Source organism: Mixophyes fleayi, chromosome 5, assembly GCF_038048845.1.
Source record: "Mixophyes fleayi isolate aMixFle1 chromosome 5, aMixFle1.hap1, whole genome shotgun sequence".
In the NCBI taxonomy this organism is placed as follows: domain Eukaryota; kingdom Metazoa; phylum Chordata; class Amphibia; order Anura; family Limnodynastidae; genus Mixophyes; species Mixophyes fleayi.
The window spans coordinates 87,800,940-87,873,028 of record NC_134406.1 but is presented as its reverse complement, the minus strand read 5'-3'; the positions used below and the strand labels follow the sequence as shown (position 1 = coordinate 87,873,028).

Here is a 72,089-nt window from a genome sequence, read left to right as displayed (position 1 = left end):
TTGTTCTTGGGGCAGCCAAATAGTTAAATCAGACCTTGGTACCATGTTTGCAAACCTGTTTAGCAGTCTCTAACCTTGAAAGCAATTTCTTTGTGGATATTATTTATGTTTTATTAGAGTACCATTTTTTCAACAAGTGATCATACAATACATGTGTCTGGCTAGAAGTTGATGACATTATACACTCTATCCCTCGATGGCAGTTATCGTTCTTAGACGAATGTATATCCAGATATTTGTGTACATGGTTGCCTATATAGATTTTTTTTTTCTCCTCATATTGGACTGCTCATACATTTTCAATGCTCAGTTTTAATTTATCTGCTAGGGGTATATTTATCAAGCTGCGGGTTTGAAAAAGTGGAGATGTTGCCTGTAGCAACCAATCAGATTTTAGGTATCACCCGTAGTTGTTTTAAATTAGTCCATCATACTCCAAACACATTTTACACACTAACATATATTACACTACACACTAAAAACGCACCACACATATTTATTTTATTGTATTGCATATATTGTAGTTATTTTTTCTTACTTCAATTACAATAGTTTGTGATAGTGTTTTATTGCCAGTTTATTGAATAGAATTATACTGAATAGACAGATAGGTATTTATATTAGCTTGAGATAATATATTTTTAGTTCTGAAATAAATCACCTAAAAGTGGTTTATCAGAAATTGTATTTACTGAAATATAAAATATTTCTGATAGAATATTTTCTTAATATATATATATATATATATATATATATATATATATATATATATATGATATTTGTTACAATTCCTAGTAAACTCAGCAAGCAGCCACGGAAGTATAAGACAAATGTCTTTATTCCAGCAAAATATATAAGCAAGGGTTCAGTTCAATGAACATGCAGGTTTTCATAAACAGGTATAACTCCCAACATAAACATGAACAGGTGTGGCAGGAAGGTACACAGAAATAACAGGTTCCACAGAATGCCAATGTAGTTTGAATGCAGGTATAAGAATGGTGAGTTACCCAGTTCAAGGATGCAAAAGTCTGTCCAGGAAGCACACAGAGTCCAGGCAAAGTAACTGACACAAGCAAATAATCAATGTCCAGAAGTCAGGCCAAAAGGTCAGGGCAACAGGCAAAACAGCGTGGTCCAAGGTACAGGCAAATGATTCGGGGTCTCGGGCAAGCAGGCAAGGTCCAAGGTACAGGCAGGGGTCATACACAGAAGTTCAGTCCAACAGGTATATATCAAATAACACAGGAGCAGGTTAGCAGCAGCCAGGAACAAATGGGATGAACTGCACAGAGCACAGCTTGAGGCAGGTATTTAAAGCAGTGTGACAGGTGCAGTTCTAATCAGGCCTCAGGCAAGAAGATTAACTCCTTCCGGCATGCTGAAGAGTTTAGGAACAGAACAGCAGCACCTCTGGTGGTATAAGGTACTGCTGCTAGATACAAAACACAGGAAGAGTTGTAACATAGCCCCCCCTTTAAGGAGCGGATTCCAGACGCTCCATACAAGCTCCCTTCAGGTGTTCCTCCTCTTCTTTTTTTTCTTTTTATGGGATCTTCCTGAAGATCCAATTGGGCTCTTCTCCAAAGGAGTACAGAAGACCCAATTCCTTAAAAGCAAAAGAAGAATTGGCAAGTTCGTCCACTAAGTCTCTTGTATCTTCAACGAATTCACTTTCAGAGTCTGAGTCCCAGCCAAGGGTCGGGATAGGACCTTTTATTCTATTAGAAGATGGCGATATGCCCAAAAAGCCACTCACCAGGGTTGATGCTTGTGGAGCCTGAGGTGGCATAGAGAGACCCCGATCAGGTGACTTGACTGGAGAGGAAAGATATTTCTGACAGACTGCATTTATAAAGTCCATGGTGTTGTGGGTAATGGGATCATCATATTTAAGAAGGGAAAAAGCCCAAGTCTGCGGCTCCCCTCTGAAATTCATGATAATCGTACCAACTTGGTTAAATTGGTCAGAGAAATATCCTGGAAATTCTTCAAATTGCTTTATACAAACTTGAAGGACTAAAGCAAATTGTTTCAGGTCTCCGTCAAAGAAGACTGGAGGAGGGTCTGAAGATTCAGAAGAAGCCTTTGGGCGTTCAGGCTCAATAGCAGACTCTGAAGAGTTCCCAGCTTGTGCAGCAGTCTCTGGAGAGTCCCCGACTGGGACGGCAAGTTGGGCACACTTGACGGGAAGCCTGGACTGGGCACAGCACACCGACTGGATAGCACTGTGAGATGCCTCAGAGCAGACAGCACTGTGAGATGCCTCAGAGCAGACAGCACTCTGAGATGCCTCAGAGCAGACAGCACTGTGAGATGCCTCAGAGCAGACAGCACTGTGAGATGCCTCAGAGCAGACAGCACTGTGAGATGCCTCAGAGCAGACAGCACCAAGTGGTAACTCGGGCTGTACCGCATGAACAGGCAACTCGGGCTGAACCGCATGGACAGGCAACTCGGGCTGAACCGCATGGACAGGCAACTTGGGCTGAACCGCATGGACAGGCAACTCGGGCTGAACCGCATTGACGGGAAACTCGGGCTGAACCGCATGGACGGGAAACTCGGGCTGAACCGCATGGACGGGAAACTCGGGCTGAATCGCATGGACAGGCAACTCGGGCTGAACCGCATGGACAGGCAACTCTGGAGCGGACTGTAAGGGCAGCGCCCCCTCTGGAGCGGACTGTAAGGGCAGCGCCCCCTCTGGAGCGCACTGTAAGGGTAGCGCCCCCTCTGGAGCGGACTGTAAGGGCAACGCTCCCTCTGGAGCGTACTGTAAGGGAAGCGCCCCCTCTGGAGCGGACTGTAAGGGCAGAAACCCCCGCTGGAGCAGACTGTAAGGGCAGCGCCCCCTCTGGAGCAGACTGTAAGGGCTGCGCCCCCTCTGGAGCAGACTGTAAGGGCAGCGCCCCCTCTGGAACAGACTGTAAGGGCAGCGCCCCCTCTGGAGCAGACTGTAAGGGCAGAGCCCCCTCTGGAGCAGACTGTAAGGGCAGAGCCACCTCTGGAGCAGACTTTAAGGGCAGAGCCCCCTCTTTGACAGTCTTTTAAAGGCAGCGCCCCCTCTGGAGCAGACTTTAGGGCAGCGCCCCCTCTGGAGCAGACTTTAAGGGTAGCGCCCCCTCTGGAGCTGAAGACTCGGGAGTAGAGGCAGCGGCTGAAGACTCGGGAGTAGAGGCAGCAGCTGAAGACTCGGGAGTAGAGGCAGCGGACTCAGCACTGGACACAGCGGACTCAGGACCGGACACAGCGGACTCAGGACCGGACGCAGCGGACTCGGGACCGGACACAGCGGCAGGAAACTTAGTGCTGGCGGTAGCTGGAACTGGCACCGCAGGACAGGCGGCAGCTGGAACTGGCACCGCAGGACAGGCGGCAACTGGAACTGGCACCGCAGGACAGACGGCAACTGGAACTGGCACCGCAGGACAGGCGGCAACTGGAACTGACACCGCAGGACAGGTGGCAACTGGAACTGGCACCGCAGGACAGGCGGCAACTGGAACTGGCACCGCAGGACAGGCGGCAACTGGAACTGGCACCGCAGGACAGGCGGCAACTGGAACTGGCAGATTAGGCTGAAGTAAAGCAACAGGAGGTGACGTGCAGAACAATCCAGGGTCTGGAGAGGAGCACACTGAAGGCTGCTCCATAGGATGTTGTGGTCTGCGGAGCGGACAGCCTTGTAAAAAATGTTCGCCACTGGCGCAGTAGAGGCATAGTTTACCAATCCTTCAGCGCCATCGTTCCTCCTCAGTGAGATGGGGACGCAGGTAGCTTAGTTGCTTAGAATCCCTAATGGTAGGGACCGCAGGCAGTACCATAGATGCAGCACAACTGTCAGAAAAAGTTCTGGGAAGATTCTCTGCGGTCTGCATGCTTTCACCAGAGGAGTTTGTTGCTTTAAATTCAGAATTAGTGTTGAAACTACTTAACACAGCAGCAGGAAGGATTTTAAGCAGTTCTTGGAGTAGAGTGGATACCTGTATGATTTGATAGCGGAGCTGAATAAAGTCCATCTGCAGTTTTTGTAGTTGTGGATTAAGTGACATGGTCTCAATAGCCAAACACAGAGTTCAATACAAAAATACTAGGAATCCCGGGACTAAGCAGAGGGCGTGCAGTCAACAGGCCTAGATTGTATGGCAGTTCATCATGTTACGATTCCTAGTAAACTCAGCAAGCAGCCACGGAAGTATAATACAAATGTCTTTATTTCAGCAAAATATATAAGCAAGGGTTCAGTTCAATGAACATGCAGGTTTTCATAAACAGGAAGGTACACAGAAATAACAGGTTCCACAGAATGCCAATGTAGTTTGAATGCAGGTATAAGAATGGTGAGTTACCCAGTTCCAGGATGAAAAAGTCTGTCCAGGAAGCAAACAGAGTCCAGGCAAAGTAACTGACACAAGCAAATAATCAAGGTCCAGAAGTCAGGCCAAAAGGTCAGGGCAACAGGCAAAACAGCGTGGTCCAAGGTACAGGCAAATGATTCAGGGTCTCAGGCAAGGTCCAAGGTACAGGCAGGGGTCATACACAGAAGTTCAGTCCAGCAGGTATATATCAAATAACACAGGAGCAGGTTAGCAGCAGCCAGGAACAAATGGGATGAACTGCACAGAGCACAGCTTGAGGCAGGTATTTAAAGCAGTGTGACAGGTGCAGTTCTAATTAGGCCTCAGGCAAGAAGATTAACTCCTTCAGGCATGCTGAAGAGTTTAGGAACAGAACAGCAGCACCTCTGGTGGTATAAGGTACTGTTGCTAGATTCAAAACACAGGAAGAGTTGTAACAATATTACATTTAACATTTTTTTCCTAGATACCACAACAGCTTTCCAAACCAGTAACAAACATTTGATGGTTTGGAAGACTCCCATGTACCAGATTGCAAGCTGGAGCAAGGGAACAATCAACATCACAATTCACACCAATCACCACTTTTGCGCGAGAAGTGGAAGACTTGCAGGAGGTATTCAGGAAAACAATGGAAGAATATATGATGGGGATCAGAGATGCCATGATTGAACTGACAGATGAGTTGAGACAACAGAGGCAACTGTAGATGAGTACCAAGACAGATATGAAATTAATTAAACCCGGATGACGAATGCTCTGAAACTAATTACTCTCAGCCAACAAGAAAGCACTGTCAATAATTTCCTGATCGCCAGAAGTATGCAAGGTTTGAATGAAGAAATGAGAGCAAGAAGACAGTTCGCCAACCTGTCAACTTTCCAGACTGCAATCTGTCAGGTACTATCCCCCAGTCGGCGCAACAACTTCCACGTGGTATGCCGGGAACCAGCTACAGGACATCTGAGACACCTTTGGATCGAAGAGTGGAGTCAGCCGGACCAAGCCGAGAAGAATTGCAAAGCGTAAGAAGACTTTTGGAGCTAAGTGTATCAAGATGCGAGTTTCTAGCAGGTTTGAAAAGTGGAGATGTTGCCTATAGCAACCAATCAGATTCTAGCTATTATTTTGTAGAACGTACTAATAAAAATAAAAAAATGATAACTAGAACCTGATTGGTTGTTATAGGCAACATATTCACTTTTCGAACACGCTGGAAACTCGCAACTTGATACATTTACCCCCTGGAATCATCATCATCATCAGAGGATCCACAATTGGAATCAACTCCAAAATGAAAGGTATATATGTGAGTGGAAATTTATATTTTCTTCTTTTTTTTTTTAAATAATTACATCTATTTTGAAAATTAATCAGCCACAATGTTGAAAGGAACATTGTGTGTACTAATTTTTCAAATACTCATTACAGCAAATTATCTGACTTACCTTATGGGGAGTGCAAATAATTTTTGTTTTCGTATTGGCATTTCCAGGTCCTAAGGAAGACGGTTGCTATATATAAATGTAAGTTTGATATTTAGTAGACCCTTATTTATATATATATATATATATATATATATATATATATATATATATATATATATATCTATATATATATCTATATATATCTATATATATATATATGTATATACATATGTATATATATATATATATTTGTTGATGTGGTTACAATGTTTTTTTCTATACAGTCTACAAAAGAAAAGAAAAGAATCATCTGACAAACAACCAATCAGCAAGAACAACAGAAGAAGAATAAAACAAAGTAGAAGATGAAGAACAGCAGCAGAACACAAATATTTAAGAGAAAACTTTACAAGCGTAAGTTTAATTTGTTTATTGTATGTCTCTATGCTAATAAATTATAAATGTAATTGATGAAATTATAAGAACATAAAATGGAAATGTTAAGACCCAAAACAATGTGTTATTGTAATACAGTATCAGAAATGCTAGTATTATTAATTGTAATATATTCTATTTATTAATAGAATTATATTTCTTTTATAAGACAGAATAAAGAAAACTGCAGTTGAACAGATGTCAAGATTGAGGAATGATGGTTCTGTGAACAGTGATAATATTAAAAAAAGGTTAACATTTATTTATTTTGGGGAAGACAAAGCTTTTCATGTTTTTTTATTTTAATATTTTTAATAATTTCATATATCTGTTTTTCAGATAACAAAAGAAGCTATACTAATAAATTTTCAAAAAAACAAATGAAAAAACAAGAACGGCATCAAATAATATATTGTTTAAAAAACAAGGGGCTACTCCTAATAAATATTTAACCATATTCAAATATTTATTTCAATAACATTTTTCATTTTTCTTTAAATTAGTGTTTCATTTTTTTTCTCTAATTACATTGGTTACATACAAATGCATACTTACATACAGACATAACGGGCCTGATTAAGGAAAGAAAAGCAAAAAAATAGTAACTTTGAAGCTTGGCAAAATCATGTTGCATTGAAGGGGAGCTAAATTTAAAATGTGGGGTCAGAATTATTGTTGGGGAATGGCATGTTCTAGATCAACTTCAAATTCAGTGCAAAAATAAAGCTAGCAAGTATATGTGTGCTACATGAACAAAACAGGCAGCATGTAACTTATGTGCAAAGTAATAAACTAATATGCACTCCAGGCATTGCAACATGGTTTTATCCAGAAAACTTGAGTAAGAAAACTTACTCAATTTTTTGCCTTACTTTCCTTAATGAATCAGGCCCAACATATATACATCTATCCAAAAGGGGTTAAAAGTGTTGAAGGTAGGATAAGCTGGTGAGATTTTAATAGTGAGCCTGTATGTCCAGCTTATCCTACCTTCAACAGTTGATAGACTTATCCAACCCTACAGCGGACTCCTATACCATTCCTTAGGGATTTAACCTTACATTCAAGATAAAATAAAATCATTGTACTTAAATCTTTGTGGTTTCATTAAAAAAATTAGTAACACAACATATTTAAAAATACATAAAATAAATGTACACAAACAATAAATACATTTCAAAAAAATGCTTCCTTTTCGATTAGTGATCACATATACAATCTGTTGACAGTCTCTGGAAATCATAGTTCAAAAATGGTGAGGTCCTGTCCTTTGAAGTAGATGCACAGATGTCACTGGTTCAGACTAGGTCACTCATCCAGCCGCTGGCTCTATTTTTACTCCCCAATCAGGAAACATATGTGTAAAGAGAGAGGAAAAAAGCATGTCAGTAAGTATGACCATGTGTCAGTAAGGATGCAGCCAGATAGAACAGTAGAGCCAAATTAGAACACTTTTTCAAACAGAAACTTACTTGTCCATGAAGGTGACACAGAGATGCAGTGGTCCACACTCGGTCAGTCATCAAGCCACTGGGTACATCTCTAAAGGAAAACCATTACTAACAACAATATAATGCGTTCAAAATTTCCTGAACAATATTTTAAACAGAACAGACAAAATATTAAACACGTTGCCCGCTTTTATCAACACTGTCCTGAACTGCAGATTGCACTCCTAAAAATAAAAAAAATTATCCATTCTTTTGATTTTTTGGAGCTAAAAAATTTACATTCTCCAACAAAAAAACATTGGTCCTAACAAGAAAAAACTCTGCAATCACACGCTGGCGCTCTCGACTGCCCGTATCCGGACCCTCTGCTGCAGCTGAAGAAAGGTCTTGATCCTGCAACACATCAGGATAAATCTCTACCTCCAAATTATTTGCAATACAGATATTGTGCAAAATGATGGTGAGTAAAGAAGCGCACCGCTAGAACTGTCTAAATTGCAAAACGGCTCTTAAGTACCCCAAAGGTTCGCTCAATTACCCCTCTGGTGGCAATACGTGTCGTGTGGTATCTTCTTTCAGCAGCAGAGACAGGATTGGACACTGAAGTCAGCCACCAGGGCTGGCTCCCATATCCTGCATCACCTAAAAAAAAAAAAAATTCATGGAAATTTAAATTCATTGTCATTCCATATAACATGCTATACTTTTTATAACTTACACAGCAGCCATCTATGTGCAAACTGACCCTCCTCAAACTCTCAAGCGCTTAGTTCTGCAATATAAAAGAATCATGGGATGATCCTGGGAAACCAACACATACATTACAAATAATTTTTATGGCATCACACACCATCTGCACATTTATGGAATGGAAGTGCTTTCGGTTTTGAAAGCTCTCTTCCTTTCTGTGCGGATGTGTGAGAACCACATGAGTGCAATCAATTGCACCCAGGACATTAAGAATCCTTTTGACCGCATAACATTCCGCTTTGACCGCCCGCCATTGTATTTCAGACTGAGGAAATTTGATAAATTTCCAAGTCTGTTTTTAATGGCTTTTAGAGCCTGGAACAGGCACCTTGAAAATGTGAGTTGAGAGCAACCCGCAATTACGGATGTGGGCTGAAAAGTTCCTGAAGGCAGAAACTACAATGCCCCAAGCAGCTTTGCTAATCCTGGCACATCGCAGTTTTGTGGGAACTGTTGGCTCCAGGTCATGTTTAAGAAGGTCATATAGTGGAAAAATTGCATCTGAGGAGAGGCAATATAGTCTTATCACCTCATCCTCAGGGACCCCATCAAGTAAACAACATTTGCACTACAGACGGGGCCGGTGGATCCAAAGCTTGGGTTCAAGTAATGCAGCCATTGCAGGACCAGTAACATTCTCTCCCTCACTCGATCCCACGTTCACCGCCACATTCTCCTCACTTTCTACCACATTCTCTTCCACTCCCTTACCTAGCAAACCATCATGCGCACACTCCTCCATGCGCGCTGCATACATATACAGCCAAACTGTGTTCCTGAATGGCTCCATTGGTAAGTTACCCAATTATTAAATTTAAGGAAAAAAATGTAAAGAATTTTAAACTAGATGCAATTTTAACTAGCTCATACAAAGTAATTTATATTTATATATAATAGTAATAAAAATATAAATCCTCTATGTAAAGGTCACTGTAGTTTTCCACGATGCTGTTGTAAATCTCTCTCTGATTCTGATGTCAGTTGAAAGAGATATGCAGAAAAAAAATTGCTATTTTATATTGTGTGGACTATACCATTATTTTTTCTACAGGGATTGCTTATTATTTTAATATAATAATATAAATAAAAAAGTGTATTTATAGATAATTTTACTACACATTACTTTACAGACAGCTTTACCATTTCTTAATTATCATTTTTTTGAATCCAAAACAGGTTTGTTCTAAAATGACGTGTAACCTTAAATTAGAGCTGGTTTATGGCCCACTGGGAAGAACAAGACATCTGGAAAAACAATCCTTTTGTTGAGAATCTATCTATGGTGTTGCTACATAGATGATGTGATTTGCATTTGGACAGGTGATTGTAGCAAACTCACTTCTTTCATTGGGGCATATTCAATTGTCGCTGGTTTCGGCGGCGTTAAAACTACTACCCTTATTATGGTAGTAGTTAGCTGGATTTCAGCTCGCGGCTCCCTGATACAGCGAGAAAACTACCATAATAACGTTTTTTCCGCGGATAGTGGTTGGAGCGCGAGATTTTCGGCGTTTTCGACGACAATTGAATATGCCCCCATTGACTATATTAACACTTCTAGGGGCATATTCATTTCCGATCCGATCCGCGGTAACGCGTGTTACCGCGGAAAATGCGCAGTACTGCCGGTAATACGGTACCGCAATAACGCAGATTTTCGTTCGCAGCCCATAAAATCCACGTTATTGCGGTACGGCGAATTAGGTTCGCGGCCGCTCCGGCGCGATCCCGCGAACCGGGATCGGAATTGAATATGCCCCCTAGTGTTAGCACTGAAAAAGTAGAGCTTTTGAACTTAGATATTTATGCTCAAGACACCCGACTAAACACCATGGGGGGTATTCAATTGTTAGCGAGATCCCCGGAAAAACGAGCGCTAGAAAAATATTACCGTTAGTACAGTAATATGTGCGTAAATACCGTTAATACGGTAGTTTACTTGCTGAATTTCATCTCGCAGCTCAGGAAGCTGCGAGATGAAATTCAGCGAGTAATTACCGTATTAACGCTAATATTTTTCGAGTGCTCGTTTTCAGGGGATCTCGCGAACAATTGAATACCCCCCTATGACTTTCTTCAAACTAGTTGATTGCAACTCCATCATATCTACATCTAGCTGTCACCATAGCAACCGGTTGCACAACATCCCAAAAGGGCAGTTTACCAGGCTGAGGAGCAACTGCTCAGACAGGAGTGAGTACAACAAACAGGCAAACATACTTAGACAAAGATATCTTGAAAGAGCTTACAGTGCTGAAGTAATAGAAAATGCCTATGTGGAATTGAAAGATACTGAAAGGGAATGCCTCTGAGATAAAACAGGAAAAAAGAAAAAGGGTACAAAAGTGACTGAGTATGTATGACCTCCTGAACATCCCATTTATTACTAGATACAGCAAAAATTCACATAAGATAGAGGAGTTCCTAAAAAAAAACCACTGGAATCTCCCTACTGCGCGATGAAACACTTAGAAACATCCTGCCCCCAAACCCAAATTTATCTACACAAGGGCTGACAATCTGAGTAATAGGCTGATAAAGAGCACTATACCACCACTAAAAACTGAGAAGAAAACCACCTGGCTAAATGAGTGTACTAGTGGGAGGTGTACCGGTTGCAAAACATGGAGATACAGGGACACTGAACCTATTATGTACTTTAAGTCCAATGTTACTGTAGATATGTACAAGATAAAGGATAAACTTTCTTGTGACTCAAAAGGAGTAATTTACATGCTTGAGTGCCCCTGCAGCAAACAGTACGTAGGGAGGACGTTTAGAAAATTAAGCGTCCCAAATCATTTCCTTCACTCACATAACCATGATCTATCCAGACTGAAATTCATTGGCATCTGCAAGGTCCACAAATCATGGCGAGGTGGGGATTTTATCAAACAAATATCCCAAAAGGAAGCAAAATGGATTTTTAATTTAAAAACTCTGTCACCTTAAGACCTTAATTTGGATTTTGACCTCAACACTTTTTTTTAATTCCATTTGCCAATTGTCTGTATGTACATGCCCACTACTTTTACATCTTACCACTAAGAGTAGGACACATACCATTTCTTACATTTCCCATATGCTTATTAAAGGACTTTACAAACACTGAAATGTATTGCACTCTATGCTCCACATCATTTTGTTTTGTTGATATATCGTTACTACATTATTGTATTCTGAATTGAGGACATTTTATCTATTTATTTTATAAGGTAGTCTCTGATATACGGATCCAACAAGTGACTTTTTTATAACACTGCCTGATAGGCTACTAACAGTGAGCTAAATCTATCATGGAGTCCTACAACCTATTCAATCAAGAAACTGTAAAGTCTAATGGGACCTTTTAAATACTAAGAGACTTCCATGCACGCTCAAAACAATTCTTACAATCACCCCTGAGGAAGCCTGGAAAGTGCGAAACGCGTAGGTTTACAAGACTTAAAATCTGCTGAGAACTGCTTCACATTAACAGGAGAAGCTGACAGACAACAACAATTTACTATTCTACACATGGGAACGCCCGCTAGTCAGACGAGGGGCTGGAAACTGGCGAGTCTGAAATCCACACTGCGCATGCGCAAACATTAGACGGGACTCGGAGACACATTCTTGCTGCAACACCTCTGGCTCAATCTCTGTTGTTATACAATTTTTATGCTTATCTTTTGCTATTACACTTAAGACCTGCTGGTATTAAGTTAGGGTTACATTCACACATCTTTAGAACATTTACTGATTGTACCCTTCATTTCACCTTATTGCGCCAGGGACAACCTCTTACCTGTGTTTTCATTATCTAAGGATAAGGGAGCCACCGCTCCATCAGGGTTATCCCACTAAGGCAGCACACGCCTTCATTAGGGAGCGCAAGTTTTTCCCATTATTCTAAATGATGTGTAGATTACTGTGAATGAAAAATGGCGAATTTGTGAATTCATAGCATACGCGGAAACGCGATATTCAACAATTGAATAGCTTATTTAGCCCCTGCTGTATTTTTTCTTTGAGTGTGCTTCAATTTGTCGTTATAAATTTTTTGGGGTCGTTAACGCGAAAAAATTGTGAAATAGAATAGAGCAAATTTTTAATATCCACTAAAATGTGTTAAAAAGCGCAGCAATGCAGATTCAAACCTAATTGAATACCACCCTAAATGCTGAAACATGCCCAGTAAATGTTTAATTCATTCACTTATAAGGAATGCAGAATGAGCAGGGAAGATATTAAAACCACCCCCACACTTACACAAATCCACCACATTTCACCGCAAACTAGGATCTAACATTCTCCCAATGTACAATATGACCAAGTCCCTTCAGCCTGCAATTTTTTTTGTAAATACACATATCTCCATCCAATGCTCCCAATTTCTCCTATAGAACAGGTGTCCCAGTTCCTTTACCAATACAACATTCATTCTCCCATATACAACAAATCATTCCCACATATTCGAATTCTAGTCCAAATCCTTACACTGCAACTTGTCCACACACACCAAGCATGGTGTTCCTCGCTCTATAGGAGACAATGTCGTAATTTTGCAACATTCTTCCCTAATATTATCCAACCCATAGTTCACCCATCATTTCTTCAATAGAGTGCAAGGTTACTTCACAAGAGAAAATTGATTGCAGACCAGGTATTCGGTTTAATATACATAAATTAACGCTCTAGTAGTACTGGTCTCAAATCAACATTCTTGTTACAAATTTCACAAATCTAGCTATGCACTTGTCTTGTAGCCTCCTCTTTAAACTCCGTAATTAAAACAAAACAACTCATCAGAAAAGAAACCCACACATGCATGAAATACGGCCCCCCCATTCATATATAATAGGAGTCCAAACCCCCTATTCACACCCAACATGACTCCACCACTCCCCATTCACACCCAATATGACTACACCCCTTCCCATTCACACCCAACAGGACTCCACCCCTCCACATTCCCACAGAGGCTACAAAATGTTAACCAAAATCTAATGTTTTTCTAGAAAGCCTCAAAATCACTCATACATCTCTTAAAGTAAAAATTAAAAATTAAAAGAATATATAGATATAAAAAAACAACTACTTAGGTCAGTGGTTCCCAAACTGGGTGCCGCAACTTCCTGGGGTACCGCGGTGATCTCACATGGGTGCCGTAGCTAGGGCCAGTGGTAAACAAGGCGGGGGACTACTTGGTTATTTTTTTGGCTAAGGGATCCTTGAAAAAAAATATGGAGACCCAAAGGGTGCCTTGAACAAAAAAAGTTTGGGATCCACTGACTTAGGCTAATTAAAATTTGCTCTGGAATAATAATAATAATGCCATTGAATCCTAAATATTAACATTCCTGGATGACATCAGTAAGACTAGGATCAGTGCAATACATCATTAATAACAAATTCCATAGGTGCATGGTTCACAACTTCCTTCATGTAAATCTAACTTATCAGAATTTTTGATTGTAAGATACTAATTTGCAGAACATGTATTCAAAATGCAAATATGAAATTAAACACACTGACAAATGCATCTGAAAGCAAAACAAAACAAAACATTAAAAGAAACTCTATGGAATTTTGCTTGCACATATTAGGATATTGTTAAGAACTGATTCTAGATTTTGATTTTGTTAGAAAACAATTGAGCAGTGGAAAATAGCTCTGGTGTGGAATTGCCCAATTAGGTAATAGGACATAAGTCAACTTGACAAGTGTATGTGATCAGTAAAAGATGATGTCACACAAATAGAAATATAATTTATATAATGTATCGGAAATCACCAGTTATTACTGAAAAACAATTATGGTTAACGGTTTCATAAAAATAATAGTCGGCTGTGTTTAATTTTGGGGGCAAATATACAACAGATTTATGTTCCTACCGGGATAAAGAACTAAAGAAATAGGCAGCGGTTCTTTTAAACTTACAGGGTCATCTGCTTACATCCGTTTTGCCACACAAAACCATCTTGGACATTTCCCAGGAGATGAATGCTACCTTGTCAAATTGATCATTTTAGCTGGGTAGAAACAGGGAAAACTTGTGTGAGCTAAATTTTAAGGCATTCACATGGTAGTAAGTGTGAATGATCCCTTTGTTGCAGATTGATGAAAATTAAAACCCAATGCTGTCCTTAAATCACCTCTGAAGAAGTTACAAATAAATAAAAAGGCAAGATGGCGGCACACCATACGAAGAAGCTTTCCAGAGGAAGTAGACCATACATATATATCGAATATTACCAAAAGGAGCCCCCATCACTGCCTGGTACAGCTATGAATACCCGAGTGAAAGCGTGTACTGGGTCATTCAACTGTCCCTCGACTTTAAATACTTTATTGACCACAAAACACAGTAAGGTTTTAAACAAAGCATTGATATCCACGACAAATTAATTCAGATCATGCTGGGTCCGTGGAAGCTCATTTAAGAAGCTAACAACATTTAGGGGCACATTTATCAAAACTCGCAAAATATGAAAAATAGTTGTCAATCCTTATCGCATTGATAAGGATTGAACTATTTCTCATATTTATTAAAAAAAGCAACACAGGAACAGCAGTTCCGAAAAACTGCTGTTCCTGTGAAGTGGAAAACATACTTACCACTCAATCTTCGTTCCCGAAGCAGCACGCAATGAACGGGGCTCCTCTTCTTACTCCAGTGTGCATGCGCCGAGTGAAACCCCTCGGGCATGCGCACATACATCTCTGCTCTCGCTCTGCAACTATAGTTGCAGAGAGTGAGCGGTGAGTGACAGGGAGGGATCATGTGATCCCTTCACACATGCGCTGTTCAGCTCTGCTCTTCGGAGCAGAGCTGACAGCACTGAAACTTTTCATTTATGATAATATACGCCAGCTTGAGCTGGCGTACATTAACATGATTGAAAAGTTAATTACATTTATTTTTAAATAGCGCTACTGAGCACTCCCCATACATTGTTATGGGGAGTGCTCAGTAAAACGATAGGAGATGCAAAGCAGCAGATATCTATGATATCAGCTGCGATGCTACTATCATGAATAGCAAATTAGTGTTTAATCCCTGAAAACTGATTTTACAGGGGGGGAAACCTTTGATAAATAGGTCCCTTAGACACTTGTGTTTGAGAAGTTTAAAGCACAGTGTTGGATCTTTAAAGCTTTTTACATTTCTGCTGCTGTTGAAATACTCTGCAAGACTGCTGCTGTTAGGATTCAGCACAGGAAGACTTGGAATGCTGAGGAAACAGCAAGCTTTATCCTGGTAAGCATTAAGCAGGCCTTGGCAATCTTCACTATCATAGCATAGTATAGATGAAGAAAACGCATAATCAGAGCTTTAATATCATCTGTAGCCAGGTAACTGCCTTTACAAGGAGGAAGTTTTTTGGGAGTTTCAACATAAAATGTGTTCGGTGGAGGAAGGTTATGTCCATCCAATCGCAGTAATTTGGGAAAATTTTCTCACATGACACTGATGTATATGTTCTGATCTTTGAAATTGTTACAGAGTGGGTTGCCTTCCAAGCACAGCATTTCCAGTTTCAGACATTTTATCTTATCCAGCTCCTTTTCAGACTTTAACATGTTATCAGATAGATTCAGTATCTGCATACTAGGGGCGTTGAATTTTATTGCTACCGAGATCCAAGGAAAGAAGCTCTGGTACATTATCTTCAATGATTTGTAGAAGACACATCATGCAAGATCTCCTGTTAAGAATGAGTTCTACATTATTTGCAATCATGTCTGGAGATGCACGCAATGACCTCATGTCCAGAGCTTGCTGAGCTCCATCATATCTCTTCTGCATGCAGTTCTTAAATTGTTCAATTTCTTCACCTGTCATAACCTTTGGTTGGACAGGTGGGGCAGATGGATGAGTCAAACTGGTAATCTTAAAGTTTTCTCGGTCAGTGAAAGCCCTGGAAATCTGTTTTAAAGCTTTTGCTATGGCAGTGTCTTCAACATAGAAGTGGGCCCGAGAATGATCACAATGATACCCTACAGGAGTGAATGGCAAGGTACAGCCACTTTGCAAAAGGCCAAGCAACAATCCTTATCATATTTTTTCCCATGTGTAATAGTGACTTTGAAACATCTATTTTTGTCCTAACATTAGTTCTTTCATGGTGAGAACTATCCCTGAGAGCATTTCCATGTGAGCCCCCCACTCTCTCTTCTAGGTCTACCTTCTCTCCTCTCTCCACGCATATAAGGATTGAAATTTTAATTTAGGCTCATGTGCATCACTCATATCCAATCCGGAGCGAGGATTATTAGGTGGGTAACTTCCCCGCTTCCGATACTTATGGGGACCTTCACTATACATTTTAGCCCGAAAGGTGCCACGTCTCTTCCGTTTCTTCATGACATATTCTCCACCAACTCTGTCGTCATATAAGTCAGCAGAAGACTATTGTAAATGTAAGACCAGTCAGCTTCCTCCATTTCTATCTCACTCGTCTACCGCTAACTGCTGAACATCGAAGACCTGCCTCTCGTCTAATCCCCATACCGAGCCGAGTGCTAACTGGACGTGGCGCAAGGATCCCACACAAGCGGGAACGTCACACAGACCCAAAGTCAAGCCATCAAATCATAGCGCACGTCACACAGATCTAAACCCTAGCGATCAAAGCACACTATTTAATCTTTTAATGAAATTTGTTAGTTTCTTCATTCTATTATCAATATTGTAAACATTTATTGGCATTTTTGCAAGATTTTTTTTATAGATATGATATGTACCATGTTCAGTGACAACTCTTGTAGCATATGTCATATATGTTTAGTCTTCATGCTTGTAATTTATGACAAATCAATTGAGATTGACTGAACATTGACTTCTGCAATAGTGAATTTATTACTATCATATTATGACAATTTCCTATAATTTAATCTAATCTCATACTCTGGAATCCTTTGTGGGTATGATATGAAATCCCTGTAATGATATTTACAAATTGCTGTAGTAAAAAAATGTATAGTCTTTTTCAAGTTCAATTATGGTTAAAACAAAAAAAAAATCCTCTAAAGTATCATCATTAGCACAGTTTTGTTATTTACACCGTGTTGTATAAAGTAAAATCATTTATCTACCTTGGAATAAACATTCCTGTATAAATTCAGTCACTTCTAATAAAGGCCACACTAGGCTGCTTGTATGGGAATCCAACTGCGCTCATCAGATAATATTGCAGGTATAAAGCAATCAGATTTCTCATCAAGGGTGTATATTTTGGGTCATGTTCTCCCCTCCTCTAGCACTGCATCTGGATAACACTGGTAGATGTAGTGCAGAGGTAGTGCAGTCTCACTTTGTAAATAATGGTGAGAAAGAGAGGTCTGCACTTTAGTCATGGGTGGCAAAAATAAAACCATTGTTAATGAAAACTCCAGTGAAATATCACTTACAATTTTCCACAATAGACAAACCCACCCACCAAATGAAAGTAGGTTCTATAGTTTTATAGAGCAAACAGTGAACTTTTTCACAAAGTTGATCGCTAGCCTAAATTTGCCCATTATCCCTACCGTCAAGTATGGGGTATGGGGGATGAGAGCATAATATTATGGGGATGATTTTGTGCTCAGGGACTGGAAGACTAACAAAATAGAGGGAAATACAGATGGAGCAAGATATTGACACACCGCGGAAGAAAACTTCCTGTAGTATTTCAGAGGCATAGGACTTGGGATAAGATTTTTATTCCAGCAGGACAATACCCTAAAGCATACAGCAGAAGCCACATTGGGGTGGCTGAAATAGAAAAAAATTCAATGCAAATCCAGAGAGTGAGTTGAAAATTGCTGTTCACCAATCGCCCTACTCAACTTGTTAGCACTTCAGCAATTTTCCAAACAATAATGGACAAAAATTGCAATGTTCTGTTTTAAAAATCTAAAAGACACTTTCCAAAACAACTCACAGCTGTAATTGTAGCTACAAAGTATTAAAAGGGTAAATACTTGTGTAATCAATTGCTGCATGTTTTTATTATTTAAATAAAACTATTGTTATTTATTTGATACAACTGAATATTTTGTGTTGATCCATGTTTAGAATTACCAAATAAATAAATTTTTATTCCATAAAATAAGAAAATAAAATATGAAAAAATCCAAGGAGAAGAATACTTTTAATAGCCACTGTATATGTCCTGCCCAAACACCAACCATGTTGCCTGATGCTGTATAGGCCATACTTATGACAATAATAGTGTGTTGTATGTGGAGATGTTGCCTATAGCAACCAATCAGATTATAGTTATTTATTTAGTGCATTATAGAAAATGACAGCTAGAATCTGATTAGTTGCTATAGGCAACGTCTTCACTTTTTCAAACCTGCACTTTAGTAAATATACCCACCAGTGCACACATAGGGTACTAGACAGTTTATATACTGCATATGCATAAATATAGACATTTTAGTGGTGTTACATTAGGGTGTTACCACCTAGTGCAGTTAGGCTGACCATCACTTCTCTGCCTTAAACTTAATTTTAACATGCTTTCTATATGAAACAAATGTCCATGTAACTACGATCAAGAACAGAAATCTCACAGCACTCTCATAGTGATGAAGGTGCTATACTGACATCTATTGTTCCCCAGAGAGAACTCCGTTTATGAGAATTATTGTTGAACTCAAATTTAGTCATTGAAAAATGTATATGCCCATGATGAGATCCATGAAAGTCTTTAATGAAACTAAACTATACAATAGGAACTCTGCTTTTGAATGTGTTTAAGATAGGTGGCTATTGTTGGCGCCTGTAATTTTAAATTTACCTCACAAATGATAGTAATTGCTTTACAGAATACCAGAGAGCTAATGAACCCTATACCTGAGCTTAGTAATATACCTGAAAAAATATACACTGGACATCCTTAACATACTGTAAAAAAAATTGACCCAAACAGCTGATTTATTTTTGCACAATTGTGCCTATTTATCTGTGTCATACGTACAAAGGTGCATGTCCACACTCCAGAGTATGGCCAAGCATATATAAAAAAAATTCACGAGAGTGAGGGGAAATTGGGAGTGTCTTTATTACATGGGTCACTAAATTGACCATTAAAATGTTAATATTTCCCTTTTATTGTTAGAAATATAGCTGTAAAGGTGCTTCACTATATAAAGTACATTTGGAATAAAAGTATAAGCTGAGGCCCAATCTCCACCAGCTCCGTATGTGTGGAAGAATAAATACTTTTGCAAGGGAAAAAGGTCTCTATGGCCCCCAGCTCAAATCACCACTTCCACTATGCAGAGGCTTATAATTTATCTCACCGCATGTTTCCTTGTAGTCCAGTCCCAGTGACATATGGCTACCAGACAAAGGCATGAGCTGTGCAGCCTATTACTGCTGCGCACAGTCCCTTTTGTCTGCTCCCGTCGACTGCCTTAGAAATGGGACCCCCTTCCTCCACACCACATTCTGCCTATTACCATAAAGAAGGCAGGGTGTGGCAGATAGATTAAACAGTACGAATCCTGCCTCCACCACCGCCCCTTCTCAGGTGAGCGGTTCATGTTCTTCACTTACCCTTTTTTCCCAGCCCACCCCTGACTCCTTCTTCCACTCGATATTTGTGTGCCTCATCTGTGTTTTTGCTCCCTCTTCCCCTGTGTGTCTGTCTCTATCTATCATCTAACGCATATACCTATTCCTCTCTATTGTAGCACGTCTGTCTACTGTCTGACTCCCTTGTACATCCTGTTATGTCTTTTTCTGCACACTGTGTGAGTCACTGTAGCATTACTTACACTCATCTGTACTACTTACAGTCATGGCGAAAAGTTTTGAGAATGACACAAATATTATTTTTCACAAAGTCTGCTGCTTAAGTTTTTATGATGGCATTTTGCATAAACTCCAGAATGTCATTAAAAGTGATCAGATGAATTTCAATTAATTTCAAAGTCCGTCTTTACTATGACAATGAACTTTGTCCGAAAAACAACATTTCCACTGCATTTCAGCCCTGCCACAAAAGAACCAGCTGACATCAGGCCAGTGATTCTCTCACTAACACAGATGAGAGTGTTGATGAGGACAAGACTGGAGACCACTCTGTCATGCTGATTGAGTTAGAATAGCAGACTGGAAGCTTTGAAAGGAGGGTGGTGCTTGAAATCATTGTTCTTTCTCTGTCACCATGGTTAACACGTACAGTCATAATTGCTTTGCACAAAAAGGGCATTGCAGGCAAGGATATTGCTGCTAGTAAGATTGAACCTAAATCAACCATTTATCAGATCATCAAGGAGAGAGGTTCAATAGTTGTGAAGAAGGCTTCAAGACCCAAGAACGTCCAGCAAGTGCCAGGACTGTCTCCTAAAGTTGATTCAACTGCGGGATCAGGCACCAACAGTGCAGAGCTTACTCAGGAATGGCAGCAGGCAGGTGTGAGTGCATCTGCATGCACAGTGAGGTGAAAACTTTTGGAGGCCAGCAAAGAAGCCACTTATTTCCAGGAAAAACATCAGGGACAGACTGATATTCTGCAAAAGGTACAGGAATTGGACTGCTGAGGACTGGGGTAAAGTAATTTTCTCTAATGAATCCCCTTTCAGATTGTTTGGGGCATCTGGAAAAACGCTTGTCCGGAGAAGGAAAGGTGAGCGTTACCATCAGTCCTGTGTCATGCCAACAGTAAAGCATCCTGAGACCATTCATGTGTGGGGTTGCTCCTCAGCCAAGGGAGTGGGCTCACTCACAATTATGCCTAAGAACACAGCCAAGAATAAATAATGGTACCAAAACATCCTCCAAGAGCAACTTCAACCATCTAAGAACAGTTTGGTGAGGAACAATGCCTTTTCCAGCATGATGGAGCACCTTGCCATAAGACAAAAGTGATAACTCAGTGTCTCGGGGATCAAAACATCGAAATTTTGGGTCCATGGCCAGGAAACTCCTCAGACCTTAATCCAATTGAGAATTTGTTGTCAATCCTCAAGAGGCGGGTGAACAAACAAAAACCCACAAATTCTGACAAACTCCAAGCATTAATTAGGTAAGAATGGGCGGCCATCAGTCAGTATGTAGCCCAGAAGTTGATTGACAGTATGCCAGGGCGAATTGCAGAGGTCTTCAAAAAGAAGGGTCAACACTGCAAATATTGACTCTGCATAAACTTAATGTAATTGTCAATAAAAGCCTTTGACACTTATGAAATGCTTGTAAGTTTACTTCAGTATACCATAGCAACATCTGACAAAAAGGTCTAAAAACACTGAAGCAGCAAACTTTGTGAAAACCAATACTTGTGTCATTCTCAAAAATTTTGGCCATGACTGTACATGTATTACCTCATGTATTTTTTACTTGCTTCTGTATCCAGCGCTACAGAATCTGTGGTGCCTTATAAAAAAATAAATAATAATAATCTGTTTTCGATTTGTGCTTCTTTCTCCAATATTGTATGTGTACCTTGCTCTCTTCCTCTGTCTCCTCATGTGTGTTTCTCTACCCTCATTGTGTTTGTGTGTGGGGAAAAAAATACTTTACACTTTATTCCAAGGATAAAGCATTTTTTAATGATATTAATTCTAACAGAACAGGTTTTGCGGCAAACACTAGGAACACCCTTGTAGACATCCAGGGCCTGATTCATCTTCGAATGCAACCTAAACACAATTTGCGTTTTTAAAAAGAACTTGAGTGTACCTACGTCCATATTCAAATATAAGTGGATCTCAAGATACTTTCCATTTGAATCTGGGTATAAATCTGCTCTGCCTAAACAGTACTTGCTGTATGTTAACAGACATAACAGACTGCAGGATATGCACATGCATATGTACAATATAAAGTCCCATCAGATCGATGCAAAAAAAAAAATATGTGTGTAAAAAAATATTTTATGTTTTAGTTTGTTTTTTACATTAAATATATAAATCATGATATTATTAATGCATACTGTACATACAATGAATTTATATAGACTATCTTACATACACATTTTCTTTGCTATCTAGTAGCACACATACGTGTAGTTTTAAATATAAAGACTATGCTGTGACAGTCATCACTACCTGTCGGCACCTACACCTACCCTGTAGCTAGTGCACATGATACTCCTAATAAATAGGTACTTAAGAGAAATCCAGAACTTGAATCGGCCGCATCTGCATTGACACGTCTTGACTACGTTCACCCATCCCTTCTGCCCTTCAAGTCATAGGTAGTAGTAAATATCATTTGCGTTCAGACATGAATTAGATGCAATTGTGTTCTTTGACGTAAAGTCCTTTTCTGAGCATGTGCAGAGATATTTCACATAAGATACAGCACACAAAGGGACTTGCGTAAGAAAAATGAATCGGCCCCCCTGTGTTTGCCCCTGCCTTCAATCTCATTTAAATGTCTGACCCCACAAAATTTTAATTTGTTTTTGCATATGATCTTAAAATAAGTCACACAAGTACCCTAGCTGACATTTAGTTATGAATGGCCCCGATCCACCCAGCACCTCTTATTACAACTATGCAAACCTGCTCCTCTTCAGCTGCTGCCAATTCCATGTGATTTGTGGGCCAGCAGTTTTGCACTTTCATATATAAAATGTAACCCAAAACAGTAGCATTTTCTGATGTCCTCACTCCTCAGTGATCACAACTCCAAAAATAATGATAAACATCTCTAGGTTTCAATACAGTGTAATAATATGTACAATAATACACTAGTGTTCTGCATATCAGGTGAGAATTCATTATATACATATACTCAATTACTGGCACTTTGAACTAAAATGTTAACTTTACAATGAGGTCCAGGAGGAACTGTAGAATAATCCTCCTTGTACCCCTTTTTGCTCCATATTCACTGTGTTGTTATTATTTTTCTTCTTCTTATTATTATTATTATTATTATTATTATTGATTTGTGAGGCGGCACAGTGCTCCATAGCACTGGACTGCGGGGAAAACAGGGCAAACATAAAACAAACATGCAAAGGTATAGAAAAGGCGAAACAAAGGGTGTGTGTTATGGCCACCAGTGCTGCATAAACTCATAGAACAGGTAGAAGAGGTCTTCACCTTTAGCAGCTGCCTTTCCCGTAGAGACTGGTTATGCTCACAGGTACTCAGATGTCCCAGGTCTTATGCTCAGAGTAGTATGAGTTTATGCTAACACGGCAGCGCACAGGTACAGGAGGTAGCACACTGTGTAGAGGCAGGCCAGAGATCAGCGGACCGGAAAGGAGCACCAGAGAGTATGTCAGGTACAGGCAAAGGGTCAAGGTCACAGGCACAGGTTAAGGATCCAGGGACAGGCGATAGGTCAGGATCACTAGCAGAGGTTCAGAATCCGGGTACAGGCAATAGATCAGGGTCACTAGCACAGGTTCAGAATCCAGGAACAGGCAAAGGTCATATACGGGTAATCAATCTCAGGTTACAACACCAAACAGGAACAGGAGCAGGCGGCAGTACCGGAACAGAACGCTATAACCGGCAGTGAGGCTCAGTCCTCACTGCCTTAAGTAGTACTCACAGCCAATCAGGGAAGAGCCCTGAAAGTATACCCAGGACTTGCTTAATTAATAAATGACACTACTGGCCAATGAGGAAGCAGAGTGCCCAGCTGCTTAATAATCAAAACAGCCATGAATGGCTGGCCCTACACAGACCTGTGCGCACGTGCCCGGCTGTTTGACAGCTGGCCGGGCGCGGTGGCAGGAGAACTCCAGCGACCCGGTTGTTGCCCTGGCAACCGGGACGAAGACACCGGACGTCATAGTGATGGCCGGGAATCTCACAGGAAGGTAAGAGTCGCGGCGGTGCCTGCGGCCGGCGCGGTTAACAGTGTGTTAGGGCCCTCCTCATGAAAGAGCTTACAATCTAGTGGTAAAGGGCACAGCTAAGGCAAGAGGAGGGAGTGGGGCTCAGAGTGGAAACTGGGACAGCTGTGAGGGTGTACCAGGGTGAGTAATATAGGAGAAGTAGGGTAAGCAGTAAGTTGTCAGAAGGTGTTTAAGAACTTGAAGGCTGGGGAGAGTCTGATCAAGTGTGCTAGGGAATTCTAAGAGAAAGAGTGAAAGGTGGTTATCAGAGTAGAAGCAAGGTGTAGGCCAGAGGTAATTTTAAGATGGCGTGAGGGAGAGTATGTCCAGATGACGTTTGAGATGTAAGTGGTGGTGTTGTTAAGGGTTTTGTAGGGGAGAGTAAGTCATTTGTATTCTGCCAGTGTAAGAATTTGCAGAGTGATGCTGCAGATTTGGAGCTGTGTAAGAGGAAGATCGTTTTTGTAGCTTAAAGCAGGATAGATGGGGGAAGAGGATTGTAGATAGGAGGTGGTTGCTGTAGTTGAGGCGGGAGATGATGAGAAAATGAAGAAGTGTTTTGGTTGCATCTTGGGTAAGATAAAGGTTTATTCTATCAATATTTCGAAGGTGGAGGTAACAGAACTGAGAGATAGAAGAGAAATGAATAATAAAGCAGAGGGCAATGTTAAGTGTGACACCAAGGCATCGAGCTTGGGAGACTGAGGAAATGTTGGTGCTGTTGAGGAGAGGGAAGGTGATGACTCTGGGGGAAGGTGGCAGTTCTGTTTTGGGTATGTTAAGCGATAGGTAGTATTTGAGCTTTTGGGACATCCATGTGGAGATAGCTCTTCAGCATTGAAGTAGTACTGGAGGCTGAGGGCCTGATTCATCTTAGGACGTAAGTCTCATTGCTTAGCATATTTTGCGTGAAATTGCTCTGCGCATGCTCAGAAACGGACTTTAAGCAAGTCAACTTAAGTGCATGCAATTCAAGTTCAAACACAAATAACACTTTCAACTGTCTACGATTTGAAGTGTGGAACGGGGGAGGGAGCGGTGTATGCACATAGGGAATGTACAGTAAGGGCATGCTGGGGTTGAGCACTCATATATTGATCCGTTTCAAGTTCAGGGCATCTCTGAGGTATATGTATTTTAGCCGTATCATTTGCACCAGTTACAGGGCAGGTGTAAGTGCCAATTAATAGTGATGAATGGCGCGTATGCATTGCAGAACATGTGTTTGCAATATGGGGCAACTGTAAAAATGCATTTTATGTACGGTATGCATTAAGAACATCCTGATACATGTATTCTTCTAAAAACAAAATGATTCAAATACAGTGATTGAAATGTATTTTCATTGTTGATTATTGTATTAACGGGTGTTAATGTATTTAATATTTTTTGTATGCATTCTGATTTATATTGTACATATGCATTGTGTGTATCCTGCAGTGTTTCTGTCTCTCTGCATACAGAAAGTACCGTATAGCTACAGCATACTTATACCTGTATTCAAATGGAATCTTTTCTTGAGATCCTCTTGTACTTGAATAGGGGCATATGCCCGTATTTCCGTCCGACTTTAAAAAACACAAATTGCCTTGAATAAGCAAATTAATTCACTACGAAAAGAGGTCCAAAAACAGCAAAGAGCCAAAACTGTCATGCTTATGACTGGGGAATTAGGTTTCCAGTTTATCAGTCAGGATTGGAGTCGTGGCGTAGAGTCTAACAGACCCCCTGGTCTTCATAAAAAACTGCAAGATGGTATGGACTTTGCTGCCGGGAGCCCGCAGGTCACTGCCCTCTAACTGCCACCTGACGTGATAAGCTGGGAAAAGTTGTCAAGACTGAGGCACCAAATCAGTAGACAAAAAGCAGAGTCAGAAGCAAGTCAGAGGTCTAGGTCACAAGCAGATGTTCCAAATGAGAGACAAGCCGAAGGCAGGATCACAGCCACAGGTTCAACTTGAGAGGCAAACAAAGTCAATTCACAGAAATTATTAAAGTGCAGCAAACAGCAGGGTAAGCTAGAGCAGGTAGGATCTGACATTCTGGCAATGAATACTGCACAGAGTGGGGTTTAAATAGCTGAGAGGATTTGTCATTTGACAGGGATCACATGACTGAAATCAGGAAATGATGTGAGAGACCACATGAGTACACACTATAAAAGAACCAGGAAGTCAAGATAGAGTTAACATGACTGCAAACTCAGAGAATCAGGAAGTGATAGGAGCAGAGGATGCAGGACTACATGGAAACACCTGTTGCTGAGACAGGTAAGTAAAAAATGTATTCTGGCACTGGTGTGTGATGCAAACCAAGTCTAGGGGAACCCCCAAAAATAGTGCAGTTGGATAGATAGCAATTGAACCAGGAAAGAACTCTGTTGGAAAATCCAATAAAGTGAAGGATGTGCAGTAGAAGAGGGGATTAACTGTGTTGCAAGAAGCAGAGAGGTCCAAGAGGATAAGTATAAAGAAGCGACCCTTAGACTATTCAGAAAGTATATTATTGATCACTTTTGTGTGGGCAGTTTCAATGCAATGTTTTAGGAAGGGGAGGAAGTTAGGGCGGAAGTTCAATTGCAGAGAGTCCAGATGGAAGTATAAGGAGAGATAGGTAGTCCCTCAAGTGGTTGGAGCAAAGGGAGGAGAGAAATAGGGAGGTGGTTGGAGAGAGAAGTAGGGTCAGGAAACGGTTTCATCAGGCTTGGTGAGATGAGTGATTGTTTAAAAGAGAAAAGAAGATGAGCTAGAGGCAGGCATCCATTGGGGGAGAGGGAGCAGAGAAGTTGGGAGATCATAAAGTAAAAGGGGCAGGTTGTAGGGTGAGATGATGAGATGGGTGAAGAGACTTAATGTTGAATTACTGTAGAGAATGAACTGAGGATGGATTGAGGACATGAGAACATGTGTGAGGTATATGTGATCTGCTATGAGGAGATCTCTTGTTGAATGATGTTGATTTTGTCTTTGAATTCATGGGTTGTAAAGGAGGAACTAATAAGTAGTACAGTCAGGCAAAAAAAGCAAATTGAAATGGCAAAGAGGCTGTCCAAGTTTATTGCCAGTTCTTTTACTGTGATAACTGGTAAAAAGTGCCCAGTGACAGCCTCATAGACCAATCAAGCATCCCCTTTACCATTACCAATACCTTGAAAAAGCAAAATATACATTTATTGTGCAAATAGAATACAACAATGAAAGAACTATAAAAATTTAAATAAAATATACTAGGGATTCACTGCACTATCCATATACATGCAACCCTATCTTGGGGAGAGATATAATCACCAGACCTAGAGCACTGTTCAAGGTGAGTTGATCCATTGGTCCTTAATCCTCAGCCAGCGGAGCAGTGACCATGTCCAATGTCACCTTGCTATTGGCAGTGACACAAAAAAGACAAAGTCAGTGCAGTCTTGAAGCCTTTTCCAGATATCCGTGCTACCAATTCTGTCCAAGTTAAGACTTTCATTTAAGGGGAGAGTCTTCCTTTTATGGCAGGTCAAATTTCCAGTGGGATGTGGCTTGAAGCAGTCAAGGTGCTTGATAATGAAAACCTTCTGGTTTGGCACAAACTTATTGGGGATGGTGGCACTGACTTTTCCTCATTTCTTATGTAAGCAGTGGTCTCCCAGCTCTGAGAAATCTGCTTGGCCTTTATGTAAAAAAATAGGTTCCTAATTTCCCATGCAAAAAAAGCATAACCACCCTGGTATCAGGACATTTGGAACCGCCTCTTGGTTTAACATTTATTTTTGGGTAAAAATATAGTCTAAAACAACAGCAACTTCCAGTAAAGAATGGCTGATCACTAGCATATGTAGTCCTGCAAAGTATATTCTAGTGGTCATTGCTTACAGTCTGTGTGGCGCTGGTTGATTGGGGACCCATTGAAGCCTGAAAAGTGCTCTTTTCAGGCACTTGGTACAGGATACAGAGGTGCTCAGTAAACCCACATAGCTATATTTAAGTACAGTTCCAATACAATAGCAAAACAATATTAATACATATAGAATATGTTAAATAGCCTGACACTCTGCATTCTCCACAGTGGATATTAAAGAAGTGAATTAGGTTTGCTTGACAAATTCTAGCAGACAACTTTCCCTTGTTCTTATTTCTTAGCAGTGTCAGAAAGGAAAAGGTATGTACAGTGAACTCAGAAGGTATGTACCTTCTGCATGCTGACACAATTAACAAAACAGAATGCTGGGAACAGTCTGATAGATTCCAGTTCTTCCCCCTAATTAGCATGCTGCAGACCCTGAGGACACCTGCCCAGCCTTCAGCAGCTGATACCATGTACCTCTTATGTGAGTAACCCCTGTCTCTCTTGATGGCAGCCCTACTGCTCAGCATTATTTTTAATAGTTACCATATTTTATTAACTGTACTTGCAATGTATTTTCTTTGGATTTCCAGGTTGGGGACCATATGTCCCTTAGCAGAAAGGGAAACTAAATTCACAAGCCATATACTGTATACTAGGACAGAAATAGGAGTATAAGTTTGCAGTAACTCTTTAGCCACTGTTGGAGTATTAATTCATCATTGTTTACTAATTATTTTCAGCTCTGCAAAGAAGTTTAGAGCTTCATAAGCACTAATTAAACCACAATGTAATGTACATTTTACTTATTCTAAATATTTCCACAGTAATTACATTTTAAATGGCTTTATGAATATTTAAAGGAAGTTGTTGCATGATTATCAGCATATTATTAATGCACTAAATTATTTATGTTATATCAGATAATAAATCCTCTATTGTACATTACAAGAATATTAGAAGTCACAGAGGCGTCCTATTGCCATAAACACAGGGCTGCAAGTAGAGTGCTTCTATGCATGTCATAAAACAAGTTGACTATGTTGATTATTGAGTACAATATGTTGTAATAGTGCCCTTAATGCTGAATGCTGAGGTTATGGGTCTGATTCATCAAGGAACACAAATGCCGATATGTGGCGTATTTTGCGTAAAATTGCTCTGCACCTGCCCAGAACCAAACTATACTCTAGAGAAATCAATTCATTTTGGAATGATACTTATGACAGTCTATGATGCTTCCCATGCGTTGCACCAATTGATCATCTATGCAGGCCAATGCCGTGCGCTCCAGAGGACTGAAAATATTTAAATTGCTATATATAGAAAAGGTTTTGATTTTGGTATACCCATCCCTTGCCCAACATATGGGTTTTTGACAATATTTAAAGAAGTTGGACATTATGTTAATGTATACAGAGTACAAAATAATGAACAAGGTTTTCCACCTCACATTTGCAAATTTGGGTTGCTGACGCTTGGTAAAGGCAGATTGGTTTTGCCCAAGCATCTCTTCATCAGAAGACAACTCAAATAGCAATCAATAGAATACCAGACAGAATACAGATAGACAAAGATACAGCCTAAATGGCAATGCATTATGATTGCCTCTCCCACTGTATTTAGTGTCAGCAGAAGCATTTCTCCTGCTACTGGTTGTGTGTGTAGACCCAGTCATTGGAACGCCCCTATTTGCTTTGATTATGGCCCACTATTGTGATTGCATGACAGATGCTCCTTTAAGGACAGATGAGAGTAAATAAGCCATTTGATATGTAATAGAAGGGATCCGCGACTAACATGACAACGCCCACACATGGCCTGAGAGCCAGTCAGTGGGGAGAATGTTGAAAAGTCTCGTTCACTTGCAAACATGCAAGCTGGAGCTTCAGCCACATCAAGCTGCAGGCCCTTACCAGGGTAAAGGACCACTATCTTGGTCCTGGTGTTAGTTACATTAGTGGCAAGCAGAAAATAACAGTATACAGGGCTGCAAGAGTGGACACACTTGATTGTGCAGCTATATTGCTTTTTCTGGGGTCCATCTGCACATGCATGTGTCAGCTAAACCCACAATATTAAATATTTCTACTTTATTAGCAATTAGATATAATCCTGGTGCAAGTCTTAATAGAAGAGTGTATACTTTTTCTGTTGATGTTTTTATTTTTTTCTTCTCTGTTGGGGAAAACATTTTTTTGTTACATTTTTTAGTAACATATGCTAACATACTATACAATAGCCTTGGATGTTAGGGACAGTTGTTCTGGATCCTTAATACTTAATGGGCCCAATAAGTGTATGTTGCCAAGCAACCTCCCTTCCCCACCTCCTCCTCCTATATATCTGCATGTGCCTCCAAAATGCAGTCCTCTGGCTAGGAATGTGTACGTACTAAGATGACTGTTTCAGAGAATTCCTCTTAATGTAGCAACTCTGAATTCTCCAGAGGTAGAAAAATGTGGTCCAAATTCACATCCATAGAGCAATGATATGTTTACATGTCATAATGTTGAGTCATTTCTTTTCCAGGTGCAGAAGAAATCTTCCATGCCCATGTTTTATTGGTGAAAAAGAAATTGAATAAACGAATACCTAAATTTGCTAAAAAATATATAATATTTTTTTATATAGTTTATGATTTTTGTGTTGTTTGTTGACAGTTAGTTATTGTTTGGTTTTGTTATAAAAAAATATTTGAGTATTTAAAAAAAAAATCCTTTGTGTGTGTGTTTCCTTGTGTGCGTTCTCTTTTTTCTAAGCAAATGTGTACTTCTGTGTATTTTTTAAAAATCATGGAATAGTGCAGGTTGATGTGGTAATGCATATAAAGGGATAATAAACAGTAATTGTTATAAAACATGAGTGTTTAGGAATAATAAGGTGAATGAGGGTGATGAAGGAATTGCGCGCCTGTGCGTTCCTCTATTAATTAGGTATATAGTAGAATGTGTACTAAATAAAGATAAAAGGTAAATGACAAAGATGGCCAAATAAAAACGCATTGCTATGTGTATTCTATTTTACGTCACATGAGTTACTCCTATATTCAGTCTACATACGCATGACCTTGAACACGGACATGCGTATGCACGATTTACATGCCATTTTATAATGAATCAGGCCCTGTGTTGTTTCTACTCTCCACAAAAGTAAACACTACTCAGGCACAATAACTGCAATCCTCATTTCCTATGATGAAATATATATCATGCTTTTCTCAGTACATTAATAGTGCTTCCTTATTGTATTTTTTGTATACTTTACCTTTTTTATGCTTGATAAATGATTTTTGCTACAACCCCTGAATGTTACACTAACTTTATAAATCGATTTGGGGATAATAATCGTGGCCTGTAAGATATAACACATGTTATTATCCTTTCATATGAAAAGCTGTCAGTATGATTCAACATAGTTATGTTTTGTTTTAAAGTAAAATGTAATTAGTAAAACACTGGATTTGTTCCACAGTTCTGGCAATATGCCTAGATCTCCAAACATGTAAAGTTAACATTAGTTGGAAAATAAACCACAGCTGGACCAGACATGACTTTTCCACTATAACATGGATAGAAAAGCAGTTAAAATCTTACAAAATATAATATCTTTTAAAAAAAATAGTATGTGCACTTTGTTTTACTAAGAGATTTTAAAAGAGCCACAACACTAGTTTTAATGATTCAAAATACTATGGGGTGACTTGATTATTCACGATGTTCCGTTGGAGCCTTGCAGGATGTTCAGTACCTGAAACATCGCTGATTTTTCCTCGCACCTCATAGACATCATACGAGTCTTCTACTGGGCCTAGCATTGAATTGAATTCCCTCCTTCGTGTACCAGTTTGCCAAATTCAATTCTGATATTGGTACTTTCAGTAGACTTTCATTTGCTTAACCAACGTGCACAGTAATGTAGCAACTGTAGCATTAGATTTTGTAAACTATACAAATATCAGACTGGAAATGAAGACAGACCCAATGTCCCCTTTATATCATGTTTAATATGTTAGTGTTAAATCACCAGTGCAATAGAAATGTTGAAAAATAAATTAATTGAATCTTATTTATTCAAATTGACAACCCACTAAAACTTAAGTCACAGGCCACACGAAGCAGTTGGTGTGATTAAGATAAACAGATAAAAAGTACTTATGTGTTGCACATTGGGAGTGCGAACAAGAAAGGACAAATGCACAAACTTAGGAGTAGTAATGAATAATTAGGAATTTGTTTTGTACACTTATGTATTAGTTTGTGTTTTTTGGAAATATATTAAAACATTTAAGGGAAACAAAAGGCAAATAGTTCACAGAAACAAAGTTCTACTTACAAACCAGGGTTGTACTGCACAATTTGATGTGTACTTTAACTGAGTTATGCATATATAACAGTATTGTAAATGAACAAGCTTAATGATTCTTTAAATGGTAAACAATAAGTAACCATGAGTAAAACAAAATGGTGATTCAAAGCAAATAACAAGATTGGCGAATACACCCGTAGCTTCCCCCACACCAATGCTTACTTCTTATTCAGTAATAAATAAAATATCATATTGCACATGCACAGCAACTAATTAATGCATCATAGGATCTATATGTTGATGTTCAGATATCATAATAGATAGATCTGGAACCTATTAATAAATATTTAGACGTATAAGAATTTTCCCGAATATGAATACTCAGAAGTATTCCCCAGCATTAAAATTAAGACAGACTGTGCCATCCTCTTTTACCTGTTCATGCAGCTTTGACTACCTGCTGTTCTCTCTTGCTTGTTCTTGCAGCTTTGTTGTCGTCTAGGTGGCTTCTGGAAAGTTTGAGTTCTTGTTTGAAAATATGCAAAAATTGTATTATAATGCAAAAATGTTAACGCATCCTGAATGATCAGTCTCTTTAGTTCAAACACAACACATCATTAAGAGCAGATAAAAGTACCCCATTGTACAGGCATATATAGACAATAAAATACACGAAAAGGTGTTGTCAAAGAGCTATAATTGAATACAAACATCTTCTAGCCCCATATGACTAGTATTTAGCATTCTAGTGAACACAGAGACTACAGAGAGCATCCTTGTGACCACCACACAATATGGAGAATATACTTGTGGCTGCCACACAATAGAGATCATGTCCCGCCACCCATTTTTCAAAGACCCCTCTCAATCATTTCTTCAACTCCTCAGCAATTTAATAACCCCCTTCAGCCATTTCATCACACCCACAACCTTTTCATCAACACCCTCAACCATTTCATCACCCCCTTCTATTATTTCATCACTTCCCTTTAGCCATTTCATCGACCCCCCCCCCCCCCCACCAGTCATCCAGACTCACCTGCTGACATTCAGGCACAGCAATCTTTGTCTTTGTCACTATACATGACAAGCAGCATGGCAGCAAAGCCAGTTGCCGCTTGCCGCCTGTCAGTATGGGCCATGGTTCTTAGTCCAGTCTTACAAGATGTGGTAATCCTTATCTCGTGAGACTAGACTTAGAAGCACAGCCCACATGGAAACTAAAAGCATTCAGATTTACTGGCAGGTTTCCTGTCATGTAATGGAGACTGCCTGGGCCAATATCGATGCCGAGTCTAAAAAATGATAATTGGAAAAAACGGTAGATTATTAGGGCCACACCAACCAGTATCCAGCACTCTAGACTACTCAGCCTATTGGTTGATCAGGCCCTGATTAAGCTGTATCTACCACTATTCACTCAATATGAATATTTAGAAAGAGCCCCTTATCCATCCCTGTTAGCCTCACTAGTTGTGGAACTGTCTGTTTTGGCTTTCTGCCTAAGTTTTGTTATTAACAAAAAATCTACTTTCTCGCAGATATCGCACCCCAATTTCCTGTGGCCAAGTTGCTGGAATCCTAGCCCTGGGATTTGAGACACTGGTGTTTCCAGCACTTAGATCATAGTTATAGTAAGTTATGGTTGTAAAGCTACATGGTATTCTACAGGCATCTATCCTTAGCTTTGACTAATTTCCTGAATGATGTGACAAGACATAGAACAAAGCTAATCTCTGCAATAAGCCACAGCCAGTGGGGCTTGTGAAGAGGATGCTTTAGCTCAATCCTGCCAAAAAAAACACTTTACTATACTGAGTATATATAATTTTTTAACACAGTCTAAACATAAACAAAGTAGCAGCTAGCTAAAGCTTGAGAATAGACATTCTGGCATGACTAGCCTGTCATTTAACAAGTTATTTTTGTTTGGGTTTCTTTTTTATATTAGACTTTACTTAACAGTTCTGTGTGTGTGTGTGTGTGTGTGTGTGTGTGTGTGTGTGTGTGTGTGTGTGTGTGTGTGTGTGTGTGTGTATGTGTGTGTGTGTGTGTGTGTGAGAGAGAGAGAGAGAGAGAATGGGAGAGAGAGAGATCAAAACATGGCCACTTACCAGGGCCCTCTTAACAACATGTTGGGCCCCCGGGCAAAGCAGTGCACCGGGGCCCCTATATATATATATATATATATATATATATATATATATATATATAAAAAGTGATTATATATATATGGGCCCTGCAGCCCAGTGGGCCCGTCAGAGGCAGCAAAAAAAAAAAAGAAGAAAATGCCCTGCGGTCAGCTGGCGATTCGGCTCCCTCCCAGGTCTCCTCCTCCGTGCTGCATTCGCAGTGGATGTCGGGCGTGACGTTATCACGTCCATTGCGGAGCGCAGCACGGAGGAGCAGACCTGGGAGGGAGCCGGATCGCCAGCTGACCGCAAGGTAAGTATTTTCTTGGGGTTTTTTTTCAGGATTTTTTTTTTCGTTGCCTCTGAAGGGCCCTCTGGGCTGCAGGGCCCCATGCACCTGCCCTTTGTGCCCAATGGGAGAGATGGCCCTGCCACTTACACGGGCCAATAGGTTTCGTCTGCTGTAATTTCTGACCACATTCACAAACATACCTGATAATGATCCTATTGACTTATTTAGTATCTTTGTGGGAAGTTACGGTCTTTCATGGGCCATACACATTGTGCTATCCGTCCATTTGCCTGATATCGGTTCCAATATTGCAGAGTGTAAAGCGATTTTCCGCATCAGATATACTCCCAAGACACCTCTTCATTCACTTGAATTGGATTAAAAAAATATGCTCATAAACACCTATGAGTATTGTTTTTTTAGGAAACCCCAGGTACAGGTGTGGGAAATGTCCGCCTCTAGTATTTTTCAAAAAAAGGAAGAAAAGCACTGATCTGCACTTAGCTTACATGGTTACTGCACAAATGTATCCTGCTTGACCATTGAAAGTCTCCACCTCCCTCCACCCCCCCCACTCTACATGCCTTTCACTGGGTTATTAATATGTCTGCAGGCATATTAATATAGATTAGGGCAACCCTTCTAACATCATCACCCCTGCTATTGTGAATCACATTGATTTGTAAAGCCAATGTTCTGAATTTTCCAAAATATTGTGATTCAAACTAGGTTTTACGTTTTTTATTTGAGTATTAAATGACACAACTTTATCTATATATACACATCTAGATAACTATTTATAACAGTTCTGAAGCCAGGTTCAGCTATATGCATGACACATTATACCAGAAGTGAGGGTTATGAGAATGTTGCAAATTCAACATTCCGCAAAATTAAGAGCAGACCTATTATTTTTATAAATAGTTTTCTGTAAAGACCCCTCCTTTTCAACTATCTGCACCTTAGACCTCAAAACGGCATCGTTTTTAATCTGGATTTAATCCCGTTTGGTATACTATTACACCACAGAAAGCTATTTCCTAGCCAACTAGACATTGTTTGGCCACATGTGTAAACAACATAGGTCTGCACAAGTTAATAACACTTCTTGCTTTACTGGCAAAATAAAAATAAAATAAATGTATAATATAAATGAAAAAGTTCCCACTTTGCTGGAACCCTGCTTTATCAACATCTGTAGTGGTAAATTATGTGTTTATTAAGCCAAGTTCCCCCCATAGGGAGGCTTAACCTTTGGCAAAATAACCACTACAGTCTTTCAAAAGAGGAGTGCAAGCTACACAGCATAAATTGAAATAATGACATGTTAGAATGGAGTAGGTCTGCGTCCTTGCTGGGTGGTCTGCAAAAATGGACAACACTTTTATATTATAAACTGAGATTTCTGTTAAATGTCAAGCCTTGACATAGTTTTAAAGTACTTTTCATCATGGTTTCCTATTGGTTAAAAAAACATATTTTATTGTTTTACCTGTTTGAAAGATGGTCTTAATTTATTTAAACAGAAACTAATATTTTAAAAAAACTAATATTTTAAAAAAATATCTTTATGCTTTCCATGTATTTTGCACATAGTCAATCAACTGAAAACCATCTTATGTTGCCTCTACATTTTGATTATCTATCCCTAGAGCCTTTTCAATCTGTTGTCCTATCCACATTGAAAAATAATTATACAGGCATGAGATCTTTTATTCAGAATCTTTGCAATTTAGTTTTTTTGGATGAGAGGTTGAGTTATTTGGAACACTGTGCCTAGAATATACAAAACTTAACTGAAGACCTACCCCTAATTTTTCCCACAATGTACCTGGCACCCCCCCTGTATAATTTAAAAGTTTAGCAGTGCTCCTCATAGTGACTATGGGGTCTAATTATTAATGGCCACATATGCCTTAAATATCATCCTTTATCTCAGTGATAAAGGATGATATTTTGCGAACAATTATTATAAAATCATCCTGGGACAGCGCATCCAATAGGAGGCTGTCCCGGTGATGACTTTCCTTACCTCTCAACTCCAGGAGTCTGTAAAGCCATTTTTGCAATAGTTAACAGAGGGAAGAGCAGGAAAGCTGTGGAGAGGGATCTGAAGATCCCTCTACTGCAATGCTTTCCCCATAGGGTAGAAAAACTAACGCCATCAAGGTCACACTCCGTAAAGCTAAGCTGGTTAAATTGGCCCACAATGCAATCTCCATTGAAAATTATGGGGACTGCAGTTCAATGTAAAACTTAGCCTAATGCAGGAGATATCTGTGAAATAGAATGCAATTGTAAGAAGCAAAATGAGTAATTGATTGGTTTGGTCAACATAGGGACTAAAAGCATACCTCCCACCAGTCCAGTTTTTGAAATCAGGAAAACGCGAGAACTGGGCACGGCCATGTCTTGGAGAGGATGTGGGTTGTCCCATGGGGCATGCCATGGACTCTTGCATTGCTATAGGTAGCAGTGACAGGCTTTGATACAGAAATTCTTCTCAACTTTCACGCCAGTTAAGACAAAGGTCTTAGCTGGTGGGGCTGTCTCCTAGAACCGCAATCAAAACAAGTGGGAGGTAAGCCAAAAGTGACATCACTTCCTGTATGAAAAATACATGCTAGTATTATACATGACTATACTAGTACACCATACATATGTGGGGCAGACAGTTGTTTAAACTAAATTCCACTTTTAAAATGTGGATACTACACCTACATTTTAGTAACATGGGTCATAAAGTTTCTGTGTATACAGGAAGTATATGCTTATTTTTCCTTCTACCTGTACTAACATTTTATTTTCATTTACATACGTGGCAGTACACCTTTAACCAGTGTTAACCTCAACGTGGCACGTTTTATTTTGGTTGTACCACAAGTTTATAAATTAAATAGTGTAGTAAAAAAAACACAGCTGGTTGATTCAGGGGTGAGTTAGTTTTCTAAAAAAAGGTTGTTTACATTGTTCAAATGTACAACTATAGTCTCTCAACGGTGACTTTCTGTGTGGGCCCTGTAATTCTTGAAATGAGAGATTATATAACTACAGCTGTACAAAACATTGCAGCCGCTAAAAAAGTTAAAATTTCCTATATTATTCACAAAATCTCTTCATACTGAACATCTCAAGTCAGTGACAGGTTAAGACAAAGCAAGTCACAAGGTTTAAATAACTTAAGCCATATAGAACGGAACTAGGGGTGTAACTTTGTATTGTCTGCAGATTTCATCATGCTGACATGGTCTATAAATATGGAAATAAGTAACAAAAAAAATTAGAAAACTGTTAGCATACTAATAGGACATGTTATGTAACAAATCATTAACAGGACTGTATATCCATATGTTAATACAATGTGTTTTACGCTTTCCTGTTTTCTCAAGTTAACCTGGGGGGGGCACTGTGGTGAGAAATATGTAATTCTTACATAATATACATTTATGATAAATTGTGGTGCACAAGAACAATGTGTGTTGGTCACATCTGCCAGTCAAATCTTTGGTTTCTCCTGGCTTAACCTATTTACCACAGGTTACCTTAGTTCCCATAGACCTCTATAGGGACTGCGATCTAACTCTATTTATCAAGCGAAGAAAAGCTTGCTCTTCATTGCCAATGCTTGAGACCTAATGCTATCTTAAGATGGCGTTAGGCACAAGGTCTCCCTGTCAGGTCCCTCCCCGGCAGCTCCTCTCCTCCTAACGCAAAGAGCTGCCATTTACACAGCACATTGCTTCTAAAGAGGGAAGCAGTGGGTGTATTCCAGGGACATAGTTAATTTATATCAGATAGATTTTTATTAAAATGATAGTAGATTTGTAGGTGAAACAAAATGTTTGTGAATGAAAGGTGCAGTTCATGTACAATAACTCTAAAACAGTACTGACTGAATGGACTATTGCCGGCACATGTGCACTACACTCTATGCCATCCCTAAAGATTCTGATTGCTTGTTGATCAGCCCATTTGCAACCAATGGTAAAAGTTTCAAATTCTTGTCTACAGCAAAAGTGTTTCCTCCTTGTTGTGGACACCGGCAGCTGTACTACATGCTTGACCCAGCACTGGATTAGCACTGGTCTATATTTTTAATAGTGACCATTATTTCTCACAAATGATGTTGATCAGAAATCATTGTTCAATAATTTATCAATTGATGTCATTTGAAGAGCAATACCAATTACCTGCATTTTTATTCCAAATACAAGAGATCCCCCATGGTTCGCTGCGCTAAAGTATTTGTGCTATTGAGTCAGCAGTGTGTTCTCCAACAAATTAATTTGCAGATGTTTTAGTCTTATTTTAAAGAAAATGTTATATGGAATGTCGTTAACATAGAGAACTTACAGTTATTTATAAGTGTTAACCCCTCACATAATTGTGGGGAATAAGGCCTAAATCATAACTGCAGTGTAAATATGTCATATCAAATGAATCCATTGTTAAATTAAACTACTAAAGTGTAAAATGTGAAATCAGAAAGTCTGTTGTATGTGTATTCAGTGACTCTGCACATCCCCATGTTAGAAGATAGCAGTGTCACCTGTGGCAGCTTCAAAGATCCCTGCTATGAGCTATATCCTGACACAAGTTCATTTTTGGACTCCTGAATAGACTTGGTGGGGCCGGTCACAGCTTGACATCCTTGCAGCCAAACACAGCATTTGAAGGCCTATACAGATGTAGAGAAATATGAGCTTCAAAGGAAAATGTCAGCAGAGTTCATATTTTGGGAAATCTGGGTGGCACTCCATACTGAGGAGCAGAAATCACACCAGGGTTGTGAATGACAGGTGCTGGCGGTATCCAGGAACACCTATATTTACATGTCTGTAGGAAAGGTATGTCACATTGTCATTATTTCTTATGTTTGGTATTTAAATATGCACGAGATTATGACCGGTTTATTGAAGGGGGAGTTATGACTTTGGGATATATCTGTGAAGAATTACAAAATGTCAAACTTTTGGAATATTTGTGAGCAAACTATAGTGACACCCAGGGGACATCCCTGCCCCTCTATTAGCATTTAACACTGCACCTGTGAATATCATCCCATTTCATTTTGCTTAAAAACCTGTGTTGGGAAGGGGCAAATTGTCAGTCTTTTAGGAAAATCAATGCACATTGATAAGCTGTCCATCTTCCTAGCCAATTTCCCATGGCACAGATTATACAACTCATGTAAGTGATACTCTGAATGTAACCCCTTTTATTTTAAACTGCTTTGCTTGTGTATGTTATGTCAATTGTTTATTAATTGTTTTTTTATATCTAACTGCCCTGTACCTTTGTATATTAAATCTATAAATTCAGTAAGTTGCGTCCTTGATACTCTAACACAGCGGTTGCCAAAGTGTGCACCGCGGCTCCCAGTGGTGCCTCGGAGCTGTCACTGGGGTGCCATGGCAAGGAAAAACAGAACAAATAACAACAACAGCTTACCAATCCGGGGGCCGCCAGATGCTAGCAAAATTCTTACCCCACTCTTTCATCATCTCTTGCATTGATTTCTGCAACCTCCCCTCACTGATCTTCACTTCCTGCTCCACAACTGCTGCACCACTTTACAAATTCCTACACTGGCTTCCTATATACTCCAGAATCCAATTCAAATTACTCATTATTAACTACAAAGCTCTCAACAATAACACCCCTTCATACATCTCAAATCCTCCTCATACCCTTGCCTGTAAAACTCCTCCTGTGCCACTTCCCACTCATGGAATTTCCTACCCTGCCCAATCAGACTATCCCACAGCCTAATGAGCTCCATGCCATGTGACAGTTGACGCTGCAAGACATTTGAAGTCCCAAAATGTTGCGCGCAGGAGCCAACATTCTAGGACTCCAAAATCTGCTGAGAGTGGAATCAAACTCTTGTGAACTCTTGTGTCTCAGAGCCCGGATAGCAGAACTGCAGATAGCAAGAGGAGGAGGCTGGTCCCATTAGATAAGTGAGAAGAAGGAAGGAATTGGTGGGGGATATTTTAACTTTAGGGCTTCATTCAAAAGTTTGCTATGGAGACTCCACATTTCTAGATACACCTCTGGTGTGTAGGCTAGATAATGATATCCATGTGTTCTCATGTAATCTCAGTTGGGCAGCGACAATTATCCTGAAAAATTATAAATCAGAATCATCAAAATATATACCATATACAAGCCATAAATTAAAATATATAAAAGCCATAAATAAAATAATAATACAAGTGAATGGTCAATTGTATTCATCTACAGATTGAGCAACCTCCTTTTAACTGTGCTGTATACAATACATCGCAATGTAAATGCACTAAATGTAGCTCTATCCACTTAAATCCTAGAAATCAGCAGCATAATTGGATCAACATTTGGAAAGTGCTGAATTGTGCGATCTGTCTCAAAGAAGCTTGCTCCATCTGCAGTTTGGAAAACGTAAAGCATTGCTTGGAATATTTACTTTTCAAGATTAGCCCTGTCTTTAGGTCTTCCAAGCTGTTCAGTAAGGTTTATAGTTCTGTTAAACTCATTACTGTCTTCCACTTCTGGAGACAAATTGCTTTGCCCACAAGAACGAAACCCACTATCTAATGAGCTTTCCAGCATGAAAGAATATTATGTCACTTTTTACTACAATATAAGGAGATAAAAATCATGCTGTAAGAGAAATTTTTAAGCTCGAGTGTAAATTATATCATTATTAACATATAATGGATCCAATAGTTCACCCACACAGTTATATCACATTGTAACGGCTTTAGTTTGTTCCTTTTGTGTATAATTTATTTTCCAATTACATGGTATGGCCAAAAAAAATAATTCTGTAATATACATAACACAATACAAAGTGTAAGAACATGTTTAATAGTAATATAATATGCATATAGCATAAATATACCTTTAAGATAAATATATAAAATAGGGGAGCAGCAGGGCTATGATCATATGAGTGTTACATGTAGACACATCTCTGCCATGACATGGCCAAGAACAATATCATGTGACATCATTAGAGATTGTACACCTCCTCCTCGATCTCATCCCACAGAGAAGCTGAACTAAATAGCTCCCCTTTCACTGTCAGATTAGTGCAGGTCTGTCAGTGCTAGCACCTATGGCACTCACCTAGATCCTAGCTGTGACAGGGAACTATTGAAAGTTATCACCTACTCTAGGCAAATGGAGATGATCATTTCTACAGAATGGTTCCCTGTCAGTGCCCAGTAAATGCAGGCACTGCTGTACAAGTCAGTTGTGTTGCAGAGTGCCTGCTACCCAGTCTTACCGCCATTAGGGCCGGGGGGTAGGCCGGCCGGCCGCCCCCCCGGATGCAATATAGCCTGTTTTCACCGGCGGCCGCATCTCATGACACGGGACATGCGATGCGGCGGCGTCATCAATGACGCAGCTGCATCGCGTGTCATGTGATGCGGCCGCCTGTGTGCCCCCCGGGCTGACATCTCCCAGCCCACGCCTGCTGCTACCTAGGGGAGGGATGGCAAATTGTAGCCTGGGGGGCAAGACTCGACTCAGCAGCCTATTTTAAAGGAACAAAAATGGAGGTGGCCAGTGACCCAGCTCAAGGTAGCCCACTATGAGACCAGCCCGGGGGGCAGATGCTCCCCAGCCCAGCCAGCTCATGCTGATACGTGTGCCCAAGTTAAGTTATGTCACCATTTCAAAACCATTTTAATAAAGGTTCAAAAGGGGCCTGCTATTAGATTTCCTAGTACTAGAGTCTGGGACCATGCTCTTCTCACTCATCGTTTGCGACATGGATAATACAAACATCTAACCTCAACCTATTGGTTTTAACATCTGTAATTGTGGCTTGTAATTGGACCTTTCACACTCGCCCTTCTCCCCTACATCACAAAACCCTTATTTTTGCTTGGGGTTATAAGGTGAATAACAGAGCCACAGGAAAAACAGCCGCATGGATCAACCCCCGGGAAAGAATCAGGTGAGTAAAATTTAGCAATTATGTGGTAATGCAGCTTTAAAATACACAACAGAATACTAAATGCGATTATTCTTGCCAGGTAGTTAAAGAGGAGTTGGGATCATTTGGAAATGTTGAAGCTACTGTTGTATAAAAAATGTTGGTTTGGCAATAGAGGTTAGCAAAAAAATGTAGTATGCTTTTGAATTAATCATTTTTCAATCTTAAATCGTATGACCCAAAAGCAAGGAGTTTACAAACACAAAAAAAAACAAATTAATTACAAACATCTGTTGTTTTATCCTCTAAAATTGAAATGGGAATTTTCATTCCTGCAGTAGTCCAAATGGAAATGTCCTGCTAATAGACATATATGGCTTTATATAATATAGCAGTAATGCTAATGACTTAAATACTATCAACTGCATGCAGTCAACACACAATCAGCCAACAAGAAGCAGCTTGATGGTGCTGCTGATAATCATCATCATCAATGTGCATCACTGCAACAGAACTCTAGAACCTGCAAGTGATACGTCACCTAAAATGTTTATCTGGGATGCATCCATATCTAATTTTGTCACAATTCCATAAACATACCTTTACCATATTTTTATGCTTGCCTGCCGCTACCCATGCCAGTTCTGCTTCTCCAAGCAAGTCAACGACATGCAAAAGACTGTATGCATGTGTATTTTTGGTGCACATGCACAGCAAGAAATGCATATTTTGTATAAAAAAAAGATCAACACTTCATGAGCCCCCATGAGTGTAATGTACAATGAGTCAAACGTATAAGTTGCCTCTTTGCATATGCATGAATATGCATCTTCCTACTGCACACTTAAGTTTCCAAGACTGTATTTTGAGGTATCTTAAGATACATGCAAACCTTAAATCTAGCATACATATGATTCACCATTAACTTGAAAACTGCACCTGTCTTGTGTTGGCGCAGACTTTACCTTTTGATATGGAACATATTTCAAAGATAAGAAGCATTTTTACATCTGTATTATGAATTGTACATATCATTATACATGCAAACTAAAATAAGCGCAAAGATGCACCCGGAGACAAGATACACTAGTAATCATTGTCAATATATTTGGTTCATAGATGCATCTGTAGCACAGATACGCAAGGCATCATCAGGAACACAAGCTTGCACTAGGCCTGTGGTGTTTGCAGTTACACAAGTGTTTTCACTGCATGTGGTATGCAAGGTTTCACTGTTTTGGCAATTGGTTTACTAACACAGTCTAATCTCATTTTTTATTAATTTTCCTGTGACCACATGAATTATTTGGAGTAAAGTTTATCATTTTAAGCACAAGGTTAAACACTTAATTTACAGACTTTCCTTTGCTCTATATTGGGGCATTGAGGTCTTCATTACACAACAAGCTCTTTCTTTATAAATCCTCAATGCATTTGAACTTTCTTGACTTTTCAACCGATTCGGCTCTATAGGGTTAGTTGGGTTAGTTGGTGTTAGTGACAGCACCAGCATCTACAGGAGGATTCTTAAGGGGGGGGTTTCCCCTCCACCCCCCCCCCAAAAAAAAAAAAAAAGCTAGAGAGCTGCCGCTTCATTGACAGCGGCGCGGCTGCTGTATAGTACAGTGCCGCTATGTAGGGCACTTTTTTAGCGGAGGGGAGGGGTTTCTGGAGACCCAGAAACCCCCCCCTGTGTGCGCCACTGGTCTATTCTATCTGTATATTTCATGTGTTATGAAGCAATTTGTGGCTTAGACGACTATTTGCCCCACTCTCAGGGCTACACACAGCTATTGAAAATGTTCACAGATTCTTTCTTTCTCTTTAATTTCGCAAGGATAGGAACATGATATGGTCCTAAACTGTACAGAACACATCAAAGTGTAAAGCTATCTTGAAATGTATACATGATATTTCACCTGACTACATTATGTAATATATCCTTTAATTCATAAATGTCTAATTGTAAGAAAACCTGTGACTATATAATGTTAAAAGTAAACTCATAATAGAAAAATAAAAGCCATACATGTAAAAGAAAGCAGTAAATAGGAGGTAGAGAAGAGCAGTAAGTGTGGGGTTACAATCTTTCAAGAGTCTGAGCATCTTGAGGAAAGCAAAGGACATCATGGGGTAAATGTATCAAGTTGCAAGTTTCTGGCGGGTTTAGAAAGTTGAGATGTTGCCTATAGCAACTAATCAGATTCTTATTTAGTACAGTCTACAAAATGATAGCTAGAATCTGATTAGTTACTATAGGCTACATCTCCACTTTTCAAACCCACCTGAAACTCACAGCTTGATACATTTACCCCCATGTCTGAGAAAAGTACCTCTCTCCCCTTCCCTCGTTTCTTTGTTTTTCTCCTCATATCTGTATAAATATATAATCTCCATTTTGTAATGATATCGTACAATTATCTATTTCATTATTGTTTGATTGAAAAATGTTTGTTCTATATTGGTATTCATAGAATTCTATTAGACATAGGTTATTTATGTACTAAATTATTGAGGATTAAAGGATTGGATGCATCTTCAATTAAGTCTCTCTAGGGCAAAATATTGTAAATGAGTCATTTCAGAGCTTTTTTCCCCAATTTGACATAACTGTTGTATATAAGAAAATAGTGTACGACTAATGTAGTCTCCCGGGTCTGATGAGACAGTATCCCAGTATTACATGTGTTTAAAATCTTGTAAAAAGAGAGGCTTGTCCCTGAATTACCTCGTGGAATTTTTGTCATGGGATCCTTAGAAGTAAATTGTACATTTCACAGGCTAAAAAAATAATAATAAACCGTTTTAAACTGTTCCCTGAAATCTTACCTGCAGGAAGTCTAGGAAAATAAAATCATTAGCAAATCCCACACCACTGCTAACCCAAGAAGGCACACAGGACATTCCAGATGGCTGGGTCCTATAGGAACTTAAAGAATATCTTAACAAAAGTCCCACATTAGAAAAGTGTGCTGGGTGGTATATAACATTTCCAAAACCCAGGACCTGTAATATTTAGCCAGGAAAATGAATGTCAGAACAATAACAGACAATGATAATAATAAACAACTGATAGGAGCCTAGTAGAATGGAGAAAATGAAAGACCGATAAGAGGGCTTTGTTGGACTGTCAGTATTATTAATTAACTATGTTTAATAATCCAACCATCTCATTTTACATGACCTGAACGTACTTTGTTTTTTTCACCCTCTAAATTTTTGTAAGAAAAAAGGATAGCCCAGTACATATGTTTAAACGAGAGGGAGTTGCTTAGATGTGATTTATACCTAGAAGGGTAGAAGGGTGTTGGCCATGGCTGGCATCTACTTCCAAGCCTTTGCTCTGTTCCTTACTGCTTGGCCTTTGTGTGGGCAAATTAGACACTAATCCTGTCCTTTAAGAGGCTATCAGAGCCCTCACTACAGCTAGAGTTCACTGGATAAAGAAAAGAAAATTAGCTAGATATATGACAGGGACTATGGTCCTTGATCCTGTCCTACAAGAGGTTATCAGTTGTATCTGGTCCCATTTTTCTCACTATCCAGTATTTTCAGGATTTTGCAGAAATCTGGGCAGCATTAAATTCTGGTAAATATTTTTATTCATTGAATAATTCATTCAGTACATGTTTATTCAGTTTGTAGAAAAGTTACAAAACAAGAACAGGTCACTGTCTACGGGGAATGATGGGTCACCCTGAATCCATACCATACACATTTTACCAAACACATAATTATCTGTTCCTGTTTATTATACTTATTTTCCTATTATGGTAAGATGGGATGAACTAATTAGCTAACGTTAACTAAAATACCCCTAACGCCATTAACATCAATTAATTTCTGCACTAGTTACAGCAATGGAAAAATGGGAGTAGGCCGTTGTATTGTGGGTAAAACTGATCATACTGGTAGGTGTGGCGAACCCATTTCACAAATCTTACTTTTCATCTGAAACTCTGCATGTTAACTCAGCATTCTCTAGATAAAAGAAAACATTCTGGTAATCATTATATTTCCCATACATTATACTGCAAAAACAGAAAGCATGATGTGAAAAAAATCAAGCTGCTTTCCTATTCCCAGCTGTATTGAGTCTGCCCACGCTGACATTAGACAAATCATTTTAAGCCAGTCAGCACTCCTGAGAATTCACCTTATGAAACAGTGTAACAAACCCCTTTTCAGTGTTCCTGCTCTCAAACTCACTGAATTACTTGCAGCTGGTTTTCATTAAAACTCCCCCTCTTTCCTCTTTGTCTTCCCTTTCCTGAAAAATTTGGAATGGAGTACTTGGTGTATTTTTTAGAATTTATTTTCTTCCCTACTAAAATATTGCTTCTTTTTTACATTGGACAAGAAGACTTTTGTATTTAGGACAGTTTTAGAAATTGCTGATCAGTTAGTAAATTTCTGTATGTCATTTTATTGTAAATGTCACATTCAGATATTTACTTACAGGTGCAGAATTTTAGGATATGTACATGACTTTTTTTCTGTCCACTGTAACATAAGGACCATGGACCTTTTTAAATCTAATTGGTGTATATATACCAGTGTTGACTAACCTGTGACACTCTAGGTGTTGTGAAACTACAACTCCCAGCATACCCTTCCAGCAATAAGCTGCTATATAATGGGAAAGCATGCTGGGACCTGTAGTTTCGCAACACCTGGAGTGTCACAGGTTAGCCAACACTGATAGATACCATGGAAAGATTTAATCAAATCCATTAACAAAATGTGTAAGCTAGACAAAGTCACTGGGTCTAATGCTGAGTTGAACATGAACGGAGAGCCATGACAGGAGCCATATACTTTGCACCTACTAGAGAGCAGATGCAAATAGACACTGATGATGATGACGGTTACCAGCACTAGCTAGTCACTTCTGATTGGCTGATTTTGAGTTCACCTTTGAAGCTGATAGGTGCTTTCTGCATTAATGTTGCACATATTGTAGGAATTTGTGGGTGTATTTCCGAAATTATTATTTTTTTTAACTTTCATTCATACACAAGAAGGAATATTATATGTGCTGTATTATAGCAAGTCTAATAACAAATTGGTTTTGTGCTGTCAAAACAAATGTTAACAAACTTTTCTCATGCTTATGACTTGCTTGTAAGTATGCGTATGTGTGTCTGTTTGTATTGCCTGATGTAAATCAGAGCTGAAAACATCTTGAGATGGATGCGCCAGCATGTGGGAGTAAATATGCTATTTTTACCAAGATCTTTTTTTGAGTGCAATTTACACCCAACATGCATTCAACTTAACATCAGGCCCACTGTGTCTTGATCATACTTGCCAACTTTTGCAGCAAGCTGTCTTTGAGGAGGATCCTTCATGGGGGCGTGGCCACTCGATTAGCGTTGTTATTCCCGCGCCCCTCCTGAACTTTGTCAATTTCAGCCTATCACAGCAGGGGGCAGGGCTAGGATGACACTAACCAACGAAGAGAGCTGGATGCAAGAGGTTGCCCTGCTCTCTTGAGAGTCCAGGAGAACTCCCAAAAATTTGGGTGTCTCCCAGACATTCTGGGAGAGTAGGCAACTATGGTCGTGCAAGAATGATGTATGCATTGTGATATTGGTACAGAGTCTGCTTACTAAAGCATAGGTGCACTTTGTATGTAAACAAACCTACACATCTACAAGAGAATTTTTCCAGGTGAACTGATAGCTCTTGCCATGCCCACCAGCTTGCAATTTTAGGGTACTATAGCAATGATCTTGCCGAGATGCATGTCAGGCGAAAACAAATGTGAGCCAGCTGTTTTAGAAGTTTTCAAGTACTTTCTTTACGAGTATCGGTTGTGTGAGGAATAGTTTGGATATCCAGACTGCTTTCAGTATCACTTCGCAAGTAGAGGAACTGAGGCCAGATCGTAGACCTCTGTCACATTAAGGACAGGTAACAAAGAACCTTGGGTACTGCCACTTACTGCAGCACAGCTACTCTGCTCATTTTCACTAAGTAGTGCAGCTTCTTTCATCAAAAACTAACACTGAATGACCTTGCTACCCTGGGAGCGTAATGGTTTTTATTTGTAGTTATTTATTATTTTACATTTGTAAACTAGCTATGAACACACTCTCATTGAGATATATTCTATACTGGAGAGCACCTGCTCTCCTCACTACTACTGCTGATGCTGCCTGGTGCTCCGCCACTACAGTAGTAGTCTGGCCGTTGGTTAACAGAACTATTATTCAAAATACTATTTTCAGCTTTGAAGCTGATTCAAGAAATAGTATCCTGAATAACAGATCTCCAAAGTACACACTGAATTGCAATTGTAGTATAGATCATTGCATGGCAGTGAGATCAGAGATAGAGATAGAATCACTAACCCTGTCATCACCAGGCAATCCCAGTACAATGAAGGTAAGAGGTGCGAGCATAACTGTAGAATTACAAGTCCCAGAATAGCCTGGGATGGCAGAGCAGGTAGGGTCTCCTTACAATATTCCTGGCAATTAATTTTCTGTGCAACATAGTTGGAAGGTCATTGTGCAATATTACTGACAATGGGGGAGAGGAACAATGGGCATATTGGCTGACATTGGGGTATGTGTAATATACCTTGAATTGAAAAATGGGAACACTGCAGTGGGGGAACTACCATTAGTGCCGCAGGTGCTGTGCACGAGGGCCCATGGAGATAATGCGGGCCTGCTGCAAGGCAGATGCAGAGGGACAGAACTAGCGAGCTGTGGGTCCCGGTTCCCTCCTCCCCACTTCCCTGCATCAGAGCCCACAGCTCGCTAGTTCCACCTCTGACACATTGATAGTATAATCATGTGCAAGGGAATCTGTGGTGGGGGGTTCCAAAATTGCATTCTGTTTGTGGCCCTATTTGCACTTACACTGGTCAAATGTGCCGCCAAATGGAAGTGTGTCTTCCATTGTTGCGCTGTCGGCCAAATGAAGCCTGATCCCAATATAAATCAGTATTAATAATATTAATATCAAACATGTTGGTAAATACAGCAAGAAGATGATCACTATCAGGTTGCATGTGCAGTAATCTACTACACACACTAGCAGACCCAAGTGATGCCAGAAACAATCCGACTGCACGACATGAGCATTGAATGTTTGTTCCCATCGAATTAGGTCACTAACACGTGTGGCCACATTGGACAGTTATCCTGTGGCTCTTCTACTCTGGAACTGAGCAACAGGCCTGTTGCATGTGTTTCCATCTTAAAACTGGCTTTGTAAACTGATGTATATATTTGAATACATAATGGCTCTCAGAGACCTTGTGCTGATATCCATGCAGCTATGTGCTTACAGAAGTAAAACTGAATAAGTGTCGGGTAGAAAAGGGGACAGACACAGACAGCAAAATATTTTGGTGTCTGTCACTGTACTGGTCCAATCCTCAACAGCTACATTAGGGACTGGTTAATGGGGAAACATCCCATAATTATTGTCTGTGATCTACACTATTGAAGTGCCAGCTACCATTATTAGCATGCAGAGCTGGATTAAGCCTTTGGGGTCCCGGGGCACATAAGGCCAGGGCCGGTGCTAGGGTCCACGGCGCCCTAGGCATTTTTAAAAAAGCCGCGCCCCCCCCTGCAAAAACCGCCGCCCTCCTCCCTCCTCCCTCCTCTCCTTACCTTGTCTCAGCACCCCCGCCTCTCTGCTCCGTCTCCTCCCCTCCACTCACTGACACTAGTAAGTGGAGGGGAGGAGACGGAGGAGAGAGGCGGCGGTGGTGACAAAATAGCCTCTTCCCCCCCCTCCCCGTCCATCTGAATGCTGTGCGGCGGCCGTGACAGGTATGGTCAGCGGTCGCCGCACAGTTTTAAAGTCTTTTAAAATTCTGTGGCTCCCTCCAGGCGCCCTCCAGAGCCCGGCGCCCTAGGCAAGTGCCTAACCTTGCCTAATGGGAGCGCCGGGCCTGCATAAGGCAGATAGGCTCCAAAGGTCTAAAATTAAGAGCATTGTGTCATCATGCAGAAGAGAGAGATAGTTACAAGTAGGTGGTAAACATTAATGAAGCAGTCAGGCCAATAATATCATAAAATGAATATTTATTAAACTTGTATCCAAAAATAATAGTGCAAAAATATATTTTTTTACATATCATATAATTATATATACATACACATATACAAAATGCTGTGAAAAAGTATTCCCCCACTTCCTGACTTCCTATGTTTTTAGACTAAATTAAATATCAGTTAAAGACAACCTGAGTGAACAAACAATACTTTTTTACTTATTATTATTTACTATAGCACAAATCCCATTACACAGAGGTATACATAGAATAGGTAGTCGTTCATATCAATCCCAGGACAGGGGGGATACTATTTTATCAAAACAGATGTTATCTTAGTTTGCATTGGACAAAGTTTTCAATAGAGATGCTCGGGCTCGGGTTTTCTGAAAACTGAACCTACCCGAACTTTGGGGATCCGAGTAGGCTCGCGAGCCGGCTCAGTACATTCGCACATCCTCGGATCTGAATTGAGGCAAAATGTCATTGTTGCGTTGTCGGATCTTGCGGGTTTTGCATTCCATAAGTACCTCCCTCCCCAGGAGATCCAGCACCATTGCTCACACAGAAACAGGGGTAGCAGTGTTTTTGTCACTCTCCATTCTCCAGTGACATTGTTCAGTGCCATTGCTCACACAGAAACATGGGTAGCTGTGTTCTTGTCACTCTCCAGTCTCCAGTGACATTGCTCAGTGCCATTGCTCATACAGAAACAGGAGGGGTAGCAGTGTTCTTGTCACTTGACTGGAAATGACTGGAAATTAATTTTATTGAGGTTAATAATAATGTAGGAACAAAAAAAGACCCAAATTATGTGATTTTAGCAAAAACAATAGGGATCCAAAATCAAAACCAAAACACGCGAGGGCGGTTTTGCCAAAACCAAAACACGAAGTTAATCCAGATCCAAAACCAAAACCAAAAGATGCGGGTCAGTGAACATCTTTAGTTTTCAATAATTGGTTCAAAGCAGAATTCTCGCATCAGTTCATTAATGCTGAGCAAAGTAAATGCTTTTAGTCACTCAGGGCCTGAGTCATTAAGGAAAGTAAGGCAAAAAAAAGGAGTAAATCGTGTTACAATGCAAGGGGTGCAAATTAGTTTATTATTTTTGCACATAAGTTAAATACTGACTGTTTTATCATGTAGCACACAAATACTTGATAACTTTATTTTTACACTTAAACTTCTACACAGCAACCAATAACATTTGATCCAACAAGGTTTAATAAATGTGCTGTGCATATGACAAACACAGCCACTGGATAACATTCTTTCACCCTTGCTTACATCCCAATGTATTTTCTGTCCATATTGCTCATATTGCCATAGGTCTCATGGCAATCCATGATATTAATGCTGTCTGACTTCAAATGATCCAACAAGTCATTTCTAAGGTCTGCATTTTATCACTCTGAATCCTTAAAAATGAGAGAAAATGCTCAACAGCTATGCCATTCAACATATACGGCACAGTAACACTGACATGATCAGCATGGGTTACCTCTGGTGTTGAATCAACCAACATTAAGAAATACTTTAAAAGTGAAATTTCCTTGACAATATGATTTGTCACCTGCTTTGCTATGAGTTCAATAAATTTCAACAATGGTTGATGACTGACATCCTGTGTTGTCTTATCCGCTGTTTCTAAAGTCTTGGATATACTTTGTCAAAAAATGGCCAAATTGTGCTTTCAACTCTATGCACCTAAGTAAATAACCATTATATAATGAACCAATAGTCTCATCCCTCCCAAGAAAATGTAACCCTCTGTCACACGCCGGCCTCCCGTGGCCACTACTCGAGGAACGGCTCGCCTACCCTCCTCCTGAATTCTTTGCTTTTCTCGCTGGCTTTTATGTCAGCGGCGGTCCTACGCTTGCGCAGATCGTCTCATCTGTTCTACCTGCCCTGTTCTCCCATTGGTTGTACCTTTCTGAGATCCCTTTATAAGGCTCCTCCCCTCACCTATCAGTGCTGGGTTCTTCATGTCTACTTCTGGCCTGGAAGTAGCTCCCCTCTCCTCCGCATGGTGTTCGGCCGCTACCTATCCAGTGTACTGCCGCTGATCTCTGCTTGCCTGTTCCACTCGTTTGTGGTAATTGCTGTGGATGATCACCCGCTAACTATCCAGTATACTGCCGCTGATCACTGCTTATCTGTTCCACTCATTAGTGGCAATTGCTGTTGATCATCACCCGCTACCTATCCAGTCTACTGCTGCTGATCTCTGCTTGCCTGTACCACTCGTTAGTGGTAATTGCTGTGGATGATCACCCGCTACCTATCCAGTATACTGCCGCTGATCACTGCTTATCTGTTCCACTCATTAGTGGCAATTGCTGTTGATCATCACCCGCTACCTATCCAGTATACTGCCGCTCATCTCTGCTTGCCTGTTCCACTCGTTAGTGGTAATTGCTGTGGATCATCATCCGCTACCTATCCAATTTACTGTCGCTGATCTCCACTTCCCTGCTCCACTTGTTAGTGGTTACTGCCGTGGATCATCGCTCCCTTCTCTGTAGTGTGCTGTCGCAGATCGTCATTCACCTGCTCCACTTGTTAGTGGTAACTGCTGCAGATTCCTGCTCTCTACTTCTCCAAATATAATGCCTCCCAGCATCATCTCATCCTGCCCCTAGTACTACTTAGGGATTACCCTCATCTCTCATGCCAGTTCTCTATCATGTCTCACTGGAAACTTCCCTAGAGGGCCTCGATCTGCAGGGTGGAAGCTGCAAAGCCCAAATTCCCTTGCGGGGATCCCTGGTGAAAACCTAACGCTCTGTTAGACTCCGCGCCTCTGGGTGGAGTCTAACCAATCCCAGTCGAGACCAGCAGGATCTTACTCATCCCAGCGGATTTCTGACACCCTCTTTCTGCTAAAAGTTTCACCGCTGCTACAAATCTACATAGTACTTCCCACCACGCCACCAGCAATGTTTTCAGAGGAACTTTTTCAAAAAATATAAAGCTACAGAACAACAGACATTTAAATTAGAAAAGAAAGAAATCCATAACCCAATAGTAAGATTTAACAGACGTGTGGAAATTGTGTCCTTGAGTCCTTCTAGTGACCAAATTTAAGCAGTACCTGGAGGTTTTTGCACAAAATCATAAAATAGTTCCAACCTAGATTAAGATGACAGATTGTAGTAAAGACTCAGTACTTCCTTTCTTACCATATAGTAGACAGCTATCAAATAGTTGTGCAAACTTACATGAGTCACCCATCAGAAAGTAATACATATCCCGACCTTCAGAGAAGATCTGGATGCACACTTATCTGTATACCACTGATACACTTATATCACAGTCTAAGAACATAACATTCATAGTAACTTCTCCTGTAAATCTTCAACTAATGTTAAATCCAATTATGTGTGTGAAAGACCCAGACGGTAAACATTGTGCCATAAATTTCATGTATTGTGGCAGTCCAGGTATGCACTAGTTACCATAGTACAGAAAACCTGATGGTCACTTTATTAATGGGGGAGTATTCGTTGTTTCTGATTTTGGCTTCTCTATTTGGGGGGAGGGGGTGGCCTCAGGCAAATCTGAGTGTTATTGGGCATTCTTTAAGGAAGTGTGTGATGTAAATTGGGGGAGGGGGGTCAAGTGGATAGGGTACGTTTTACCGGCTACCACAAACCCGACACCATTTACCCTGACAAGAATTACCCAACCGTTTGTTTTCCTACACAGTTGTAAAGCCGAATGTTTATTAAACTGATTTGCAAGAATTCCAATTAGATAACATGCCGCCAGCTGTAATTGACATCACTTTTAAAGCCGGCATTATTTCTAGTCTTAAAGGGATAATTTAAGGATGCGCCGCCTCTATAATTTAAAACCCTTACTAAAACACATTGTTAATCCGGCGCCTCCTTAAATTATCCCTTTAAGACCAATTTGTGTCTGGGTAAGTGGTATCGGGTTTGTGTTAGTCGGCTTAATGACTACCACTGAGTCAAGTATTATTCTGATTTGTAAAGTTACAATAAAAGTAATTAATAATGCACAGAATGTCTGATGCACAGTTTAAAACCTTTTTCAGTCCTGCCTTGTCCCTCAATTTGCGCAAGTTCACCTAGATTTCTGCCAAAGGGCACAGGCTTGTAGAGCAAGAAGATAATGTTGTGTGAGGAGCAGAAGTACCCACAGGCAGAGGGGGAATAATTGGAAAAAGTGGGACATTCCTGTCAAAACACTGGTGTGACTAGTTTTGGAAATTAGAGCATAAACAAGATTATTAAAATAAAATAAAGGGGTAGATTTATCAGCCTTTCTAAAAAGGATTCTAGCTAATATCTATCTAGCACAGTCTAGAAAATAATAGCTAGCATCTGATTGACTGCTATGGACACCACCTTCATTTTTCCTTTTTTAGAAGATTTGATCAATCTATACCAAAGTGATGGAGAGGGCAAATTTTTAGAGGTATTACTCCCGTGGTATATTCACTCCACAAATGTATTTGAATCTTGCATTGGCAGTCTGACAGTCCTTAGGTCTTGTGCTATACTTTTTGTGCAGGCATGTACGCGGGTATAGTACCATTTAATGATACTGACTACCCCGACAGCGACATGCCAATTCCGAAGACTACTACCCCGACATGAAAAAAAACAACTTACCACTGATGCACACGGGTGGGGGGAGTTCTGTTGCCTGGAAACCCCCTCCTCCACCGACGTCAAACGAGCAAAAGCCACGTACGGAGGTTTTACCTCTGGTATTTTTTGTATAGCTACACGCTCAGGCGTCTTGGGATTACGGAGGTTCTACCCCTGGTATTTAGCTACCCTGGAGTGTTGATACCCCCTCCCCTTACATTCCCAATGTGATCAGCAGCCCCCATACATCTTCTCTGGGAGAAGCGCAGATATTACTGATATACCTTCTATGTTTAGGGCAAATGCCATGTGCACACTTAGGTTGGGTTTCTTTAATTTCCTGATGCTCGGATTACGTGTTCTGTCAGTACCACATTGAATGATGCACAGCACACACTTTGCCCTGTTCCTATCTAGCACCTGACCTACATCCCCCACAGCTGAAACACTGTCGTTGCTGATTGTAGTAGATTCACATGATTTTGTCATTATCAATATTTTTAGATTGATAGTAACTGTTGCTATGGTAAAAATCTACTCATGACCATTGCCCCTGTGATGGTACCCATTCTGCTCCTCTGTGTTGCACTTCGACAGCAGAGGTGAACTCCTAGCACTATAATAAAAAGACTGACACACAAAAGTACCACATGTAAAAAACAGCCATGCAGTCCACTCACTCTCATGAATAATTTATGCCATAAGTATGGTTAAACTGAGCAGAATTTTAAGAGAAAAACTGAACAATTTAATCAAAGGTGTGGCACTAATGTGGTAAAATGTTGGACTTTGATGTGACAATTACACTTCTGCCCAGTCCTCCTCTCTGAGGCCCTGATTCATTAAGGATCTTAACTTGAGAAACTTCTTATTTCAGTCTCCTGGACAAAACCATGCTACAATGCAAGGGGTGCAAATTAGTATTCTGTTTTGCACGTAAGTTAAATACTGACTGTTTTTTCATGTAGCACACAAATATTTGATAGCTTATTTGTACACTGAAATTTAAAGTTGATATTTGTGTGCTACATGAAAAAACAGTCAGTATTTAACTTATGTGCAAAACAAAATACTAATTTGCACCCCTTGCATTGTAACATGGTTTTGTCCAGGAGACTGAAAGAAGAAGTTTTTCAAGTTAAGTTCCTTAATGAATCAGGCCCTGAGTTTTTATGTAGGATAAATTCAATGGTGGAAAACAACAAATGCTGTATTTACAGTAACTGTTTAACACCTAACAAAATATTACAATAATCTAAGTTTTGGCAGGACTGTCATGATTTGTGGACTCCTGAAAGGGATGTGGCTTATTATTATGATTTGTGGACTCCTGAAAGGGATGTGGCTTATCAGATCGTGGACATGGGCATGGTTTACAGATCAGGGCAGGATTTGGTAGATTTCGGACTGGACTTATTTTGGCCATCTTTTACTTTTTTAAGGTTGGCAGATATACCTAACTGATTCCAGAAAATGTGTAAGTTGTTTTGTCGCACAACAGACAATTGAATTCACAATTTGAAATTTGAGCTGCAACTATTTGCTATACATATACAGAGTTACATTTATGTTTTGAATAAAATGCAAACTGTCATGGTGCTGTTGATAGATTGGCAGGTAAAGTGAGGGGGGGTAAAAATGGTTTATGAGAGGAAAAGGAAATACATTAAGAAATAGAGATTATGAGAACAGACATGAGGGGATGTATCAAAGTGCATTTTTTCCCGTCCACAATTTAAAAACTGGGTTTTTTTTGTATGTTTTAGACACAAATCTTTATATATATGGCCTCATACAGATGCATCCAGAGTACAGATGTGACAGTAATCATCATCAACCCGTTACACTAGACCAATGGGATACACAAAGCTACTAAATGATTACACATTAGTCGAATTTGGACACATCACAAAAATCAGGAGTGAACTTTTTACCTGATGTTTGTATTGCTACATATGACATGTGGTAACCCACATAATAAACTTGCATTTTAATACATTATATGATTGGTTTGAGTATATTATTTATGCATTATAATAAAACATAAAGCCAACCGATAGATTTAAATTCCAGATTGTTAAATGCCCTCATTAGTTTGTATTCCCACAATCTGTTTTTGATTGCAAGCCTACTTTTCATGTGAAAAATATGTATATACTGCAGGTTTAATTAGTTCTAAGAAACTGCAGATTGTCAGTACCCAAAGATGAGCATGGTGCCGTATGGCATGCCTATTGTCACAGACATTCAGATGGAAGATTGCTATAGCAATTGAATAATTACAACCGAATAGTTTCAAGTCAATTAAAATATCTAGACTTGTAGTACTAGATTCCTGATTTAAAATGTAACAAACCTGAAACACTTTACTGTGTTAATGTAGAATATTCAATGTAAGAGATGTGCACGGAGAAAATAATTACCTTGGTGTAAGAGGAATTTATTACGTGTTAGACAAAAGATATCATAGGTGTTAAACAAATACCAATTTGACATTAGCTTTGGCAAATCATAAGAACTGTCTTATATTCTGGTTTGGAAGCATGCATGCATGATAGTTTCATATTATAGTATGACTGCTCTCTTGCAGCCTGATTCATGTCCGAGTACAACTTGCACGTAAGTTGCGTACTTAAAAAGAACACAGAACTTGTGCGCGGTTCCAACCATATTCAAATCCAAGATACAGTTTGAACTGAGTCTGGGTGGAAGTACATCAGAACGCCTAAAACTTTTATTTGATCATAAAATAAAGTTAGGTTAGAAGTTTGAAGTCCCCACTTCCAAGCTCCTCATTTCCCCTGCACATTTTCAAACAAGTAGCACTCTACCTTCAGCACTTTTGTCAGGATCATCTACCCTTTTCATAGAGAACCCCATTGTACAGACCCCTCATTTCAAAGAACCCCCTTTGCCAGCAATATTGTATATTTTGGGAGACTTGTATTGCCAACCACATTCACAGACATAATTTTGAGCAGACCCTCCTTGACCAGCCGTTCTGAAACATTATACGCCCCATCGCCACATTGTTACTTTAAACAGACCATTCATTTTTAGTCAATATATACTGATTCCCCACCATTTAAATACTCCATTTCTGATACTGTGCAAGATCCCCCAGGACATTGCCATTTATTTGGCATAGTCCTCATCCTCAGGAGCGCCAAGGGATGGGGGTTAAAAATGACCAGGGCCCAGGCCTGCCCAGTGTGTAACAACACACTGTCCGACAGCCTGCAGAGCAAGCTGAGGACCTCTAAATCTTGTGTGATGGGGGTTGGGGGGGAGGGCATGATGTGTGTAGGGGGTGGCTGTACTTGTCTGGGGGAGTGGCGTGATGTGTCTAGTGGGGTGGCATGACTTGACTGTGGGTTGGCATGATGTGTTTGGGGGGTGGCATGTTGTGGCTGGGGGCTGGCATTATGTATCTGGGGGGTGGCATGATGTGGCTGGTGGTGGCATTATGTGTCTGGGGGGTGGCATGATGTGGCTAAGGTTTGGTTTGATGTGGTTGGGGGGTGGCATTGTGTGGCATAGAGTGGTGTGATGTGGCGTGATGTGGCTGGGGGGTGGCATGATGTGGCTGGGGGAGGGCCTGATGTGGCTAATGTTTGGTGTGATGTGGCTGGGGGGTGGAATTGTGTGTCTGGAGGGTGTCGTGACATGACTGAAGGGTGGCATGATGTGTGATATGGCTGGGGGGTAGCATGATGTGGCTGGGGGCGTCATGTGTTTTGGGAGCAAGGTCGGACTGGAACAAAAAATCAGCCCTGGCAAGTACACAGACCCACCTTAGTTTCAGCAGGAAAGAAACTGTGTGCCGCCGCGCAGCGTCGGCGCCGAAAAGGGCGTGACTGCATTGTGTTGTGGGTGTGGCCAACATGGGTCATTGATACATACATTATAACAAAACATTACATTTATCACGCACTCCCAGCCACATCACGCCATCCCCCAGGCACATTATGACACCCCCAGCCCACTGTACTTATCTATGCTTCTGGTGCTGCTGACATCCATCAGGGTGGGAACTTCCTGTGGAGTGAGCAGGGAAGCTCTTAGTCTCATGAGATTACCAAATCATGTGAGATTTAGAGCTCCTTGGCTTGCTCTGCAGGCTGTGTCCTATCCAGGGACTGGGAGCAGCTATCCGCTCCCTCCTGCTAACCAGAGCTGGATTAACGCTCGGGGGGCCCGTGGTATTTAAGACAGGGGGCCCCTATTATGTAACATGGTTATCATTTTAGACAAATGTTCAAAAAATACACAGGCAATACAATCCTTTCTCTCCCCCCCCCACCCCCGTTTTTCTGTGTGGCATCCTTTCTCTTCCCCCCTCCGTTTTCTGTGTAACATCTTTTCTCTCCCCCCCCCACCAGATTTTCTGTCTGGCATCCATTCCCCCCCCCCCCCCCGTTTTTCTGTTTGTCATCCTTTCTCCTCCCATCCGTTTTTCTGTGTAGCATCCTCTCTCTCCCCCTCCCCCCAATTTTCTGTGTGCCATCTTTCTCTTCCCCCCTCCGTTTTCTGTGTGGCATCCTTCCCCCCCCCCCATTTTTTCTGTGTGTCACCCTTTCTCTTCCCCCCCAGTTTTTCTGTGTGGCATCCTTTCTCTCCCCTCCCCCCCCCCCATTTTTCTGTGTGGCTTCCTTTCTCCCCCCCCCCCCATTTTTTCTGTGTGGCATCCTTCCTTTCACACCCCCCTCCCCGTTTTTCTGTGTGGCATCCTTCCTATCCTTCCCCCCCCCCCCCCCATTTTCTCTGTGCGGCATTCTTCCTCCCCCCCTCCCCCTCCCATTTTAGTGCACTTACCTTCTCAGTTTCTTTTCTCTTCTTGTTTCCATTTTCCGTCTTCTTCTCCTTTCTGCTCCTCTGACAGCTGCCTTGCAGGGCCTGGCCAGATATTAATGTTCAGTGCTGCGCGCGGCACATGTAATCTGGTGGCTGGTTCCCTGGGAGGAACTAGCCACCAGGAAGCCTGACAGGCTGTCAGTGTCAGTGCCTTCTGACATTTGCCAGAAGTGCCAGATGGCCAGTCTGCCCTGCTTGGGAGTGAGTGTAATGTTTTATCATAATGTATGTTTTATATACTGTGTTATGTATTATGTTCACTTATTGCTCAGGTTTCCATATTTCATGTACCTATAAATTTTCCAAACAGTTCCCAACGTTCCACGCCCCATACAAGAATCCAGTAACAAGTTGTGAAAGCTGCATTAACAGGTAGGTGAGAGCAACACCGTTTTAATACATAATATGTCATATCTAAACAGACGAAGACACGCCCATGTTGACCACACCACAAACTCTATGTGTTCACTCCCCCTTTGGCGGCTGCACGGGGCACACATCGATTATCCTACTCATCTATGGAGGGGTGGTGGTAAAAATTGGCGGCCCTGCCCATCCCTTATACAGGACTGGCCCTAACTCTAGGCAAACCTAGGTGGTTGTCTAGAGTGACAGTTTTATTATTTTCCTGGTGGTGCCCCTTCAGAGAGTGCAGAATCTTACCTGTAAAGCTGCCAGCTGCTGCTCCCCCATGTTTGTAATGGGCTGGAGGTCTGGCACTAGGCTATGGTGACAAAGCCCAGTGATACACTCCCAAGAATAGAATATTCCTCCCATCCCACTTCATCTAGGTAAGAAGCAGATGGTGAGGTGGGGGTGGTCAGGCTGGTGAACAAGGGGGATTGGTCATCTGGTCATCTAGGGTTCCTGAACTCATTTGTTTTGTGTTCCTCTTATTATTTGTTTTCTTTTCATTTATGTAAATGTAAACAAAACTCTTATTCATTATCTCTTTGTTTCCCACCTGGACTACTGCAACATCCCCTTACCTGGCATTACCCTCATCCATCAATCCCTGCTTCAATTCATCGTGAATGACACAAGACTGATCTTAATCCCTCCCAGTTCCACATTCACAAACCAGTCAGCAAATCCTGACACTGACTCCCTGTGTCCTCACATATAATCAATAACACCACCCTCCATACATATCAGAACTCATCTCAAGATACTTTCCCTCACGATACCTTAAATATACCTATGGTCTCCACCTCACATCAACTCCTGTAACCACCTCTAACTTCCCTACCTCATCCGTTCAGACTCTCTCACAGACTTCAAATCTTTAAACACTCTCTGAAAACCCATCTATTTATTAGAACTTACTCTACTCCAACCTGTACCATTATCTCCACTCTGAGCCACACTTGCTCCTCTCAGATTTGCATCTTTGAGCAATGTTGATGTATCCCACACTGCATGAATATTTTATCAAGATTAACAAATATTTGTAACCATTTTTATAATTGATTCTATTTTTAATTATTTTTTTTTAGTTTAACTTTGTGCATTATTTTTTTCTTATCCCAAAGAATGATTTCAGCAGTTCTGTCTTAATATCAAGGCTCAAGACAAGCAGATTGAGAGTTGCTTACAGCAGGTGTAAAATTCATGAAAATTAACCATAATTTATCATTTGAATAAGTTTTTATTCAATGTGACTGTATTTACATATGAATAGACGCATATGGCACTTTGCAATGCATTATAAGAGCATCCTAATTTTAGCAGTTTAGAAAAGAAAAACATATATGAATGAAGTCAATGCTGTGTGGAGAATTAAAGTCTGGCATTTTAGACTTGGAAGGAGAGTGCCACCTAGTGCTCCCAGGAAGACTTGCTCTGAAAAGAGAAAGAATTTTCTACTCTGCTACATACATTACAACTTTTCAAATGGCAAAATGTCACTTCAGAACTGTTATGAAAAATATATATTTTGACTTGCAATCATAAGTACATACCAGACTTTCAGATGTAAAGGATAAAACACAATTATATAGAGCTACAAACTTATGGAATTTATCCATACAGATCAGACTAAAAATAAGAACCATTTGGAAGGAAAGAGGAGAAGACCATTTGATTCCAATATAGACAGGCAAGCCTGGATACGACTTAATTTTCTCTCAGCTGCAATAACCCCCTCCCATGGAGGTACATTTTTTTCTGCAGGGGTCGGAGTACGGCAGGGCTAAAGGTGTCTCAGCCACTTTTTCACACTTTTTTTGTGTTTTTACGGCAGAGTGGTAACACTGACATGACGCTCCTAATGCTTGTCATTTTGCATATTTGCAGCCACCATTACCATAATTGTTTCAGAGACTAGCGAATGGTTCCACAGAGGTTACTCTGCATCTAGTCTGTGTAATGATGTTATTGGGCACATCACTTGTGACACATCTCAACCAATCACTGTCTTCATGGTTTTTTTAAAAAAAAATCTGCAGTCATGAGGGCTACCAACTGCACCAAAGAGGAGTTCCTCATATTAGTATATGAGGAACTCTAATAGATATTTTTCATTTTCTCATACACAGGTGCTGGGCTATGGAGTAACGCCCTATAGGTCCTAAGACACTTGAGAGCCACAATGCAGAGCAAAATTTGGAGAGGTTGGTCACATTTTTGTTTTAAAGTGAAAAGTTCTATTAAGTTAATAAATTATTTAATTAAATGTTAAATTAAAAATGTTTTTCAAAGTTTAAAAATTCTGATTCTATTCTTTTACATGTATTACATACATTTTTACTCATTTGCTGAAATTATAACATTAGTAAACAGTGTAAATGTGACATCATGAAATATGACATACACAGCAAAGAACAGTGCTGTTAAGTAATAAATTAATCAAAATTGCATGGTCACAAATCTACCTATATAATGCAGAACATTATAGTGTATTAGGTCAGTAATTCTAATTGCATTTTTGCAAATCAAAAGAAGTGCACACTTTAGCATACCTGCCATAGAACAGTAAAATTATCCAGCAAAAGCGTTACTGTAAAGATGGATTGCTCAAGTCATAGACACTGCTAATGTAGCAGTACCATGCTTGAATAAAATCTAATGTATGAAAATGTCATATACGCAAGGCACAACAATGCATCAGCTGTGAGCTTTCTTCATTGAGACATCAGCCAGTGGTGGAACTACCATTGGTGCAGCAGGTGCAGTGCACGGGGCCCATGGAGATAACAGGGCCCGCTGCACAGAGAACTAGCGAGCTGTGGGCCTTGGTTCTCTTCTCCCCGCTTCCGTGCACCAGGGCCCATAGCTCACTAGTTCTGCTCTGACATTAGCCATATGTTCTGCTTTAAATTCTAAAGCAAATATGCTTTAAACTGGCTGCATCTGCATGCTATGCTAAAGTAAAGTTGAGTGTTACGATCTTGAGATGCGTCCGACTAAGCATGCACATGTAAATACGCTTTTCCATGAGTGCATTTTTTCTGCATATATTTACCCCTAAATTATTAAGCAGAGCTCCTTGTAGTAATTTCAGGAAGGAAACACTTGGTAAAAATGTCCATGTGTCTGACAAAATCACAGAAATGCAACAATCATTTACATTTTTCCAATTCTGGCTTTTGGATCTTTCTGGATAGTGAAATTCTGAAAAAGAGATCCCATACCTGTATAAGTTTGTTATGTAAGTATGCTGATACACTTCTTTGAATAATTGGTAATGGATCAAGTATGAAATCCTGTCTGTCCTAAACAAAGTCTCTGGAACTGTGCTGGTATTCCGGACCTCTGCTATCCTATGATCAGCATATAACTTTCATAACTGTTATGCATAATGATTCTTTCTATTTAATCTGTTATGAATAAAGTTCATATTTAAACTATGAAGGGTCCGTCTCTTTTCACTACAGATATAATAAATCCATAGTGGAATCGGATTACAAATAGAGGATGCTGAAGATCTATGTGATCTTATCGCTTGCTGTACTTTACGTTAGTAGAGGGATTTCAATTACACGAACCTTCACATTTAACAGCTTTATTGACTGACTGACCTGACCTAAGATCTATTGTAGATTTACAAACACTATCAGCCTGTTGCACTCCTTATAATTGTGGTAATTTATTAAACTACATAATGTTGATGCTCACTCTCCTTTCACAAAAACCTTAACTATATATATATATATATATATATATATATATATATATATATATATATAAAAACACAAATAGATAAACAATGGCGCTAACAACCACAGCGTAACCACCAGTAAATAAATTACTGGTATAGATGATGTACCAAATAATCAGTCCCGAAAATGACACATAGCCCAGTTAAGAGCGGCAGCCTCAGATGACTTGTATGCAGATGGTTGGTCCGGATGGATGTAGTAGCTGCAAATAGATAAACAAGTAGGGCGCCCCAATGTGTGATATCAAATATAAATGGGGAAGATGTAGTAAACTGCGTACCGTAAGGATGAAGTCAAAGATCATGTGGTATAGTAGAGGTTCCTCTTCAGAGGTAGTACCTCCCACTCTCCAACAAATGGCAACAATGCAGAAAATAGAAAAAGCACATATAGTGTAATATAGTTATAGGATATAACACCAATTGTGACATATATTAACAGTTTATTTATATAGCAAATGTAATCTTTTTGTGGGGGAGAGAGCAACTGCGGAACAGCTCCAACTGATGACCCAAACCAAGCAAGCGGATGGCCAAATAGGCCCTAAATCCACATAACCATGGATGACCTCCCTTACTGTATGGTGGGTGCTAAACCTGGCATCAGAGCAACTACACCGCCTCTAGACTCACACTGACAATGTCCACATAAACAGTCAAACAAAGGACCAAGAGTCACCATTACTTTGAAGAGGGCAGTTACCTGCGGCCAATCACCTATAGCTCCATGTGTATCAGTCGCTGTTCGCAGTGCTTTCCCACCTAACTGTGCCTCATGTTGGCCCCATTTACCCATTTCTCGAGTCAAAATGGGAAGAAAGACAGGCCAACAAAGACGCCTGCTGCCAAACCAGTGTACTTCAATGGGGCAATGAAAGAATGACCAATTACTCACCATTTGTGTTTGGATGCCCAAAACACGTACGAATGGCCAATAAACCGAATCTGAATTGTCCTCATAAACACATATTAAACAAATTATTAAATTTATTATTAAGAAAACTAATCATAATTAAAACTAACATAAACATATAATGTGCTGATCAGTATACTGAATAAAGGTAGGGATAGGGGAGCGCTAACCCATATGAAGGACAAAAAACCCGAAACCCCTGAAGGCCTATAGTCAATCAGGCCTTTATCCGTGGAGAGACGGGAAAAATCCCTTCATGCCGTTGCAAAGCGACAAGCAACAAAGCCCTAAGTTACTGAGGGAGTGAAATAGCCAATTATTTTTATAGGCATCTGACTTCCATCTGCCCAATGATTTAATGGCATCAATGGAAGAACCTGCCACTACTGCGGATGTAGCTGCCCCAATTCTAAATGAATGTGTATCATAAAGAGTGAGGTCTAAACTCAGATACTGATATTTTGAATAATGCATTAAACTGATATTTTACAAGTGATTTACCATCAAGATGTACCAAGAATAATTTACTCGTGAAAGGACTAACCTCTGTGAAGTGTCCCACTACTGTCACAGGACAGATTGATTTATCTGAATGGGGATAAATGTTAATCCAGCGGCCTATGCCCAATTGATCTGTTCTTGACCTGACTATCTTACCACATAAATGTGATTCATAAACCAGCACATGTCGCGCTAATAAACCTGTGCTTTCGCATAAATACAATTGCGCAACTAATTCAGAAATTCTAAATGCTCCAAAAAATGCTAACACAAAGGCTGCACTAAATAACCTAAACTCATATCTACCTGCTGTGATATTTTCTAGAGAATTGACTAAGCGATGCAATAACTGAAAACATAACGGTCTCCTAGAATCTTCCGGAACCAGTCTGTCACGAGTCCAGCCTCTAAGAGCCTTAGAAATTAAAAAGTTTTTAGTAAGATCTTCTACTCCTTTTAATTGGGCCATAAAAGATATACTTGCTAAAATGGCGGACATAGATGTTTTGGATGCATCTGCTCTATATGGGGACCAGATAAACGCCATCATATCGTCACTCTGACCTGTATCTCGACGACCCAGAGAGAGCAGAAATTGGCTCCATTGTTCCCAGGCTATCCGATATGCTCGCCTAGTAGATGGTACTAATGACATCTCCAACGCAATAGAGGGCAGGGATGATGCATTCTCTTTGTTGATCAATTGAACAACGCCCAGATTATCACACCAAGAAACAATGTGCCACCCTGCAACCTCGAGGCCCATAGCTCTATGTCCACAATAATAGCAAACAGTTCCAAAACCAAGCGGTAAGACACCAGTCCAGACTGAGGCCAAAAGAGAGGCCAAAGAGCGGCACACCAATCGCCTTTCAAATAGGGCCCAAAGGCTAGAGATCCCAATGCATCCGTATGCAACTTTAACTGGGTATTAGAAATGGGAGGGCTGGGCCATATACGCATCTCATTAATTCTCTCAAGAAACTAGACCAAACACAAAGATCAGGGGGTAAATGTATGAATCTCCAATTTTTTCAACTCACCGGAAATCGTCGACTTTGCAGGTAAAATTTAAAGCGGCGATTGCTTGTAATACAAGCAATTGCCATTTTAAATTTTACCTGCGAGTTGAAAAAATCGGAGATTCATACATTTACCCCCAGATCTGATCTCTTCACACAACCTAACCGCCGCATGGGGTCTGGTGAGACCAGTAGTGGCTCTTTGAAGTTTCCTGCAGAAAACCCGTCCCATAGGGATGATCCTACATGCAAAGTTAAACAAACCTAATAAAGATTGAACTTTACGCAAAGGAACAGAAGGGGCTCCTTGAATGAATGGAATAACTTCCTCCATTCTATGCACCTTATCAAGGGGAACACAATAACAGCCCGTCTGTGTGTCTATTTCAATCCCCAAAAAAGACAAGCAGGGTGTAAGACCCTCAGTTTTGTCTCGTGCGAGTGGAAACCCTAAAACCGAAAAAAAGCCTGGGACGACTTTAATGTATCTAAACATTGTGAAGAACCTGCCGATCCCACTATTAAAAAATCATCTAAGTAGTGAGCTAACCCGAGATGTCCAGTTCTTGTTTGAATGCACCAATGGAGGAATGAACTAAACCTCTCACAGGATATTGAACAACCCATCGGAAAACAGCAGTCAATATAATATCTGTCCTGTATTTTTAAAACCATGAATCGAAATGAAGGATGCAATGGCAACAAACGAAATGCGGACTCAATGTCCAACTTGGCCAATAAAGCACCCTGTCCAAACTCCTGAACTAGTGTAACAGCCGATTCAAACAATTGATACTTAGCTGAACTCTAGTAGGGATCAATGGCAGTGTTCACTGAACCACCTTCTGGGTATGACAGGTGTTGGATCAGGCGATATTTATCAGCTGTCTTTTTCGGAACAATACCTAAGGGCGAAATCACTAAATCTTTAAAGGGAGGTGATGAAAAGGGGCCCAACAATCGACCCAGACTGATTTTTTTTCCCTACTTTCTCTGGCAATATGTCTGGGAAGACATATGCAGACTTCAAATTCTTGGTAATCTTAAATCTACTTGAACATGGATTCTAAAACCAAACATAAAACTTAAGAATTCTGCCGAATTAACGTCATGACAAAGGCGAAGTCATTGTTCCAACTCTAGAGCACCTCTTCCCCTGCCTGAGCCTGGAGCATTTCTGGGACACTCGGTGGCAGGATGGGAACCCCTACAAATGGAACAAACGTGGCGGTACTTGCATGCCGTTCCACTTGTGCACGCTCCCGCATTAAAAGCATAGCAACGATTTTGTTAGGGCAGGGTGTGGAGTCCCTCCCTGTTTCCAGAAACCACCACTGACCACTAGTCCCTGCCGAATTACTACAAGGATGCATAAGATCCATCCAGATCTCAACGTCTTTCAAACCTAGAGGGAGGCTGGGATGCCCACTCAGCCTTTGACAAAAACGTTCGTCATAAGTGCACCAAACCATTGCATCATCATTAATGAATATATCATTAATTAGATGCAGGTATCGCCATACATCTGTATGTTCTACTGGTCTGGTTTCAATGTACACAGCTGCGTGCACGCAATAACCAGCCAGCCAATTCGGAAACAATCTATACGCAATTTCATCTATACCGCTTCGTTAACGAGAAAAGGCTAGACCCTTTATGGACAAGTTCGTGAGCGTGAACATGTCCTTAATAATCCTTTTTTGATTTTGTCCTTAGCAATCTTTCTAATACCCCATGTAAGCGCAGTATTTGAACATTTAACTATATTCTGCCTCTGCTCTATCGAATGCGAAACTAGATACTGCTCTTCACGTGAATGTTTCTTTCCTATTAAAGCAATTTTAACAGTTTACGCTGCCCCTGTTCTGCATCTGATAACTCATCACTAGCACTATTAATTGTCAAGATAAATTGGATTGCGCTATATATAAATGGAGAAACATACTCACCGGCTGTAGGATCAGCCACACCCTCCACTCGAACTCCGTGTATGTCCGAACTCCGTGTATGTCCGATCTTCTACCTACCATATCGCTTGTCTTGCCCGTCATTATCAAACCTTATATAGATCAATATGTGCAGCATTAGTAGAAAAAGTTTCTCTCATTCGAAACTGAGCAACTAAAGAAAGAGAAACATTAGAAGCTGGCACAATATTATGCAACATCACTGTTCTATTATCTACCTCAGAATGACACTGCCGTTCTAAGCCCTTCGATTAACATCTATATTAGTGAATTGTAAATGGTAAGTCATCCTATGACCTGAGGGTCTGTACTTGAGTACAAGTCGCAGAAGGGACACGGCGATTCAAAACCCAGTCTGGATTGTCAAATGTAGCAGGGAATTGTTGGACACCATAATGTGCTGGGGGAGGGGGAGTAAGGGGCTGTCCGCTTATGTGTGGAACATATTTGCCAACCTGAGTTCGGAATACTGGATCCCAACCGAGACCCTGCAGAATTAACGCCAATGTAAGCTCCTTGAGAAGCCGGGAAAAGGCAATTGGGGTGCCTGCGATACATAAGGAGTATTACTTATTACCCTTTCACCTTGATATTGATTACTAGGAATTTGATGCACCAAAGAGGAGGGTTCCTGTTGATAATATTGAATATAAGGATTAAATGGGGCTTAGACGTTGTGTTGTACAATAGAAGAACCCCTAGAATCCTGGGAGAAAAGGCAAGGGGATACTTCTGAAATTAAACCAATGTTCCTATATGCAAACCCCCTGCCTGAGTGACCAGCTGGGGCTGCCCTGGTCTGTTCTGTATGAAGCTGGTGCTGTGTAACATGATGGTAATATATGTTGGCTCCCGGTGGGTGCGGGGGGGTTAATCATACTACTACTTTGAAAATGGGTTGGCAGAAATGATGTATTATTGTCAATATTTAATTGTCTTCTACTTTGCATATTATCTTTTCTCATGTTGCCTCTTACATTACTTTGCAAGTTCCCCGTATGTCTTTAAAATAGACTGGGCGGTGAAATGCTTCTCCCTGCTGCTACACAACTGACCTGTGCATGTGCTGGCAGTGGGGGGTGGGGGGGTTAATTGAACATATACTCTTTGATCATTTCTATTTAATGTACTAAGATTATCTCCTGCAGCGCAGCTCAAGCTCTGTCTCAATCTTTGTGAGCTGCCTGCAAGAGGGTGCCATAACCACACCATCGTTGGTGTAGCGAGAAGGCAGTGCTTCATTACTATTGCCGTTGGTAACATGGTGTCCTCTGTCAGCTTGAGGAGATGAAAATCCCCTTACTGACTGGGATCGATGTCTCCTAGCTGTAGATGCAGCTCTGGAGCCAGACTGAATGACAGCCCGCTCTGGAGATTGCGATCTGCGCATGCACATGGTACCCGGTGATTCAGAGAGAACCGTTAAGCCGTGCAAGCACACCCGTCGCCTCCCCCTCCCACCCCTTAATCGGGAATATCCACTGAGGCAGAAGGGGATACATCAACTCGGCGAGTGGCATAACCAAATTATCAAGGGGGTCCAGATCCAAAATGTCTCTCAGAAATGGAGGAGACGCCATCTTGGAGCCTGAGCGGGCAGGAAGCCAACCATTTAGGTCTGGACATTTTTGGGGATATATGGGGGTAGTTTGCATCTCATTATGTCAGGGAAACAACTGTGTGTTAGGTGCTCATATGCTGCTCTGGCAGACTGATCAGATACGATTGTGCCAACATGTTTCGTAATAGTTAAACTTATTAAACAAAGTCAGGTATGTTACTATGAAGGGAATTTTGGAAGGATTTGTTAGTAGGAAACTAAACAACTTGGAGCACAGATGCATAAACCAGTTGCAGATAATGTAATTTTATAGCAGAGGACTGGCAGCTTTTGCCCTGCATTGCTTTAGAGATGACCCACTGTATGTAGAGTAATCACATTTAGGTTTTCCTAAATGTTACTACAACCAACTTCCAGTAGTTCTAAATCCTATATCCATACAGATTATTAGAACAACTTCTATCAAGTAGCAAGTATTGACCCTGATAGTGTTGGAGGTGGGTATTTGTAGGGATGTGCACCGGCGACTTTTGAGGTCTTGTGTTTTGGATCCGGATGTTCGCGATGTTTTGGGTACGGATTTGTTTCGCAAAACACCTGCAGAAAGGTTTTGGTTCAGATTTAAGGTTTTGGATTCGGATTTTTTTTGAAAAAAAAATAAAAAGTGTAAAAATCAAGTTTTTGGGCTTATTTTCACTCCTATGCTATTATTAACCTCAATAACATTCAATAACAATCATTTCCACTAATTTAAAGGCTATTCTGAACACCTAACACCTCACAATATTATTTTTTTTTTTAGTACAAAACGTTGCAACGAGGTATCTTTCTGGACTGCGTAGAGGAGTGTTCCCCACAATATAATTAAAAACCCATCAACTCGTCTGAATTACACCCAAAAATAGTATCTGGACTGCGTAGAGGACTGGCCACCACAATATAATATATAGAAAACCTTCAACAGGTCTGCATTACATCCAAAAATAGTATCTGGACTGCGTAGAGTAGTGGGCACTGGGCACCACAATAAAAAATATATAGAAAACCTTCAACAGGTCTGAATTACACTGCACATACGGCTGCTCCTCCATCCTCTCCATCATATACATGTTGGAGTTTCAGCGTATGAAAACCTCTTGTTTTTGATAATGTCAGTGCATTTTGAATATTTTTCAATTTGCCCCACAACACTGAATGTACTTTATCTATGATACGCATCTATCTTTCTTGACTGCATAGTGTGGTGGCCCCGGTACACAATTTGGTACCGAGGCCACAATATAATTAAAAAACCCTCCACTGGTCAGAATTCCACCAAAAAAGGGTATGGACTGCGTAGTGTGGTGTGCCCAGAACACAATTTTTTACAGCGCCAACAATATAATTAAAAAATTGGGCATCAACTGTCACCATTGTTTAATATCTGATACACCTAAATATGGACTGCACAGTGGAGTGGCCCCGGGAGTAAATTTGGTGCCGGGGCCACAATACCTCCTCCAACTTCCAAGTGTAGTGTTTATAAAGACAGACAGCGTCGAAGTGTTATTTGTTGACTTTCTTAACCCTAAAATTGTCCCTGTTGCAAATATTCGTGCAATGGAGAGTTACTTTTTCATTGAAAGACTCAAGCTTTCAAGTGTAGTGTTTATAAAATATAAACAACAATACAGTAGTTTTAGAGCACGTCAATACCTCTTGTTTTAAATTATGACAGGGCATTTTACTTTTGGTTTAATTTCTTGAATTTGTTTAAATTTGGTTTTACTTT

General features: G+C 40.3%; 1 pseudogene; it reads right to left on the bottom strand.

The window, feature by feature from the left end:
* Positions 1-14,657: 14,657 nt before the first annotated feature.
* LOC142159455 (nuclear RNA export factor 1-like) lies at positions 14,658-60,888 on the bottom strand (annotated as a pseudogene).
* Between the last annotated feature and the right edge of the window lie 11,201 nt (positions 60,889-72,089).